This window comes from Suncus etruscus, chromosome 1 (assembly GCF_024139225.1).
Source record: "Suncus etruscus isolate mSunEtr1 chromosome 1, mSunEtr1.pri.cur, whole genome shotgun sequence".
NCBI lineage: Eukaryota > Metazoa > Chordata > Mammalia > Eulipotyphla > Soricidae > Suncus > Suncus etruscus.
The window spans coordinates 232085-304173 of NC_064848.1; the positions used below are offsets into that span (position 1 = coordinate 232085).

The window sequence follows — 72089 nt, forward strand, 5'->3', positions numbered from 1 at the left end:
CATTCTTATCATAGATACAGTTTGCCTGTTTGCTATGGGCCAAAGAGCAAATTGAAGAGCTGTTAAGACCTTCAAGATATGGTGAATTTGCCTTGCATGCATAAGGTCGGTGGATATGGTGGATATGGTCCCCCAAGCCTGCCCGGGGGGGATTTCTGAGCATAGAGCCTGGAGTAACCCCTGAGCGCTGCTGGGTGTGTCCCAAAAACCAAAAAAAAAAAAAAAAAAAAAAAAAAAAAAAGACTTTCAAGATATAATGCACAGTTTAACCAGCAGTATTTTATTTTTTTTCTTTTTAACTCCACAAAGAAAATATTAATTTCCCATAAGTGTTCAATTTTCTAAGAGCACAGTAACATGAGTCTGGAGCATCTAAGATCCTTTTCCATGTATCTTGCAAGAAGTATTTAACTGCCAGCTTGTAAGGCATTTATTGCAGTACCAAGCAGGCATTTTTAAAATGTTTGAATCCATTTTTAAGCCTCCAGCTGGACAGGAAAGAGAGGATGAAGCTCATGAAGTCTAGCTGGAATAGACTTAGACTGATAAATGTTTTAGCACATAAGCTTGGATCAGGACTGCATCTCGACAGGTCTCTATGAGGGTCTTTTTAGGGAGCCACTTGAAGACTCAGAATCTGAAGAGGTGGTAGCCAGATCAAATATATAGTCCTCATCTGATGTACTGGAAATGGTGCTGTACATAGGAGGTTGAGGTTGCTCCAGTTTTATGTCAATAGTGAATCACTGGCAAGGGTTTTAGACTGAAAGCATGTCCCCACTGAGAAGATGCCTTCCTTTGTTCAGCTATGGTATGGAACGGGCTGAGGGTATGATTTTCTAAGTGAAGCAGTTTTGTTTTTTTGGTCCTTAATCCTCTGAAAGGTATCTTTACCCAACTCTTTCCCCCCCACAATCTCATATCTAATATCCTCCTCTCTTCCCAGAGGTCCCTTCCCAATCCTGAATAATGGAGTCAACAAAATTGTGGGGGGTTCTGAGTCTCTTCTTTAAATGCCCTGTAAATATTGTCCTTAACCCTTTTCCTAATTTTGGTCTCCAAGGTGAATGTCAGAGAAGCAGGGATTAATTTCACAAACAATTTTAAGGCAGCAGTAAGCTGGTCTCAGAAATTATGATCTTCAGTTCTGTGTGAAAAATGCTGAATCAATAAAGAGCTCAGCACATTCAGTACAGCATGAGAGATATTGAGAGGGCTTGGCACAGCATTGTTTAAGTCCCATCTTGACTGGAGAGGTATAGCTAGAATTCTAATTAGCTATATCACTCACCACTTTATGTGGGGATCCTCTGAACACAGTTCTACCATGGGGAGTCTCAGTTTGGGTGCCAGATATTGACCCCTTCAGCCAGTGATGGTCAACTCCCCCCCTTTCCCCCTGCATGCTCAGGACTGAGGACATTCCTCCTAGATGATGACTGAGAAAGATTGGATCCCAGGCTGATGATTAGATAAACTTTATTCCATTTTAACAGTACTCATATTGGGCAAGAGAAACTAGGATATGTGCAGGGAGACAGCCAGGACATCCTGGACAGCCAGGATGACATGAAGAGCCAGGGAGAAGTTAAACATAAACATCGGGGATTAGGAATGTCTAGAGAGCTTCACAAATGGGTAATAATAATGGCCTTAAGGTCAATAGTAATTCCATTAACCAGAGTTCTCTGTGAGGTAAGAGGGATGGCCCGGCGTCAAGCCTGAAAGTAACCACAAATCGTGGGGAGACTTCTGTGCCCCTCTTTGTGCTAAACTTTCCCATATCTGGAGCTGTGTCTCCAAGCTTTCTTACCTCAAGGAGAATCCCTGGGACAGCTCTATGGCGCCCCATCTTCAGACAAAGAGAATTCCAACAGCTGATGATGTAACCCAAGAACTCCACCTCTGAAATAAACTTTAGTTTCCCGTATTTTGGTAAAAAAAAAATTGGCTCCCAATTGGGAATTTAGTCACCCTACCCACTCAAGGGCAAAGTGATAAGATTCTATCAGACCAAACGCCTAAGGAAACCTGTGACTCCATCAAGGTCAGAAATGCCGCACTTCACTCCAAAAGATTATACTTGTTCTTGTCTTGTTTTGACTCCTGACCACAAAGTTGACTTGCCTACTGGCATGCGCACACTATAAAACAGGTGCCTGAGCTTCTTGGCCCTGAATCTTCTGAGTTCCCACCAAGGGTCACTCATACCTATGCTTCCAGATTTCCACAGGACCTTTCATTCCTCCTGCTGAGAGTGAGGCTAGCAAGATGGTCTTGGAAATGCTGAACCCGATGCAGTACAACATCACCAGCATGGTGCCTGGCGCTGTGCCTGTGGCCGCCATGCCCATCCTGCTGCTCACCGGCTTCCTCCTCTTGGTGTGGAATTATGAGGACGCGTCTTCCATTCCAGGTGAGTCTGCAGTGAACTCAGTAGCTCAGGGGACTGGAGGTCTGGGCATATGGCCGAAGGTCACACTAGCTCCTTTAGCCAGGAAAGACTGGTGAGGGGAGGGAGGATGAAAATCTGTGTGCCAGTTATCTGCACATTTTATTTTTATTCTTTGGCCTGTGGGGCCATACTTGGCATTGCTCAGAGCTTATTCCTGGTCTGTACTCGGGAATCACTCCTCATGGGACCATATGGGGTGACAGGATCAGCATCTGACCCACTCTAGAGTCCAGCACAATTATCTGTACATATCAATTAAGAGTGTGGTTTTTTATAATGATTTTTTTGTTTATTTGGGCCACACCTGGTGACATTCAGGGGTTACTCCTGGCTCTGTGCTCAGAAATCACTCCTGGCTTGGGGAACCACATGGGATGCGGGGATCAAACTGAGGTCTGTCCTGGTTCAGTCCTGTGCAAAGCAAATGCCCTACCCCATGTGCTATCGCTCCAGCCTCAAGAGTGTGTGTGCTTTAATGGCATCCATAGAATCCCTTCCAGCCTGTACCTTGCATTTGTAAAGCATACTTGACACAAGTAGGCTTTAGGATAAAGGTGGGGTAGAGCAAGTAAAATTCCAGGTGAGATAAAAATTCATTTTACTTTGCTCTGAAGACAAAATTTCTCTAAAATGCCTTCTAGACACCTTGCCTTTTCCCTCCCACTGGTCTCATCCATGCTATACCTTTCCCCTTGCTTGAATGTCTCTCTGTGCTGCTCTTGCTCATGGCATGGAGTGTGGCAGGGCAAGCATGTAAGGATGATAGAGCCTGAGCAGTGGAAGCAGCACTTTGCGGTGGAGCATCACTTCCCAGGATGATTTGGGTGAGCAGCTGTGAAGACACACACAATGCCCATAGAGTCCTTTCTGATACACAACCAGGAAACCAATTTCTTGGGTTTTCAGTGCCAGTGTCACCAGGCACCCTCAGCCCCAGCAGGTGAAGGTTTTTGTCTGGGGTGCAGTGCTGGTAGGCAAATCACTGAGAGATGCTGGTGTGTGTGTGTGTGTGTGTGTGTGTGTGTGTGTGTGTGTGTGTGTGTGTGTGTGTGTGTGTGTGTGTGTGTGTGTGTGTGTGTGGACTGCAGCCAAGTCCCCTGTGTCTCTGGCACCTGAACATCCATCTCCCAGGAACTGCATGCCTCTTGGTCTCTCTACCTCATACTGCTCATACTGGGATCTAATGGGAGAGCTGCCACAGCCACTTCCTCTCCTCTTTCTCTCTTCCTAGGGATCCCAGGTGAAGGAGAGACAGCAGTGGAGGAGGGGGACCAAAGGTGTTGTTTCTGATAAGCCTTCCTAGATGCTTATACTGCTTCTGGTGAAACCCCCAATCCTTGGACTGAGACAGCCTGGATGGGAGACCTGGTGGTTCACACTGCCCATTGTGTGCGGCTGGGGACATGACGCTGGTACACATGGGTGGTCAGGCACACACAGGGGTCCTCAGCTGGGTCTAAGGCTGAACTCCCCTGTTGACATTTTTTTAAATCTCTTCCCACTCCCAGTCCCAGGTGATTTTTTTAAATAAATAAACTCTTTAATTGAATCACTATGAGATACACAGTTACAAAGTTGTTCAGGATTAATTTTTGGGTCTAACACCATTCACCACTGCACATTTCCCACTACCAATGTCCATAGTTTTCCTCTTTCCTTTCTTCCTTCCCTCTCCCCTGCCTGCCTCTATGGCAGACAATTTTTTCCTCTTTTGCCCTTTAGACACTTGTTTGCAATATTGTTATTCAAGAGGCATCATGCATATCACTTTATCTCCTCTCAGCAGCCAGGTCTTTTCCAGAGCGATCATTTCCATCTATCATTGTCATAGTAGTTCCTTTTCTGCCCTAAGTGTACTTCCCTACTATTCAAAATCTTGACATTTGCTTATATTTTGATGAATATAAAGAATATTATGCAGAGCAAAGTGAGTCAGAGGAAGAGGGAGAGACCTAGAAAGATCACAATCATTTGTAGGATATACAAAAATAAGCCTGATATTAATATCCATGCTTAAAGAGGCAATAAAGAAGAGGACCAAAAGAACCAGCCAGTAGGTCTCTTGCCAATTGATTTTTTTTTTTCACGGCAACCATGGTTAAAAGTTACTGACTGGTGAGGCCGGAGAGATAGCATGGAGGTAAGGCATTTGCCTTTCATACAGAAAGATGGTGGTTTGAATCCCGGCATCCCATATGGTCCCCTGGTGGGGTGATTTCTGAGCATGGAGCCAGGAGTAACCCCTGAGCACTGCCGGGTGTGACCCAAAAACCAAAAACCAAAAAAAAAAAAAAAAAAAAAAAAGTTACTGACAGGAGCCAACCACTTCCATGAGGCAGTATGGGAAACTGAGCCCCAGGTACTGATCTGCCTTTCCTATCTGAGCCCTAAGGACAAGCCAGGAAAGCCATAAAAGCCCAATTTTCACCTAGCTGGTGAGGGGTTATATAGCACAGGTGGACTTCCTGAGGTGGAAAAAAAGTAGGTGCTTGGGTGTATGTTGGTGGTGGGGGAGGGAACAACCAGGAATTGTTGAACCTCAAATCAGCTTTCATTTTTCTGGCCAGGGAGCTTCCATTCAGTCTTCCCTAAAACAGGTAGCTGGCCAGAGTGTCACAGATGCCCAGGACTCCGGATCTGACTGCATTGTCCTCTTCTGGCTAGTTCCCTGTTTGAGATCCCAGTATCATATCTTGGTATAACTCAGAGTCAGTAGATGCTGAAGAGAGTTGAGCAAGAGGGTCCAGAAGATATAAAGCCCCCTCAGCATTCCTTTGTTCTTGCTGCTTTTGCATATCATGATGTCTGTAAACTCTATTCAAATAGTGGCTTGCAGCTGGAGTTCATATGGCTTCAGTTACAGAAATATTTTTGGGCTCAATGACCAAATCTATGCTTCAGACAACTGGAGTGTCTTCTTTTTGAGCTACTGTGATGCCTGCTGTTCTGGGGAGTTGAAAGAGTATGGAATGCAGAGGCTTTCTTGATTAGGTGAGAGATGCCAGCTGTTGATCTAATGGAGGCTGTCTCTACACAAAAATTAGTGGAAATATTTACAGCTCCTCTGAATTTATGAGAAAGACTCCTGCAATCACTAGGCACCATGATAAGCATTCTCAGCTCTGAGACACCCAAATGACTTCTAGTGTCTGCAGCCAGGGCATTCCCCTCCTAGCACCGCAGCCACTGTAGTGGAAGGTGAAAGACATGCAAATGAAAGAAGCTAGGACCAGAGAGATAGCATGGAGGTAAGGCGTTTACCTTTCATGCAGAAGGTCATCGGTTCGAATCCCGGTGTCCCATATGGTCCCCCCCCCCCCCCCGCCAGGGGCAATTTCTGAGCTTTGATCCAGGAGAAACCCCTGAGCATTGCCGGGTGTGACCCAAAAACCACAAAAAAAAAAGAAAGAAAGAAAGAAAGAAGAGAAAGAAAGAAGAAAGAAAGAAAGAAAGAAAGAAAAGAAGAAAGAAAGAAAGAAAAGAAAGAAAGAAGAAAGAAAGAAAGAAAGAAAGAAAGAAAGAAAGAAAGAAAGAAAGAAAGAAAGAAGAAAGAGAAAGAAGAGAGAGAGAGAGAGAGAGAGAAGAGAAAGAAGAAGAAAGAAAGAAAGAAAGAAAGAAAGAAAGAGAAAGAAAGAAAGAAAGAAAAGAAAGAAAGAAAGAAAGAAAAAGAAAGAAAAGAAAGAAAGAAAGAAAGAAAGAAAGAAGAAAGAAAGAAAAGAAAGAAAGAAAGAAAGAAGAAAGAAAGAAAGAAAGAAGAAGAAAGAAAGAAAGAAAGAAAGAAAGAAAGAAAGAAAGAAGAAAGAAAGAAAGAAAGAAAGAAAGAAAAAGAAAGAAGCTTAGGGTGGTAATATCTGATTTATTTTGTATTGTCCTCCATCCCTATGTCTGTCTGTGTATTCCCTATCAGCCAAGTCATGCTTATCAGACCACCCCCGGTCCTGTATTCCCAGGTGAATTAGACTGACATGTGGTCATTCATGACCCAAACTCTGATTCCCTTTGAGTTCAAGCACTAGGGCTTCTCAATCCAAGAGATACACATATGTGATATAGTGATGGTATTGCTTTTTAACCAAACTGTGATCCAACCTAAAAGACTAATAATATGTCTTAAGATGTCAATCTCAGGCTGGAGTGATAGCACAGTGGATAGGGTGTTTGCCTTGCACACAGTTGACCCAGGTTTGATCCTCGGCGTCCAATATGATCCCCCGAGCCTGCCAGGAGTGATTTCTGAGCTCAGAGCAGGAGAAACAAAAGCACACTGGGTGAGGTCTCCAAACAAGACAAAACAAAAAAATATGACTGAAAGAAAGTATTCTGTGATTATGCATGTTACAACTGCCATTTTAAGGAACAGTTTTTGGTTTCTTCTTTTTTCTGGTTTTTTTGGAGGATCACACCCAGTGGCATTCAGGGGTTACTCCTGGCTCTGCTCTCAGAAATCACTCCTGGCAGGCTTGGGGGACCATATGATATGCCAGGATTCAAATCACCATCCCTCCTGGATCAGCTGTGTGCAAGGCAAATGCCCTACCGCTGTGCTATCTCTCTCCAGCCCCTTCTGTTTTGTTTTGTTCTTTTAGGTCACACCCTGTGTTGCTCAGTACTTACTCCTGGCTCTGTTCTCAGGGATTATTCTTGCTGGGGTTCAGGGGATCATAATACATATGATCTCTGTCTAGCTTTTCATTAACACCAGGAAAATAGAGCTCTAAGAATGTTTCATTCTTACAAAAAAACAGCAAATTCCCTGGAAACTCACTGGTTGCATGTTCTTTTTTTAAAATTTATTTAAAGAAAATGCATTGAATAGTTGATACAATTGATCACGATACATTTGTTTTAGGCAGAACAAAGGTAAAGTTATTTAAAATAGAAAAACTAAAGAGATGGAAGAGGAAGGAAAAGTTCAGTAGCAAGTATATTTTTGAAAATCATTGAGTCACCAATTAACTGATTAAAGGCTTGGCAGAAGGTTTAGTAAGCTTTTTCACTTCTCTTTTTTTAATGACAAGAGTTAAAGAAATATAACGGTATTAGAGTGGCAATTGTTGTTTGCATAGGTGCAGCAAAATATGGGAGATGTGGAAAGAAAAAGCCTAGGCCTAAATATGGAGACCTTACCATTGAAGTTTTCTGGCATAAGACCAACTCTGGGCTCCAGGCATACTAGGTTGAACAATCCAAGTCATTGTTTGTGGTGCCAATGAACTTTTTTCCCACACAGTCGCTGTTATTGGTGTCAAGTTTCTGTAGTTAAGGATCCTGGATTCTGTGCATATCCTACATTGAAATCAGGATGATGTGAGCATCCTCTAGTTTCACCTCACAATTAGAGGACAATTCGGAGAGCCCTGCCCTGAAAGCAGGTTGTTGTTGTTGTTGTTGTTGTTGTTGTTGTTGTTGTTGTTAAGTCTTCTGGGTGTTAAGGGAACCCTCTTTGGAGTAGGTTGATGCCAAGGCAGCGGTAGGGTCTACCCTGATAGAGGATTGCTTCCAGGTGATGTTATAGACAACTGTGTTTGTTTTGTAGAAGGCATCCCTGGTTCAGGGGTGAATGGACAATGTCCGTTCTTCTGAGGCCTGAGGCAGGTCATTATGACAATGATCAGGGTGTAAGGTCCCACTGCATTACAAGATTTGTGTGTTCCTATCTCTATTACATTGGAACTTGTTTGTATGTATAATATTTTCCCATTTTAATGTGCCTATTGATTGTATGTTCTTTACGAGGTGGCCACTATCAACCCAAGCAAGGCCACAGTGGTGACTGTTCACAAGAAACCGCAGATCTGACTCAAACTCAGCTAGACATTGATCAGACTCACTGCCTAGTTCCTCACTTCTTAGTTTTATTTTGCCAACTAGATTCAACTTAAGATTCTTTGTTTTGGGCCAGAGAGGGCTCAGTAGGTTGGAGCATGTACTTTCCATGCAAGGAGTCTGGGTTCAATCCTAGCATTGCATGGTTCCCTGAGCATTCCAGTGAGGACCTGAGGACAAAGTCAGGTGTGTGCCCCTCAAAAAAGCCCTAGAACAACAGAATTCTTTTATTTTTCTTTGTTTCGGTTCTTTTGGCTATGCCAACCTGTATTCAGGGCTTACTCCTGGCTTTGTGCTCAGGAATAACTCCTGGTCATGCTTTAGGGACCAGATGCAGCTCTGGGGATTGAACCGGGGTGGTGGGATGCACCAGGAAAATGCCTTAACCTCTGCACTATGATCTCCAGCTTAAGATTCATTTAATTAACTATGGGTTTTATTCTTGTTTCTTGTGTGTGTGTGTGTGTGTGTGTGTTTTGTTTTGTTTTGTTTTGTTTTGTTTTTGGGCCACACTCAGTGTGGCTTTGTGCTCAGAAATCACTCCTGATAGGCTTAGGGGACCAAATGGAATGCCAGGGATTGACCTCAGGTTGGTCCTAGTTTGGCCAAGTGCAAGACAAATGCCCTATCCACTGTGCTATCTCTCTGTCCCCTGGAAAAAAAGAGTGGATGTTCTTTGGTCATTGTCTTTGCAGAACATGCTTCTTTCAAATGAAAAAAGGTTCTATTGGAGCTGAGGAGATAATTCAAGTGGCAGAAGCCTTCAGTTTGATCCTTGGCACCATATGACACTCCCAGAACTTCTCACCCCCACCCCCAGCTCTAATCAGTATAACCCTGATGGCACTGTGCATTGCCACATAGAACATCACCACTGAGTATCCTCAGGCCTCCCTTTAGAAAAACAAAAAGATTACAACCAAAACTGCCGCCTAGTCCTTCCCTCCACTGGGGCATTCCAGCCAAAAGTCTTCACATAAAACTAGGTAACCGAACATATCTGCCACCATGTCTCATCCTGGTTTGCATGTTTATTACTAGGTGAACTGAATAACTTGTATTTGAAGCTTATTTTCACCACAGAGCCCGGTGAGAAAATAACACACACACACACACACACCATTCAGATATATGTATCTGAAGCTCATTTTCACCACTGGGCCTGATGAGGAAATAGTATACACATACACATAAGACAACACTCACACTCACTGCTTCATTCAAATTGGAGAGTCTTAGAGCAAGCAGACCCAGGCGGTGCATCCTCCGAACACGCTGGCATCTGCAACATTGGGTGGGGTGAGGGCAGATAAGTCTGCTTGATCATTGTTTTTAAGTGACTCACAGATACTCAGCAGAAGATGTAAGAACACATTCAGATATGTGTAGAAGGACAGAACATGCATTATTATTTCCTTACTATGCTTCTTTATGGCTAAAGGCAACAGCTAAAAAAGAACTGGTCTACAAAACTGAGCTTTCTATGAGTCTGGGAGGTTGGGAGAGAAGTTACTTGGTAGAAGAAGTGGGGTTGGAACTTTATACATGGAACCCTCTGGTAACAGTACTATGTATAAATAACAGTGACTTGAAAACATTTTTAATTAAAAAAAATGAAAAATCCAAGATTAGGAATGGCAGTCACATCTGCTCTTTTTGGCATGGATCTAATGCTAACTGTGAACCCACGACCCTTCTAGGTCCTAGCTACTGTCTGGGTATTGGACCCCTTATCTCCCATGGCCGGTTCCTATGGATGGGAATCGGCAGTGCCTGTAACTACTACAATAAGATGTACGGCGAGTTCATGAGAGTCTGGATCAGTGGTGAAGAAACACTCATCATAAGCAAGTGAGTCTGGGAGTCAGCAGAGACCTTAAAATCAAGGCTGGGTGACTATTTTCCTCTCTTTTAAAACAAACTTATCTCAATATTGTGACATCTTTAGTCCCAAGATTATGTTTTAATGGCTTGAAGTACTTTTTCTTAATGTGGGTGCTACTTCTCCTGGGGGCTAGTGGAGGGCTGCTAGAAGGAGAATTGGAGGGTGTGTCTTTTGTTTGTTTAAAGAAGGGAGATTCCTCGGGGCTGTTCTGAGTAACTATTTTTCCTGAAAAGAGGGTGGGTAGGTAGGCTAAAGCAACTGGAGACTGCTGAGTTAAATGAAGATAATTGACAGCCAGGTTAAAAATCAAATGTTGGGGCTGAAGAGATAGGCTATTAGGTATGGTTTTTATCTTGCATGCAGTTGACTAGGGTTTGATTTCAGGCATCCAGGTCCCCTTAGCCCCAAGAGTGAGTTCCTAAGTGCAGAGCCAGGAGCATTGCTGAGCATTGCTGGTTGTGCCTCCTTCAACAAAATTCTGTTAAAAAATCAAAGAATTCATACTTTCTTAAAGCCAGTTCAATGTTTTCTGCATCATAAAATTTAGCCAGAGGTGAGCAAAACACTGTATTAAAAGTGCTCTCTGAGCAGTGGATGTGGAGACAAAGCATATAGATTGTTTGGTTTTGACAAAATACACTTTAGACATGATCTTTTTGCATTCTCTAAGATTTTGATCTTACGTTACAAGCACAGGGCTTGGGGTCATAGAACAGAAGTGAAAGTGTTTGCTTTGCACACAGCTGATCTGGTTTTGGTCCCTGGCATCCCAAAGAATCCCTCAAGCCTGCCAAGAGTGATTCCTGAGTGCAGAGTCAGAAGTAAGCCTCAAGTACCACCAGGAGTAGCCCAATAATAAAACAAACAAGACCCACAAAGTAATAGACTGTCTCAGGAGTCAGCAGCACAAGGCAATTCCCATGCAGCTCACTGTCCCTGAGCTTGTGCAAGTGCCCAAGAGAAGGACCCCAAAGAGCCAGCAACAATATTGTTCACTAAAAGACACAATGTTCTTCCACATCTTCTTGCACTGGCAGATTTCATCATGTAACTTTAGCAGATTGAATTCCTCAAGGTTAATGAGACAGGCTTCAGCTATGAAGAGCTAGCTTGGAAATTTTAGTTTTCCTAGTTATTTATCACAGAAAATGATGACTTATTGATGACAGAAAAAAGGGCAGGTTTACTGAATCTTCAGCAAAGCTATAAGAAGGCACCACTTCAGTACAATATTTGATGTTTCTGATAGTTATAATTCCTACTGACACACTCTGTTTGGACATATAGCTCATTGCTTTGGAGTCAGTGAAGTGTTTCTGGAACTATACTGACCCTTTTCCAAATCAATGTTTTCTGCATCATAAAATTTAGTCATAAATGTTATGATGCTCAAAGCCTAGTTCTTAGAATCAAATATCAAATTGGGAGACCTTCCACATATTTCAAATTAGCCTGTGAGGTCATCAAGGACCAAGCAAGGACTGCCATTTTGGGGGGATATTTTTTTTTTGTGTGTGTGTGTGTGTGTGTGTGTGTGTGTGTGTGTGTGTGTGTGGCACAGTCTTCAATGCTTAGGAATTACTTCACGCTCTGCACACAGTAATCACCCCTGGCATGCTCGGTACCATATGGGAAGTCAAGGATCAAACCTAGGTTGGCTGAGTGCAAAGCAAGTGCCTGACCTTCTGGACTATCTTTCACTTCAGCCCCAGGACTACCATTTCTGTCCAGTTGTCCTCTGTTGTGTTCAGTTTGTTGTAGTGGCACCACACAGGATGAGTAGGTAGAGCCGACCACATTCCATAGTGAAGCCTGCCAGAGCTGCATGGAACTGGCCTTTGGTGAGGCTTCTGAAACAGCACCATGTTCTCAAACCAGCATCAACATGTCTGGGGACTTGTTAAAAACAAAGACACCGGGCCCAGAGAGATAGCACAGTGGCGTTTGCCTTGCAAGCAGCCGATCCAGGACCAAAGGTGGTTGCTTTGAATCCCGGTGTCCCCTATGGTCCCTCGTGCCTGCCAGGAGCTATTTCTGAGCAGCCAGCCAGGAGTAACCCCTGAGCACCGCCGGGTGTGGCCCAAAAAAACAAAAAACAGAACAAAACAAAACAAAACCACACCTGGAGTCCATCTTGACTGACTAAAAAGTCTTGGGGAGGGGGATAGGAACTTAGCAATCTAGTAAACCAGAATTGGGGGTACACTCAAGGTGGAGATAGTGTTGCTATATAGGTTAGACTATAGTGCCACTGACTTTACTTCCTGGCTTCATTGAGCAATGGCCAAGTCTAAGCAATTCCAGTTCTCTATTTTTATGGGGGCTTTGGAGGGTTACCAGGAAGTGGTCAGGGGGCCTGGTGCCATTCTTGGTGATTCTTGGCCAACAAGACCAGCGGTTCAATGTGAGGGCTGAGGATGTGGTACTGTTCAGAACCTGCAGTGTTGAGGTCCCCACTAGGGCTAGCCTGGTGATGTATGTGGACTGGGGACTCCAGCCAGGGCTGTACTCAGTGATGTTCAAGGGACAGTGCATGCTGGGTTCCAACTGTGGCCAGTCATATGCAACACAAATACTTTTAAACCCTTTACTATCTCTTGGGGCCCCAACTTTAAACTGATATACTACTCTAACAACTAGTTATAGTCTCCAGCATCTTGGAACTAAGAAGATGAGGTCTGAGGGTCTCAGGACATGTGCTCTTTTTTGTTTTTGTTTTTGGCCACACCTGGCAGTGCTCAGGGGTTATCTCTGGCTCTGCACTCAGCATCATTCCTGGTGATGCTCAGGGGGTCTATATCAGATGCTGTAGTTAAAACCGAAATTGACCATGAAAGAAAAGTGTCCTACTCACTCTATTTCTCTGACTCCTAGCTCCTGCTCTTTGACTGCCCCTTCCCAAGCAGAGCCAGGTATCCTCCGACCCTCCTGCACTCAGTGTCTACTTGCCCTGTCTCTTGTTGCCCTTGGCAGACAGAAGAAACAACTCTACAGTCTGTCCCAAAGGCTGCTCCACTGTAGTCTGGGATCTCTGCACATCTTTTCTCCTGGGCTGCTTCTGAAAGTTGCTCAGAGAGTGAACAGACCCCAAATTCTTGGGCTACATGCTAGCTTTTAGAATCTGTTAGGCAGGGACCCTCACACACACACTAGCCACAGGTGAGCCCAGTGTGCCCTGGTGGAAGGACAGATTGGGTGGCAGGACCTTTCCCAGGGCTGGGCTGCTAGAGACCGGAAGGCTTTTGGCTCAGGGGGAGAGAGGAGGCAGGCCCTGGAGGGGAGAGAGAGGCCAATGAACTGGACCAGGGGCTCCAGCAGAGACATGGACTGAGACTGCAAACTGAGAACACAAATAAATTCCCTAGAGACCCCAAGCCAGCTCCCAAGGTAGGCAACTCACTGCAGTGTGGGTGAGCATGCTACCAGTGTACCACTCTGCTCAGGGGGGACTGCTAGGGAGGGAGGGAGAGAGGGCAGGAGCAATGGAGGGAGGCAGTGGCTGAATAACAGAGGAGCCACCACAACCCCCCTCTCTAGTCTCTGGTCCTGCTCTGGCTGGCTTTTCACTGGCTGGAGTCTGTGTGTTCTCTTTAATTGCCTTCCAGCCACTCTGTTTTGTTATTAAGGGCTGAGCTCATCAGGAAGAGGACTTGTTTGTCCTTAGCTACTTCCCTGCCTGCTCTTCAGGTGCCTTCCAGAACGGTCCGTACCCCTCTCAACCACCACCCGCCCCCCCATGGACCTCAGAAAGCTTTTCCTTTTTATTTGAATTGTCTGGCAGATATTTTTTTCCTTCTTGAAATCTTAAACTTTGTATTCATTACTGCAGCAGAGAGATTATGGTCCAACTTTTCCAACCAGCTTAGTCTTCAAAGCTGCAGTGGTGGGTGTGGGGTGGGCAGGGCTGCAGAACTTTAGGGAAAGAAGTGAGGATTTTGTGAGGCCATGGGGGAAAGTTTTGGGTCTGGGGCAGGGGAGGTCCCTTATGTCCTTTGTGAGGAGGGACATGTCAAACACAGGAAGGTTTTCAGACATCAAGCATGACACTGTTAAGTGTTGTGCACTATGATCTCTGTCCTGAACACAAATGTGGGTAGGGCCCACAAAGGAAATTTGCAATCAACATGCTAATCAGACTCCTATTTATGCACCTGCTTTAATCCTATTCTTATATGTGAGTCATTTGTGCACAGTTACTGATGGTTAAATATAAATGCCGAGGACCAGGTGATCCTTTTATTAAAATCTTTGGCTTTACTCGTTCACTAAATAAACATTTTAATATTAACAAATATTTATTAGTACGGGGGGGGGGGTAAGGCACTTGTTTTGCTTACATCTGACCTCATTTCGGTCTCTGGTACCTGATTTTCCCCTCACCCCCAATAAGGAGTGATCCCTGAGTACAGAGCCAGGAGTAAGCTCTGAGCCCTGTGTGGCCCAAACAATATAGAGAATGTATTACTCTTTTCGGGTACCATAAACAAACCAACTCTGTATCTTTACCCTCCTGGAGAAATACAATGTTCTCTTGTTCATATACCACTAACAAACAAGTCAGGTGTCATTAGGAGGACTGGGAGTCACAATTGGTATAAAACTATAGGGTTTCCCACGATGTACTTTGTGCTTAAATTGGGACAGTGTCAAGCCAACTGTCCACCATATCGGGTCAATGTGTGCTACGCAGAAGGGCTAAATCAGGAAAGATTGGAGCACACAAGGCCAGCTGGAGAGGTGGAAGAGTGACCCAGGCAGACATCTTGGGGAAGAAAGCATTTCAAATAAAGGCTTCAGAGTAAGTCTAAAGACTCACTTTACTTACTTTGGTGAACACAAAGGCATCTAGATGGGAAACTTCAGGAAACAAGAAGGATGGAAGCATTGCTCAAGTAAGGACATGAAGATAAGGAGAGGGAAGTTCCAGGGACCCAGCCTCTGGGGCCATTCTGTGGCTCTGACCATTGCATGGCTTGGGATAAAAACTGTTCAAGAACTTCAGCTAAGGTTTTAGTCAGAACACAATCCTGGCTTCTCTATTGAGAACAGACCAGAAGGTCATGAGAAGTGGGTACAGAGAGAGTTGCTAAGTAAGAGATGATGGCAGTTGGTGCATATAAGAACAGAGGTGATATATAATAACAGGTTGACATTCTGGGCTTTCTTTGAAGGTGAAGTCAAGATTAGAAGAAGGTTGGAGTGATAGTAAAGTGAATAGGGCCCTTGCTTTGCATATAGCTAACTCAAATCTCATCATTGGCATCCCATGTGGTCTCGAGAGTCTCCCTAGCAGTGGTCCCTGAGCACAGACTCAGGAGTAAACTCTGAGAACTGCTGGGTGTGGCCCCAAAACAAAGCAGAACCGAAAAATTGGAAGAAGAGATGTGAGAGTTCAGGAAAATATTAATAAAGAGCTCTCCCTAAAAACCTGCACTGTGAGGGGGGGTACCACTGTTCCAGTTATTTTGAGGCAGAAGCTGAACCCAGGGTTTGCATTAAACAGGGGGAGGGAAGGTGGGACTATTCAGTAATGAAGAAACAAGTTGGGATGGGTAAGGTGACAGTCCTATTTTGGTCATTTTGACTGGTCAGTGTCCAATGGCAGCTAAAAGGGATAGTGAGAAGGAAGGTCTAGACCTCAGGCCTTCCAGTGTAGTCAGAAACTAGCCGAGGGGGTTGTGAAGGACTTCACACTCCAGAGAAGGGTCACCCAGAAAAGTGTGGTGGTCTGAGAGCCTGCACATAGCCTCTCATTCAGGCCAAAGTCTATCCTATGATGGCACAGCAATTCAGGCAGAATGTGTGTGTGTGTGTGTGTGTTTGTGTGTGTGTGTGTGTGTGTGTGTGTGTGTGTGTTGTGTACAGTGGAAGGGGAGTTTGTTTTGGGCAACCCTGACATAAATGATGTTAATGGACTGATGAGAGCCAAAGTCTGACCCAAGTTGAGAATGAGGGAGAAATCTTCTAAGCAGTTAGTGGAAAGGAGTAAACTAACAGAATGGAGTGCATGGGCCAAGTTTACAGCATGTGTTGTGAGTGGAATGAGCAGTTTAAGATGGAAATTTCTGGGGTAGGAGTCTGGAGGGGCCTGAGAGACAGATACGGCTGGCCTTCCCTGGGAATAGGGAAGGTGATTCACAGTAATACAGGAGGGAATTCACAGGAGAGAAGGTTGAAAGCAGGACACAGAGCCTAGTGCTTCCTCAGAGTTCTTTTGTCCCTGCTGCTGCTCTGAGCTCAGCACAATTGGAAATCATGTCTTCAGCGGAGACTGAGAGGGAAGGCGGGTTATCAGCACCATCTAGAGGACTGAGTGGATGGGCTCAGGAACAAATGCAGACGCCCTGCTTGTGTGTGTGAACATACATGTGAGTTCAGCAATAGATTTAACCAGTTGGGATTTCATCAACAAATGGACAAAGTAGGAGTGGGCGGAGGGAGATGGGGGATGAACAGAAAGATAAGTAGTTTTAAAGGCCAATGGCACCAACTTTCTTTTTTTTTTTTTTTGTTTTTGTTTTTGTTTTTGGGCCACACCCGTTTGACGCTCAGGGTTACTCCTGGCTATGTGCTCAGAAATCGCCCCTCGCTTGGGGGGACCATATGGGACGCCGGGGATCGAACCTCGGTCCGTTCCTTGGCTAGCGCTTGCAAGGCAGACACCTTACCTCTAGTGCCACCTTCCCGGCCCGGCACCAACTTTCTATGGAGAAAATGTTCTAGTGAGCAGGAACATTTGAGCAAGCTGTCTCCTCAGGTCCTACAGGATGGCTTGACTTAAAGAGCTTTTTCCCTGTACTGTTACTATTTTATGTTTAGCAAAGAATATCCACAGATTTCTCATCACTGCTAACTCAAATGTTCTTCTGTATACAGGGTGACCATTCCCTTATAAAAAATATTCTCTTGGTGGCCCTATGATTGTGTCATACAGGAGACAAGGAGACAGTGCCCCCCTCCAAGATACTAAGCTGGGCCACAGGAGTTAGGGAAAGATCCAGTTTTTGAACTAAGAAGGGGAAGGGATAGAGCAAACACCAGAGCACAAGCCTCAGGTCTCTAAGGTTAGTGCTTTTAAATATTTGGTCCCAATGACCCCATTAGTGTCCTCTATTTCTGGGATACATCACCACTGAGCCTGGTCCTGCCTGGGTAAGGCCTTCAACATGTAGAACTGGACAAGATAATCTGTGTCTTCCTTACCTCCTGGTACTTACTTTCGGGCAACTATTTTATTTTGAATGGGCCATCTTTGGAGAGGTTAAGACTTGGGTGGGTTTGACATGGTGAGCACTGGTAAGTGCGAGCAGTGACTCACACTTGGGTATGGTTTAGTGAACATGATTTTGACATACACATCTGGTTGTTTAGAAAGTGTGACTGCAAAAATAAGACAAATCACATGGGGATTCAAAGCTTAAGGATTCTTAGGACCAGAGTGGTAGTGCAAGTGGTCCTTGCATGTTCCTAACCTAGGATGAACCTTGGTTTGATCCCCTGGCATCCCATATGGTCCCCCAAGCCAGGAGCAAGTCCTGAGTACATAGCCAGGAGAACCCCTGAGAGTCACCAGGTGTGGCCCAAAAACCAAAAAAACAAACAAACAAACAAAAACAAAAACAAAAAAAAAATCAAAGCTTGGATTCTACTTGGTTTCCCCACAGGGATGAGTTACCCTCACTTTCCCAAACTCTGTGACATCTCTTCTAGCTAATGGTCTCGTGAGCAAGTTATTTATTATGCCTGAAGGCCAAAAGAGCTGGACTAGGTCAACAATTCTTAGCAACCCTTTTCTTCACTTTTCCAAATTACTCTAGGTAGGTAAAAACCAGGGACTTCAGATGAATGACTTCATTCTAAAGCACTTTTCTGAGGTCTATCACATGTCTCAGTGTGTTTGGTGGCTGCAGTCTCAGACTCAAAAATAACTGGGATGTTTATGCCCCCTAAAGGACACAGTGATTTTAATGTGAATGAACATTTCAATTGAGTTGAAGTTTAGGATTTCTTGTTCTTAAAAAATAAACTGATTAGTAATCTCTCTGGAAGAAATGATCAGGCAAATATAGATAATAAAAGCTTATATACAAGCTTTAGAATTAGGACAAAAAATAGTGCTGTTTGCCCTCTTATTTTTTTATTCAGGCATCTAGATTTTAGTCATGAATATGAAAAATAATAGTTTTGCAATATTTATTGGTATTTATCTGAACTTCCCTTATTCATCCAAATTCTTCATCCATATTTATACAACTATTTATTAAACATTTTCTTTTTTGCCTTCTTGGCCCTTCATAATTAAGCAACAATTTGTCTCTTCTGTTTTGTCCTCTGAGAAGCGTGTGTGTGTGTGTGTGTGTGTGTGTGTGTGTGTGTGTGTGTGTGTGTGTGTGTGTCTAAGGGGGAATGTGGAAAATAAAAGATTCTCTTCCTGGACTTTGAATTTTAAAAACTGATTGACCAGAGAAATAGAACAGCACATAGGATACTTGCCTTGTAATCAGCCAACAGGGTTCTATTCCTGGCACCCTGAAACATATCTGTTCTCCTGAGCCTGCCAGATCTCGAAGAGCCATGCACAACTCAACCTGTAGCACAATAAAAGGGAAGACATCCTCAGTTTACTCTACAAACCTGTTCTCCCTTGAACACATCTCACTTGCTTATTTCCTTGCCTTGCTATTTCTGTTCTACAGAAGTGTGTTCTCTCTTGAACATACATTTCCCCTTTTTTTTCTCACATCTTTTAAGCTTGCTTCACTAAAAAAGGATTTATTTATTTATTTATTTATTTTGGTTTTTGGGTCACACCCGGCGGTGCTCAGGGGTTACTCCTGGCTGTCTGCTCAGAAATAGCTCCTGGCAGGCACGGGGGACCATAGGGGACACCGGGATTCGAACCAACCACCCTTGGTCCTGGATCAGCAGCTTGCAAGGCAAACGCCGCTGTGCTATCTCTCTGGGCCCTAAAAAAGGATTCTTAAGTTAAGAAAAATAAAGAAATTAAGTCCACTAAAGTTTGGATAATATCATCAATCAGATCTTCTTTTGTGTTTAAGCTATAATTTCATTCTCTCTACAAAGAGACTGGATAAACAAGAACACACAAGGTTGAAGAGTTTTGAGAGTTCAGATGAGGTGTATGGGAATACACTGCTTTAGTGGTCTGAGCAGCCACCAAGGTGGGAGAGATCACAGCACCCAGGACCTCTGTGCCTTGCCTCTGAGGCAGACTCCAGGAGGAAGGACTCACAGAAAGTGACTGCCTGGTGTGTCCATGAGAGTACGAAGGTCTTTCCCTCTAATTTAGAAATGAGATTGTGTTTACTTTGTGCTTTTCTATGTGTGAAGGCAAAATAGTTTCATTTCAAGAAATTTACTTATTAGTATGGAGGAAAAGAGAGATACATGTTCAGAGGATAAGATGGACTTATCCAGAGTAGATAAATCTACTTATCTTCTTTTGGATAAGTCTACCCAAGAAAAGCTTTGCAAGAAGTGTTGCAAGTGACGTAGCTAAGTGAGCAATCTTCCTTGACGCACCTCATCCACCTAGGGATTTCTTAGCATGGATGAGGACTACAATGAGCACCTACATAACACGGACATCCGGTCCATGAGGCAGTCATCAAGCTGTACCTGAAGCCCACTTGTTCTGCACACTGTGGAAAATAGTCCCTGCAGGGAGCTGTGGATTCCACAGTAATGAGGAAGTGCTCTTTGTAGAAAGGAAAGACAGTCTTAAATCTTACCCTTGCTAGGAAGAGGAAAATCTGTCCAGAACTAGATATCACTTGATGACCAGTAACCAACATTAAGAGAATTTTGACTTTACAGTTTCTTGCTTTAAGAGGAAAATATATTTTTCTGAACTAAAATATCAACAGTATATAACTTATTTAATGAATAAAACTTGCTTTCTATTCTTGGGTTTTAATTTTACTGAAGTAAACTTCAGTGGGTTGCTTTTACAATGGAGTCTGAAATCTGGCATAACTGTGAGGATCTAACACAGTTTGGTTGAATGTTTAATCCAGAGGCCAGAGAAATAGTATGACAGATAGACATTTGCCTTGCATGGTGCCTCCCATATGGTTCCCGAAGCCTGCCAGGAATAATTCCTGAGTACAGAGCGGAATTGTCTAATCCATTCCAACAAACCAAAGTTGCCATAAATACATGAAAGCATGCCTAAATAAGAAATCACCTGATGCAAAATGAAGAATAACCCAGCAACATTCTACATATCTTGAATTTGCACATTTGAGTACCATGGAACTAATTTCTATCCTTATCTATTAAATACCATCAAGAAGGTATCAATGAGAGATTTATAAAGATATTGATTCTTTGCAATAATGGGTATTTTCTTTCTACTCCTTGCTTAAATGTTTAGTGCCTTTCTAACTTTATCATTTTTCTATTGAACTCTACACAAACCCTGGAGACATGGAATCATTTCTAATCCTCAACTAGAAAAAGCTCAAAGGGAGTTTTTTTTTTTATAGGTTTGTTGTTTTATTTTTCATGTTCCTCACAGATGGGAACAGCTTATTCTCAAGCTTTAGAGTTATACTATGCTAGATATTGTTATGACAGATTCCCAGCAGAACATACCATGGATAAATTCTACATGAATCTTAGCCCCTGCCCTGTGAACCTGGCTAAAATAAACAAAAAGCAGTTTTCCTTGCCTTTGTCTGTGACACAGATGTCCCACAGAAAACCTCTGCTTCTTTGCTGTTGCAAATCAGCCCCTGATGAGGTTGACTGAAGGAGGGATGGAGGATGAGGCCTTTCTCCTCCAGCTCGAACCACGAGTCTGTTACCCTGTTCAGCTGGCGGTTCTGAAGTGAATGCAGCGGGGAAAAAAGCCAACAGGCAGTCAGGCTTCCGAAGAAAACAGCTCTTTATTCTGTGAAGAAGCCAAAGCCAAAAGGCCTAAGAATAGGCCCCAGGAAAAAAGCCCCCCACCTTCCACAGACTCTTTCTTTTATGCCCCAGAATCAGGTATCACCCAATGGTGGGAGCAGAATCAGGTACCACCCTAGGGTGGGAGCAGAATGCCAGGTCACACCCTAGGGTAGGGCACAATCACTCTCAGGGTAGGGTCAGTAACATAATAATCCCATAAAAATGTTTACATACACAACAATCTTTTCTAACAACCTGCTCCCTCTTTGCAGTCCTCAAATCCTGCTTCATTAAAAATAATGATTTATAAAAATGGATATTGATATGAAAAAATTTACTGCAATAAAACAAAAAAAGTAAAAAGAAAAGGTGTGACATAACTTACCTGTTTACTAAGGGAAAGTTAAATTTATCTGTGTCCACATAACAAATCCTGTGACACAAAGGCATTAGAATCTGAGGATTCAGTTCCCTTGGCCCTTAGTAAAATCTGGGTAATGACCCCATAATACACTCTGCTGGCACAGGGAGGTGGAGGTTCCATGGAATAGGAGTTCAGAGGGTTGATGACAATGCTCACCATACCTCTAACACAAGGGTTTCTGCAGAAGGAACTGGTGCCACAGACGGGCTTATTCTGCATCTGAGAAGGCACGTACTGCACTGAGACCCACACACAGGAGTCTCAAGGGCAATTTGCTAGTCCCAACAATCATGGTGGGGTTCCCTCCACACACATACCAGATAAATGGCATGCATCTTTAAAATGACCACAGTGGCCTTCTTTCTTGCCAGATCCTCTGGGATGTTCCATGTTATGAAGAACAGTCACTACAGCTGTCGCTTCGGCAGCAAACTGGGGCTGCAGTGCATTGGCATGCACGAGAATGGCCTCATCTTCAATAACAACACAGCCCTATGGAAAGTTGTGCGGCCTTACTTCAACAAAGGTGAGCCAGAGCCCAACTCCTTCCACTCCCTAGGCCAGAAAGTCATTTCTTCAATATTGAGCTTCATCACTGTCAAATAATGAGCGAACACTTATTCTACACCCATCATCCAATAGGAACTGTTCTAAGCACCTGATATTTTATGCTGTTATTTTATTTATTTATTGGGGCCAGTGCTTCTCAGGGCTTATTCCTGGTTCTGTGCTTGTGGATCACCATTGTCAGGGTTGAGGGAACCATAGGCGATTCTGGAGATTGAACCAGGGTTGATTGTGTGCAAGGCAAGTGTCTTAATCCCTACACTATTTCTCTGGCCCTGTAAACACTTACCCCTGTAAGTTTAACCCTACAGCAACCCCATATGGTAAATAAATCCTTGGATCACCCTCATTGGATAGACTAGATAGAAGATCGAGGCAGCAGGGTAGTGGGAAAAACGAGTCACTGACCTGAGTTCCAAAGTTTCAACACTGGCAAATGATTTTCCAGGGAGCAACAGCTGAGGAATGGACAATTTTTTTGGTCACATCTGGCAGTGCTCAAGACTTACTCCTGGCTCTGTGTTTAGGGATCACTCCTGGTGGGTCCTAAGGAATTCTATGGATCCTGGTCCTTAATTCTGACTGAATCTTTCCTACAGTCAGAGAATGTGCAACCAGGCCAGTTCCTTTGCTTTTATTATTGTTGTTGCTGTTATTTTGGCTTTAGACCTCAGAGCCATGCTCTGTTCTGTTCTCGTGACTCTTGTGGTGCCCAAATTCAAACCCACAGACATGTGCTCCAATCCTCCTTAAGGCATCTCCCTGGCCATTATTTTTATATATAGGTAAAACTTTAAGATTTCTGCTATCACTCACTAGGTCCTCCTTTCTTATTTTCAAAGGGTTCCAAATGGTTCCCTTGCATTTCTAGGACACTGGCTTTACCAGCAAGTTTGAATAATAATAAAGGTATAGGGGTGAAGACATCTGCATTGTATTGCATCATACTAACCTAGTTCTATTCAGGTACCACCTATAGTCCCCTGAGCACTTTTTGTGACCCCCAAAAAACAAATGATAGAAGAGGAAATCAACATTATGCTCAAAGAAATCTTGAGAGAGAGAAAGCGAGCGAGCAAAGAGAGAGGGAGGATGTTATGGGTTAAATGCTATTAGCATTTAACCTCATTGGTTTTCCTATTAGAAAACCTATCATCAGGACCTAGTAGTTGCTGGTGGGGAAATGGAAAGGGCCAGATAAGAGCCAATTCCCTCTCCTATTTCCATCCATCCATCCACCCATCCATCCATTCCTCTAGCAGACAAATTTGCTGAGGGCCAGCAGCTATGATGGGTCTGAAGGACTAAGCTCTCAGTCTAGAAGGAAAGAATACTCAGTAAATAAAAATAACTTAGTGGCCAGAGATAGGACAGTGGAGAGGGCATTTATTTTGTATATGGCCAACAGGTTTGATCCCTGTCTCAGTATATGGTCCCTCTGCACTACCAGGAGTGATCCCTAAATACAGTCGGGAGTAAGTCAATAGAACCTCTGGGCATGGCTCCAAAGCGAACAAATTTATGTTGTTTAAGGAGAGCCTGCAATTTAGAGAGACTCACAAGACTGGCATTTTACACTTGAAACTTTACACCAGGAAGAGTCAAGGTTCCATTTGAGACTAGTTAGGCAGCAACACCTGTCTCACCTTAACCTGACCTAACTCAGAACCTTGGAGAGACGAAAAATAATTTGTCAGTTATAAGATTCATAAGCTTCATTGAGGTGAGATGGCATATGCAGAAAAATTAGGATAATGCAGCAAAGAATGAGCTAGAATAGGAAGGTCTGGCCAGTCCAGCTGGGATCACCAGTCAGCTTGCTCCTTCTCTCTCCCTGGTGTGTGCAACCTCAGCGCTGTCGGGACCAGGCCTGGTGCGCATGGTGACCGTCTGCTCAGACTCCCTCCGGGCACACCTCGACAGGCTGGAGGAGGTCACCAACGAGTTGGGCCACGTGGACGTGCTGTCACTCATGCGGCGCACCATGCTGGACACCTCCAACGTGCTATTCCTGGGGATCCCCATGGACGGTAACAGCATTTTCATTCTTTGGGTCTTCCTCGAACAAGGGAAGAAAATGGATTCCAGGGTTTGTCTGGACACTGCTCTGAACCTCCCACCCCTGCCAATTGCACCTTAAGGGCCACATCTGGCCACTTGGGTGGAATTCTCCGACGCTCTTTGATCTTTGGGCCTTTACACAAACAATCTGGCTCTTTCACCATTTCCCAGGTCCCTGCCCACAGCAACTATATAACTTCTCTTCAAGCATTCCTAAGTAATTTGTTTCCTGGTGTTTTGTTTTTTGTTTTTTTTTTTTTTTCACTTTTAAGATAAAATTTTCACAAAGCGGGACTTTCTTCTGTTTCTTTTCTCTTTCCTCGCTGATCCCAGGAAATAGGATTCTACTCATGGTTGAAAATGAACAAATGCAATCAGATCAATCAAAGCCAAGCTGGAATATTTACTATTTCAAACCATACTTTTGACCCTGATCTCTACAATTTATATGCAATACACACAAATACACAAACACACAAATATACTTATGTAAATATACATTATAAAGACTTTAATTCTATGCAATTAAATGATAGGTACAGCTACTGGAAACAATATTATTCATTAATTTAGTATCTAATATGTGTCAGGCAGTATATAAAGTTATTTTCACAAATAGCATTTGCATGCCACTTAGCATTTATAACAATGCTGTCAAGATCTAGCTCAAAAATCTTACTTTTGGGACTGGAGAGAGAGCACAGCGGTAGTGTGTTTGCCTTGCACGCAGTAGACCCAGGACAGATGGTGATTCAAATCCCAGCATCCCATATAATTCCCAAGCCTGCCAGGAGCGATTTCTGAGCTCAAAGCAAGGAGTAAACCCTGAGCACGACCGGTTGTGACTTCCCAAAACAAAACAAAACAAAACAAAATGTTACTCTCTTCATTGTACTGCAGAATTGAGCATTATGAAAAATCCATGCAGCTCTGCTGGCATCCAAGTGACATTTGTGACCTGGATAAACTCTTGCTACTGACAAGACATTCAGTTTCATATAATTTCTCCTGAAATCATTTATATACTGTACTAGCACTTATGGTTTTGTACTAGTTAAACAAATAGTGGTTTGTTTCATTTTCTACATGTCCACTTTTCTAGGTTCTGGGAATAGAGCAGTGAACAGACAGATAAAGTTCTTGGCTTCAAGGAGTTTGTGTTCAGGGGACTAGAGAGAGTAACAAGTTAAGTCACTCTGAGAGGACAGTGAGTGTCTTGAAGAGGAAACAAAGCAGGGCCAAGGGATGGAGACTGAGGGGAATGGGTGGAAGAGGGCTTTTAGGAGGAAAGAAGGCTTCTGCCTAGGGACAGTGAACACAAACCCCAGTGAAGTGAGACCACAAGCTACATACAAAAGGAAGATCATCCCTGATCCCCGACAAGGATAAGTCTTAACTGTGCCATTCCCCCTGCTCTCACCAGAACAAGAGGCTCTCGCTCTTCTTTCTCTAGCTCCCCATGTCTCATGACTCCTGCTCTCTACTATCTACTTTATTGACTGAGGAATTTTAGTTACACCTTCTTGCCTGATCCTCTTTCAGACAGGATCTGTGAAGTCTCTGTTCATTGCCTACTCTATGACTGGGGTTTCTCCTCAAGTACTATTTCCTCCCATTAGATTAAAAAAACTCATTTTTTTAATGCTCATTCCTAGGAAATCTTTCATCAGACCAAAATGGCACTGCTCTCCTGAATGGTGGCTGTGTTGGGGTGAGCAAGAAAGTGCTAAGGGTCAAATTGAAGGCTTCAAATATGCTAAACATGTGTTCCACATTCCAGACAAATTTTGACTTCCTGTCATTAAACAAAAATACTCTCTGGAAGTACAAAAATTGTATGTATATAGGTCCCAGGTCAAAGCAAAATGATACCAGGCCAAAAAAGCAGGGGTGACCTTATACATCAGGTTCTTAGTGAACTATTTTGTTCAGCATCTTTTTTGTTATAATACTGATAAGAAAAAAAATCCCAGCCACTGGTTGGATTCAATACATACCGCATCTGTACATAGCAGACCAGTTACTTACTTTCTAACTAGCTTTATTTTTAGGAACAATCATGTAAAGAGGAGTCTCAAACTCAATTTACCTGGGGGCCGCAGGAGGCAAAGTCGGGGTAATCCTTAGTGCAAAGTCAGTAGTAAGCCTTGAACATTGTGGGTGTGACCCAAACAACTAAAACAAAACAAAACAAAAAAAGATTCCTCTAGGGCAGGGCCACAAAATGTTGTACGGAGGGCTGTTTGCGGCCTGAGGACCGCAAGTTTGAGACCCCTGAAAGAGAATTGTTAGTGTGCTTGTTAACAGGTGGACTCAGTTCTACAATATGAGCTCACCACAAAGAGTGGTGAATGCTGTTAGGGAAATAACTACACTAACAACTAGCATGGCAATGTTAATGAGTGAGAGAAGTAGAATGCCTGTCTCGGATACAGGCAGGGGTGGGAGAGGAGGGTGAGGATCACAAGTGGTGAGAAGGTTGCACTGGTGAAGGGGGTGTTCTTTTTATGACTGAAACCCAACTACAATCATGCTTGTAATTATGGTGCTTAAATATTTTGTTTGTTTGTTTTACAAAAAATGTGGATAACTCAGAGCCATGCTTATATTTCACTTCTTTTTTACTGGGTCTTTTTAACTGGGTCTCTTAAACTTTCTACTTGTGTAGGGGACTAAAAGAAACTAAGAGGAAAGGGCATGGCCCCATGCTTAGAGAGAGCTGGGCTCCAGACTTAGTTCCCACATGCCAATCCTGACTATGACGCTGGACAAGATTCTGCACTTCTGTCACTATCACTCACCTTGCAAGACTAGAAAATCAAAGCCTCCCTTTCAAAATACCATGTGACTGGTATTTAGCAGTAGAATATAAGTGTATATAAATGGGAAAATAAATAAGCAGAGGCTCTCTTATCCCTAGTATCCTGCTTCATTAGTGCACGTTCATTAAGGGCTGACAATACAGGAGGATAAGACAGTAATACTCAGATGAATGTCACACTCTGCACATGCTAGATATAAACAAGGGCAAAAGCTGTACAGCAAATGCCAGGAAGGAACATAGGAACTAAACACACTGTGTTGTGAAGACAAAGAAAAACTCTTTATTAGGTGTGTGGTCCAAACTGGTCATCCTTGTTGAACACTGAGTGTCCAACAGAAATGAGTGGCCCTATGACTTTAACTTATAGATTCAGATGCCAAGTAGAATTTTAAAAGTGCTTGACTTGTTTATGGGTGTGTGTGGGTGCAAATTCCCCCTGTGGCCAGAAAAGTGCCCAAGCACATCTAAGAGGGGATGTTGTCTGCTCTATGTGACCTTTCTTGGACTCTCATATTTGCTTAGTTGCTCTGTTTGTTTCTCCAGAAAGTGCCTTCGTGGTTAAAATCCAGGGCTATTTCGATGCTTGGCAAGCACTCCTTATCAAACCAGACATCTTCTTTAAGATTTCTTGGCTGTACAGGAAGTATGAGAAGTCTGTGTAAGTAACACACACTTGGGAAATTTATCAGCGAGATTGAATTTGTATTTGTTTTATCGTGGCATCTCTATTCTTGGCCTCTTTCACAAAATGTTCTGCTCTCCAGACCCAGAGGAATGGTGGATAGAGCTGCTGTGGAAACATTTCTGACAGCATGGGGCTACCTGTGGCCAGAAAGCTTTTGTTGGTCCAAAATCCTAGCGAGCAGGGCATGCTTTCTGAGAATGTGTCACCAGAGCCAGGACCTAGCCTGTGTGTGAGCTGAAGGGAAGGATTAGGTCAGCTTCTCATCTATCACAATGCTCTTGGCCTCCACAAATTTGGAAACAAAATTGTTTTGCACTAGTGCTGCCTCTGAATAAATTTTAAACTTTAGGAACTTTTTGGTTCAACTTTAGGAAGCAACAACAGCTGTCTCAAAGGACTGTTTTCAAAATGAACATACTTCTGTCATAATGGACCTAATTTCTTTAACTTTATTTAACATTATTATTATAGGGACCGGAGAGATAGCATGGAGATAGGGCATTTGCCTTGCATGCAAAAGGATGGTGGTTCGAATCGTAGTATCCCATATGGTCCCCTGAGCCTGCCAGGAGTGATTTCTGAGTATAGAGCCAGGAGTAACCCCTGAGCACAGTCAGGTATGACTCAAAACCCAAACCCCCCTGTAATGTATTGCTGTTAAATCCTTTGTTGGGTATTTGTGAATCCAAGAACAGTCCCCAGAATGAGAAATTACTTCCCATCCCCTTGTCCCCTTTCGGGGGGAGACCTTGGTAATATTTATCCACAGCAAATAATAATCCACACAGACAAGAAGGATAGGGTGTAAAAGATTGGGCAAAGAGAGAGAGCGAGAGAATCCTCTTTCAGCCTGCAAACAGCTTTGGCAAAAGGATCTCTCTCCCCTGTCCATCAAGTTATTTATTGCCAACTCCACAGCGCCCCCACCTGGAAGGTCTAGGTGGGGCAATAGTCACATCCTAAGGAAAAAAAATTTTTTTTTTGATTTTTGGGCCACACCCGGTGACACTCAAGGTGTCATAATGGACCTAATTTCTTTAACTTTATTTAACATTATTATTATAGGGCCCGGAGAGATAGCATGGAGGTAGGGCATTTGCCTTGCATGCAAAAGGATGGTGGTTCGAATCATAGTATCCCATATGGTCCCCTGAGCCTGCCAGGAGTGATTTCTGAGTATAGAGCCAGGAGTAACCCCTGAGCACAGTCAGGTATGACTGTCAGGTATGCTTCTGGCTATGCACTCAGAAGTCGCTCCTGGCTTGGGGGACCATATGGGATGCTGGGGTATCGAACTGCGGTTCGTCCTAGGCTAGCGCTGGCAAGGCGCCACCCCACTGGCCCCAGGAAATATTTTTATATACAACAACTCCAAGAATAATCTTATGGAAACTTTTTCATATACTACACCCCCCCCAAACAAACAGTATTATTACATAGTAAATTAATTTACTCTTAATTAACTTTTATTTAATCTACTTTTATTATTTATTTTTGTACTAATAAAATACCTTTTAATTTAATGATTCAATAATTCAAGTATTAATATTATACAATCAATAAACATAAAAATAAAATAAAAATTATATAAATATAAAATGCAATATAAATATGATTTGTATAAATATAAATATAAAAATTTATATAAATATAAACATATAAATTAAATAAATTTAATTATTTTAATTTACTTTTATTATCAGACTAATAAAATACTTTTAGTGGGGCTGGAGCAGTGATGCAAAGTGGCAAGCCATCTTCCTTCCTGGCGCTAGCCTAGTATGGACTGCAGTTTGATCCCCCAGCGTCCCATATAGTTCCCAAAGGCAGGAGCGATTTCTGAGCGCAGAGTCAGGAGTAACCACTGAGCGTCACTGGGTATGGCCCAAAAATCAAAAATAAAATAAAATACTTTTAGTAAGGTACAATGTTCCTATATCACAATTTCCATTAAACTGCCCACTTCTCTTCCCTCCATAATCCTAGTACTTTCCATCTCCCCACTTCAACCACACACACCAGCTCAGGACCAGTTTTCAGGTCTTATTGCTTTGGGCATTTCTTATTTACTTACTATGGCCCTTTATCTCCCTCATATGAGAGACATCATTCTGGCTATCCCTCTCCTTCTAACTCTACTCAGCATGATACACTCCAATATAAAGAACCTAGTTTCAATTAAATTGTGATATATTGGTCATATATTATATTAGTTATGTATATTAGTCATATAGCAAGGTGTTATCTATTAATTCAGAGACCAAGACATTTCAGCGCCTTTTGGACCACTGGGGCCATTGCTCAGGTAGCAATGCTAAGAGCACTCATAGTTTACCAATGGAAGAGATTAGAAGCCATGAAAAAGCTTTGTAAATGGCACCCTAAATATAAGAGGTGCCTGACAGTCCCTTGCAATCAGTCAGTGCTGGGCGAATGGATGGATGAACATGATGATTTGGGTGTGTATCTGAGGCCTGTGAATGTGTGGGCATCTCAAAGGCAGAGGAGATGTCCCCTCATTTAAAGTATTAGTCTAAAGAATATCTCCCAAAGTTTAAATACACTCCTTTAGTTCTCTACAGAGACAAATGGAAAGATCTTAAGAATCTTCCCACACTATTCCAACTAAGCTAGAGTAATCACAAAATCCTGTTTCATCCCATCAAAAGGGCACTAACGTCTCTCAGTGACTATTTGGGAAGAATTGGGAGGACTACTGTGCATTAAAATGTACATAATTGGTTAAGAGAACAATGTTTTCTTGAGATTGGGTGAATACCTACTCATGTAAATGTATTCATGAAAAGGGAAAGATGGGACCAAGAGAATTTAGATCTTATGATGTGGCTCTAGCAGGCATCAAATCTGATATTTTCACTTGAAAAAGAGATACGAAGCTCAGATGTAAAGTAGGTTATGCCGAGCAAGAGACCTCTATACCAGACCTTTCTCTAGCTATGCTGTTAAAATGCATATACACGTTTACAGAGTCAGTTATGCCACACATGCTTACTCAGTGCTGACAATGTGGTAGAAACTATAGCGTGTGAGAATATAAAAATACAGATACTCGTTGCTTAACGACCTACCTGTTTAGTGACACCTGCACTTACAACCATCTCTTCACCGTTATATTATTTTATTTTATTTTATTTTTTGGTATTTTGGGCCACACCCATTTGATGCTCAGGGGTTACTCCTGGCTAAGCGCTCAGAAATTGCCCCTGGCTTGGGACACCGGGGGATCAAACTGCAGTCCTTCCTTGGCTAGCCTTGCAAGGCAGACACCTTACCTCTAGCGCCACCTCATCAGCCCCATTTTATTTTATTTTAAATATCCCTTTTCCATCTTGTACACTCTACAGTACAGTACTGTGGGTTTTGGTGCTTTAATGCACCGACTTTACTAACTTTATGTTCTGTAATACATTGCAGTACTGTATGTAAATCACAAACCTATGTAAATTAAAACAAGAGAAAGCTTGATCTTTCTTGTCATGTTACGTATTCAGAATACTGTATTGTCAAGTACTATGCATATACTGTACTACTGTTTATAGTACATGCAGCTCCTAACTCAACGACCAATTTGCTTAACGACTGAGTCTTTGAAACGAAACTTGGTCGTTAAGCGAGGAGTATCTGTAGTTGAGTTTACGGTCAAGAAGTGAGTGATCTGGATGAAACTAAGTAAGAGATGGACTTACTGTGGCAAATAGCATATGTCCCAATAAATTCCACTAAAGTTACTCATTTGTTTGATAAGTGAAAACACTGCTGCCCAATTTCCTTTGTGATGCTAGAGTTCAAACCTAGGGCTATCTCTTCAGCCTCGGTGTACTTTAACCATTAAAGAGGTCGTAGCCATGATTCTACCAGTACCTATAAATCTTAGTTAACTCCGGTCTGGATTTTTGGGGGTGGAGTGTGACTGGCTGCATACCCATTGGTGATCAGGGCATCCTCCTGACTTAAATATACTCAGGAATCACTCCTGGGGATTAAAACCTGGGTGGTCACATGCAAATAATTGTCCTATCCATTTTACTATCGTTCCAGCCCCAGCTAACTCCAGTTTCTTAACATGAAGTACAATTTATATGTAATTTAAGGATATTTATGAATAAATATCAATTCTCTTGCTTTTATTATTTTAGAAAAAACATCATTTAAAAAATTGAATTGTGCAAAAAAAATTAAATTGTATATTAATCATTTCCTAGATATTTTAAATGAACACTGATAGATTAAGTTCTTATTTTTCCAGCAAGGATTTGAAAGATGCCCTAGAAATTTTGATAGAAGAAAAAAGACAGAGGATTTCTACAGCAGAGAAATTGGAAGACAGCATAGATTTTGCCACCGAACTGATTTTTGCTGAGGTACTAACCATGAACTGGGTTCATAATTCCCCTATAACATAATATATATGACTACATTTCAGCATGTGAAAGTTCCCTCTACAAATTATGGCATATTTATACCTTTTCATCTTTTTTCTAATATTTATATAATGTCCACCCCATATGTGGTCTCATGTATCCCACACATTAGACACCCTGGTAAGACTGACCACAGACCACTCGGAAATTGTGCTGTCCACTTAACAGAAAATTGGATAAACAAGGGAATCCAAATACCCTGACTATATTGAAAAAAATGTATTGTTCAAGCTTTTAGTTAATGATTTGGCAAGAAAAACGTTAATCCTCAGTTACAAAGTTAAGGCTTTATGACTTCTTTTTTTGTTTGATAATGTTTGCTTATTAAAAAATTGACTCACTTGCTCTGGAGATATTACTATTGTAATATAGTAATATTATTATATAGTAGGGCACTTGTTTACACTCAGTCAACCTGGGTTTGATACCCAGCATCCCATATGATGCCCTGAGTACTACTGCTATGAGTAATTCCTAAGTGCAAAGTCAAGGATAACTCTTGAACATCTCAGAGTGTGGCCCATAAAACAAAACAAACAGAAAATTGACACACTTTTCCACTTCTCCCCCATGACTGACTGTTCAGAAACGTGGTGAGCTAACAAGAGAGAATGTGAACCAGTGCATCTTGGAAATGCTGATTGCAGCCCCAGACACCATGTCTGTCTCTCTGTTCTTCATGCTGTTCCTCATCACAAAGCATACAAAGGTAGAAGAGGCAATAATGAAGGAAATCAAGACCGTGGTTGGTAAGACTTAGCCAAACAAACTAGGGCTATGAAAACAATTCCTCTATCAACTGATGTCTTAGGAATCTAATACCCGATAGTCTTCACTATATATAATATACTAGACTAATAAAACAAGCCTTTCCATAACATATTCACTACTTCAAATAGGCTGAAAGTTTCTGGCTTAAAAATGCATCTTGTTTTAAAAATTCATTAGGGAAAAGCAAACCCAATGGGCCAGAACAATAGCAGGTAGAACATTTGCCTTCCACTTGGTTGATCCCAGGTTGATCCCTAGCACTACCAGATGGTCTCCCAAGACCTACCAAGAGTGATCCCTGAACACAGTCAGGAGTAAACCCGAAGCACCAAAGGGTGATCCAAAAATTAAAAATAAAACTACCAAAAAGACATGTCAAAAGTGGAAAATGACATTCTTCAATCCTCCTCATTCACCTCATTCCCATCCCTCCTGGGGAACCACTAGTACTGTTTGCTCTATTCTATAGTATGTCAGTTTCTTATCCTTTTTTTTTTTTTTTTTTTTTTTTTTTAGAAATCTAGGCTTTTCTATGAAGTCTCCCAAGTTTGGAGATGCTTGGGATGCTTGGCTTCAGATCTAAATTTTGATATAAAACAATCTTTAGACTAATCATACTTGACCAGTATGTCATTGTTTTGCACTGGAACTATAGAAGCATGCACTTTTCAACCAAGAGTAAACTCGTCTATGAAAATTATATAAGTTTTAGTACCCATTACATATTCAAACTAACATTTCCTTCTTTATTCTTTTTAATCTGCTCCCACAGGTGAAAGAGATGTAAGGATTGATGATATACAGAAACTAAAAGTGGTGGAAAGCTTTATTTATGAGAGCATGCGCTACCAGCCTGTGGTAGACTTAGTCATGCGAAAAGCATTACAAGATGATGTCATTGACGGCTACCCAGTGAAAAAGGGGACTAACATTATCTTGAATATTGGAAGAATGCATAGACTCGAGTTTTTCCCCAAGCCCAATGAATTTACTCTTGAGAACTTTGCACAGAATGTAAGAGCCTTTCCTAAAAACCAAATGTGCCACTCTTGAAAATTAAGATTCTCTGGAGTTGTGTTTGCACTATGTACATTTTTGCCTACAAACATGTTCCCTTTGACCACACATAGGTTTCCAGCCCTTGACTAGAGGCAGGGCTACCACATTTGCCTTCAAATCAAGGATTCTAATTCTCCTGCCCTGGGAAGTAGCTACCTGGTGCACAATAGGTACAGATTTTATTTAACTGAACAAAGTTAGGCTTTTTCAGTATCTAGCACCATCTAAGAAAAGATTACTGCTTCAGACAGAAATCAAATAAGACCCCAAAATTAAAAAAGTTGGCAATTCACCAATTATCCCTACCATACTAGTTTCCATTCTACACAGGATACATGATTAGAACAGCTTCCACTTTATCTTGTCCTGTAGTTTATTGATTCTATGTAAGCAAAGACTGCCATCTGACAATTGGTCAATAAAAATGTAGAGCACTGGGCTGGAGAGATAGCACAGCAGTTGGGCATTTGCCTTGCACACGACCAAACTGAGATAGATGGTGGTTGGATTCCTCCAACATCCCGTATGGTCCTCTGAGGCTGCCAGGGTGATTTCTGAGTGCAGAGCCAGAAGTAACCCCTGAGCAACGCTGGGTGTGACTCCAAAACAAAAAAATTTAGAGCACTGACTATGGCCCAAGTAAATACAAATGCATTTATTATTTATGTATTTATTAAATGCAAAAATACAAATATAGACAGGAGAGACATAGGCTAGAATAGATAGGTGGGGTTCCTGCTAACTTTGTGCATAATTAAGCATACTTAGCTGCTTAGCAAGAACTGGCTGAGACTATACATCTTTGCCCAAACTGGTCCCTTAGTATTAGATTCTATTACATGGCATAAAACCCACCACCACTTTGGTAATCTGTCAAGAAGTAGAGAGCTATAACATGCACTGTGCTGCCTGAATGTTCCACATCAAGAGTAGAATTGGGGGACGGTTGTTTGAGTGTGGCCATGGATAATAGAGGTGACACAAATGCACTGAAGTAAAGTCTTAACTAAGCAATGGCAATGGCCATTCATGCAAGAGCATGAGCTATAGCGCTGAGGTTCCAAATCAGAGTGTTCTAATGGGTTTGTGTTTTCTGGGTGACTTGGGCAAAGGCCCCATGGTGTGAGTCTTTGCTGCTCCAGTTAAATGTCTGATCATTGTTTTGTTTTTGTTTTATTTTCTCATAGGTTCCTTACCGGTATTTTCAGCCATTTGGATTTGGGCCCCGTGGCTGTGCCGGGAAGTATATTGCCATGGTGATGATGAAAGTCACTCTGGTGACTGTGTTGAAGCGATTCCGTGTGCAGACACTGCAAGGCAAGTGCGTGGAGAGCATGAAAAAAAACAATGACTTGTCCTTGCACCCTGACGAGACTGACAATTTACTGGAGATGATTTTTATCCCAAGAAACACAGACAAATGACTCACATCCTAATGGAGGCTGGTCTGCATCTCTTCTCCAGCATTTCTCATAAGTAGTTGATTAGGAAACATCCACCTTTGCCAGGTAGTATCACCTTCAATGCAGCACTCAGGGGACAGTGGGGTTCAATGGGCATGCTTCTTTAGGTTGTCAGTGCACTAAATACAAGTGGTCAACTGAACTTGATCCACTGGATCAATAGGTCAGAATGGCTAGTCTGATATCTGGGCAATAGGACTTTGGTGTTTTAGTGGTTTGGTGCTGACACACTGTTAGTCTTTGAGGAAATTCTTACAAATTCAGCACTTGACTTTTACCAGGAATTTTATTCAATTAATTCTTTATCCAAGTGTGATTTGTCAATGGAAAAATGAAATTAAAGTCTGTCCTTTTCTGGTTCCTTGATTCCCCAGCTTCAGCCACTTACTTCTACTGCAGTAGGTGTAGATTCAGATAATAAATATAGGGGAAACTTACTAAAAGCCCAATACAATATTACATGGGGTGGGAGAGTAAAATCACAAATTGCATTTCACATTGGAATAAGATCCTTTTGTTATTTTTCCTTTTTTTGCTTAGCTCCATTGACATGGCAAACAAGAGATAACTTGAAAAAATAACATCTCTTATACAATAGCTTCAGTGATCTTGGGAAGAAGGAATCCTTTAACTCATATCTAATTCTATAGCTCCATGGGATCCAATGTAAAAAGAGCATTTCTTCCATTTTACTCTCTTTCTATCTCTTCTCTTCTCTTTCCTCTCTCTCTCTCTCTCTCTCTCTCTCTCTCTCTCTCTCTCTCTCTCTCTCTCTCTCTCTCTCTCTCTCTCTCTCTCAGTATTACCTCTTCATTCTTTCTATGACCTGAAAAGCCAAGGGCTACAGATTAGTTGAGAATGTGGTCCAGATAGAACCCCCACCATCTTGTTTAATTCTACCTCAGTTCATTAAAATTCTTGAGATATAGTAGATACCTTGATGATACTATGGATAAAAGGCACAAGGTGGAATGAGATCTCTAGAAGGAACCAAATAGCTGAGTCAGTTTTCCAACTGTATGTACTGGATGTGATATAAAAGTGTAAAAATCTAAACAATGTGTAAGTGTGTGCCATTAAACCAACCACAGAAAATGAAATGAAAATTAAGCTTCCTAACTGGAGGAGCTCTTGTCTTTGGTAACCCAGCCCCAGTCCTCATTGCTTTCAGCATCCATCCTGATCCAACACTCTTGCTGACAGATACTCTCAGCTGGCTCCAGGGTCAAAGGCAAGATGAGGCAAGTATTTAAAGAATTCAAGGATGTGAATTAGTCAAGAAATAAATATATGGGAACTATTTGAATCATCTCTATGACCTGTTCAGAAGTCTTACTGAAAGATCTTTAGTCAAGAGTAGACAATCATTCAAATGATTCAGATCCAGAAAGCAAAGCCCATATTCTAGATTTACTGTAACCAAGCTTACTTGGTGGTAATTAACAATGAGTTTATTCTATCCCTGGTGGGAACTGCATAGTAGAGCAAAAGAGACTTTGGACCTGTACACTTTACTTGTCCAATTTCCTTGGAACAGCTCCTGTATTTTATAAGTGTGTATATATATACATACATATCTTAACTATATCTGCATAGACGTGTGTCCATAGTCAAAAATGAAGTCAGAAGGCTGATATAATGCAGATTAAAAATATTCTTGGGGTGTGAAAACTGGGGTGAAGAATGGGTAAGAGGGGAAAAGATGGAAACACAAATATAATTTAAAAGTTGGCTTTGAAAAAAAAGTTGGCTTTAAATGATCCAAGCAAATTTTTCTAAAGTCAAATTGTCTAGATAATTGTTCAACTTTTCACTCTTCTTTGATTGTATTGCATGATGCCATCCCTCCCTGGAGTGGTGGGGTAGTGGTAGCCATAGGTGCAATTGGGGTGGAGCTTTCTATTTGTTCACTTAAAGAAGATAGATTTCTTTTCTTCCTTGGGGTGGTGGGGGCAGGGTGGGCACAGGGTGGGCACTGAGTTATATTGCTTCTGTAAAGGGGAGAGTAGTTTGGGAACCTCTAGTATAGACAATCCCTAGAGCTAAGACAATCCCTAGCTAAGGTAGTTGGAATACATAAGAAAACAAATGATGCATTGGTCTCTACTTTTCACCTCCTGATAGTTTCAAACTTCCTGGCAATATTATGAGTGATGGGAATATCTGTTGTTCTAATGAGGAGTCTCTGGACTAATCTCTGGAAAGACAGATTCAGATGAGAAGCTTGGATTGTCCAGTTTACCTCCATCCTGTGCTCCTGAGGGGGAAAGGGGCTGAAGATGGACAGAGGATCAGTCTCACTCTGGGTTCCAGTCCCCAAAGAAAGCCCACAGCATGGAGCTCAAAGAGCAGCAGAGTCTTCTTGTTGGTGACAAGTCCCACTCGGAGGTGCCACATTCCAACTCTCTGGACTAAAATTTCCCCAGTTCCTGGGCCCTCACAGAACTCATCCCTCTTCATCTGCCTGCTCCCCTGTATCTCCTCTGGTATCCTTGAATAAACCACTGAACCTAAGCAAATATTTCCCTGTATACACTGAGCTGAAAAAGGGCTCTAATATGCAGCCAAATGAGACACAACTGAGGATGGTGCGTGTTTCCAATTTGTGAACTGAAGTAGGTACAGAAGTAGTGTTGTCGGCTGCACCCCACTCATAAAATCTGTGCCTGTGCTGGCTTCATGTAGCTGGAGGTTCAGATAATTACATTGGGGTCTGGGGACAATGCTGGAAAGTGGTGGCCCACCTCTGTGCCTTTCGTGTCCAGGCCAGTCAAATGAAACTATCCTAAGTGACCAGTCAGACAGGGAATCAGCCTTGGTGCCCTATCCTAGATGTCTGGAAAAAGGTAAGACAGTAATCGAACACAATGGGACATGCCTCTGCCATTAAAGAGATGAAGTTGCCTTCTAATCCTAATCCTAACCAAAACCCCAAAACCCTAAATTATAAATTTAAAGCTTATCCTATCCCTTACTGTAGCTGAAACTTAACTCCATCCAACCTAATCAGCTTAAAACTAACTGTAACCCTAACACTAACCTGAACCAGCACCATAATTCCCCAAATGCCATCCTACCCCTAACCCAAATGAAACAATGAGAGAGAATAGTGCCCTTTGGGATGAAATGAAGAGAGCTTGAGGAAATTATGTTCAACACACTACATAAGGAAATAGAACTCAATTGTCAAATGGTTTCACTTATATGTAGAATTTGAACAACCAAAAAAAAATTAGGGAAAACAAGTTCAACTAAGTTTTAAGCCCAGCAAAAATGAGTGGTTGTGGGGGAGATGGGTTAGTGGGAGGAGTAAGCAGAGGAATTCACTGAGGGTAGGATGATCGTGCAATTAAAGAATAGGGACAGTGACTAGTTTATCCTATACACTAGAGGATGTTACATACCTAAAATTTTATAATGTAAACTAATCAGTAAGGAGGAGAGGAAAAGTCTTTTGTCTGATGGTCACACCCAGCAAAGCTCAAGAGTTACTCCAGGCTCTGTACCCAGGAATTATTCTGGAAGTGGCTGGGAGACCATATGGGATGCTGGAGATTGAACCTGGTTGGCTGTGTGCAATGTCAACATCCTATCCACTGTATTATCACTCGTCCCAAAAGAACCTTGTGTGTGTGTGTGTGTGTGTGTGTGTGTGTGTGTGTGTGGTTTTTGGGTCACACCCGGCAGTGCTCAGGGGTTATTCCTGGCTCCAGGCTCAGAAATTGCTCCTGGCAGGCACGGGGGACCATATGGGATGCCGGGGTTCAAACCGATGACCTCCTGCATGAAAGGCAAATGCCTTACCTCCATGCTATCTCTCCAGCCCCAAAAGAACCTTTTTTTTAAGGGAAAAAAAACCCATTCAATAATGATGACTCATGGATCACCGAAACAAGTCTGTACTCTCCTTCCAAGCTCAGTCTATCTCTCCAACAAAGAAAGCCAATAAAATATTAAAAATTAACTGTCATGCATAAAAGTAAAGGAGATGTATAGGGGATAGCACAAGGTAGAGCATACGCTTTCCTGTGGGGTGAGGCCTGAGAGATCTTCAGCATCTCATAGCACGTCCCACCCACATTGCCAAATGGCCCTGTGGAATTCCTTAGTGCCTACATCACCGACCAACTAGCAACCCCAGGAGAAACCTTGCCACACCCACAACTAGGATGGTCCCTGTATAAATAAACAAAATATTATTAACTTCTCATTAAGTAATAGATAGGTAACTCAAAACTCTGTTTTCTCTTCAGAACTCTGTATCATTGGCATATATTTTGTTCTGCTAATTCTGTGTTCATCAGTTCTCAAAGCACTGTGATGGGAAAATCCATTTTGGGGGGTGGGAGCCTCCCAAGTGGTGTTTAGAAGATCCAGAGACCCATTGGTGAGTCTTAGCCAATTGAGTTGGTGGCCCGATGGAAGTGCTAGAAGGAACTGTGCAGTTTAGGCCTTGTGATGCCAGGAATTGTTTCCATCAACTCAGTGTTGCTCTAAGGACCATATAATGATAGGAGCCAAATCCAGATTGGGTTTATGACAGACATGCATCCTAACTGCTGTGCTATCTCCCAGCCCTGGGATGGTTGACTTCTTAGTGAAATGCATGTTTGGCAATATACTTTTATTGTTGGGTTATGCAGGCAATTATACCTTCCCTTCCTTGGGGGATTTGACATCCCACTTAACCTGGCTCCAGGTAGGAAATGATCCCATCCAGAAAGCCCCAAAGATTGAGGAAAGCCAGTTGGCAGTTTGTACTTTCCATTAAAACTAGTATTCTGGACAAGGGTTTGGTGGTGTGGAAAGAACAGCTGGATCTATTCCACCTCCCAATGTGCCTGGCAGTGACTCATCATCCCTACTTTCAGAAAGACTTTCTGAATCATACTTAGCCAATGTAATGAACTGAGTGGAACTTGTGGTACTGGTCATTAGACGGAGTTCTAAAATGTAAGGTTGGATTCAAATGACTGGCTCAACCTCTGAACCATGGTTGGGGATACTAAAGCATTGGTCTACTTCTAGGGACCAATGGCCGAATCTAGTTGCCACCAGGTCAAGAGGCATGACAATGAAAGCTTTTCGATAAAATGGCCTGGTCATTGAGCCTGATGTGTACTTTCCCTTTGCTCTTACATAAAGAAAATAGCTTAAAGTATATAAGAGAAATGGGATTCAGACTGGGCAACAACTTGCATGAGAGCAACTTGGGTTCCTTCTTGATACCATGTAGTACACCAAGCACTGTAAGAGTATCCCTAAACTTCACCAGGTGTGGACCCTAAATCAAAAACAAATGAGGCTCATTCTGAGAACCTAGCTATGAGAATGTTTCTAAGAAAAACCTGGAATCCACTCTAACTTTAACCAAATGGCCAAGTTTCACAAATCACAGAATCTTGATATAGTAAACTACATTTCTGCAATGCAGGTCTGACCTAATAAAAATGGATATGAAAACCATGTCCCAGGTACTTTCCAAGTGCCCATGAACTCTTACAATTCCAAACTAGGAAGGCAGTGAAGTCATGTGTGTGTTGTGGGGGGGGGGTTGTCTTTGACCTGGATGCTTTGGGCATGCTTGTTTACCCTCCATCCCTCCTGCAGAAATCATGATTGCTTTGTAGTTAGTAAACCTATAAACTACCCATACAAAGCAACCTTGTCAACTGACCTTGGGCATGTTGCTTCCCACAGATCAGTAACTAAGGTATTATCAACCTCTAGTCCCTAAAACCCTCTTACTCAGCAGAAGGAGAGTATGCCACATGCTTCTACATCCAAAGTTTCATGCTGAGCTGCAAGAAACCAGCCCATTCCCACCCTATGTAGTGATGAGAAGACTGGAGGACTGTGAGTTGGAAGAACTTCCCTCAAGTGCTCAGTTGAATTATAGTCTACGCCACATTCCAAAGCCCTTGTGTCCTCCAGCAAGCTATGCTATCTGCTTGCAACTGTGCTCTCTACTAGAAGGCTGAGTAAGCTAGATCAATTCCTAGAATGATACGTAGCCTAAACATTGAAGGGTTGCTCATCCTTATCGCATAACCCAATAAATTTGAGTCAAAAACAATGTCTCCTTGTCTTTTCTGAAAGTCCGGACAATTCTTGGGGCTCAAGCAATAGCACAGTGGGTAGGGCATTTGCCTTGCATGCAGTCAACCCCGGGTTCAATCCCTGACATCCCATGTGGTCCTCCAAGGTTGTCAGAAGTGATTTCTGAGTATAGAGCAAAGAGTAACACCTGAGCACTGTTGGTTGTGGCAAAACAAAACAAAAAGGTCTTAAAAGTCAGGACAATTTTGGGCTGGAGAGATAGCACAGCGGTAGGGAGTTTGCCTTGCATGAGGCCAACCCAGGACAGACCTAGTTTCAATTTCTGGTCCCTTGAGCCTGCCAGGAGTGATATCTGAGTGCAGAGCTAGGAATAACCCCTGAGCGTTGCTTAGTGTGGCCCAAAAACAAACAAAAAGTTTGGACAATTCTACCACCCCATTGTGTACAAACTATCTTTCTCAAACGAATGTATGTGAAAATCCACTAGTAATAAGTGCTAGTATCAATATGTGGATTTCAACAGTTGCCTGACAATATTGGCTCTCAAAAGCTAAACTTTCCCATGGACCTAGTGAGATAATACAGTGCGTAAGATACTTGTCTTACAAGTAGCCGACCTGGGTTTGTTCATTGGCATTCCATATAGTCCCCTAAGTACTGTCAGGATTTCTGAGTGCAAAGCCAAGAGTGAACCATGGGCATTGCCCCAAAACAAAACAAAAGACTAACTTCCCTACATAGACATAAGTAACCCCCTTCACTAACCCCAAAAGTCTAATCTTTCCTTTAGGCCATACTAATTACAAATGGAATTTGGTTCTTTGTATAAGTCAAATATAGTAATTGAGATCAGAAAGATGATAGTATAGAGGGAAGGGCACTTACCTTACCTGTGGTTGACCCAGGCTCAATCCATGGCACCCATAACATCCTCCATGCACTATCAGGAGTGATCCCTAAGCACAGAGCCAAAAGTAAGCCCTGATAAGAAAAAAACTATAATAAAATAAAAAATACCTGCAAGTTTCTCCTTTGGTACAGATATTAAAATGGAGGACCTGGTGGTATATAAAATCAGGCATCTTCATAAGTTTATACTTATATCTTAGCTCTAATTAGTTATGACACCGTGAAAACGAATATGAAACTCAATGGAACCAGACATAGCCAAACCACAGTGTGTACTCCAGCCTTTGACACTAAGAACCATAGCCTGTGAGAGAAAGAAAAAGAAAGAAAGAAAGAAAGAAAGAAAGAAAGAAAGAAAGAAAGAAAGAAAGAAAGAAAGAAAAGAAAGAAAGAAAGAAAGAAAGAAAGAAAGAAAGAAAAGAAAGAAAGAAAGAAAGAAAGAAAGGAAAGAAAGAAAGAAAGAAAGAAAGAAAGAAAGAAAGAAAGGAAAGAAAGAAAGAAAGAAAGAAAGAAAGGAAAGAAAGAAGAAAGAAGAAAGAAAGAAAGAAAGAAAGAAAGAAAGAAAGAAAGAAAGAAAGAAAGAAAGAAAGAAAGAAAGAAAGAAAGAAAGAAAGAAAGAAAGAAAGGAAGAAAGGAAGAAAGGAAGAAGGAAGGAAGGAAGGAAAAAAAGAAGGAAGGAAAAGAAAGAAGGAAAGAAAGAAGGAAAGGAAGGAAGGAAGAAGGAAGGAGGGAAAGAAAACAAAAGTTTCCATTCTGAGTCTCCTATTTCAAGTTCTACGTGAAGTCACCACTGCTTAGCAGAGCCTTCGTTTCTTCACCAAATGTAAACAAGATCATCTTGAAGTTCAACACTGTCTAAGCTCATGAATTCTGCCACCTATTGGGGTATTTTCCATTTTCTGTACAATTCTCCATGTTTCCAAAGTGTCCACATCTGCTCTGGCCTTCTCTGCAGCCTTTACAAGCCTGTGCCCCATGAGACCCCTTGGGTTCCAAGTATCTAACAATGGCAGCCAGAGAAAACAGGAATTGGATCACTTGCTGTTTCCTGTCTGAGAGAGAGGAGACTCTGCTTGGGCAGTTCTGCTTGGAAAAGTCCCCAGAAGTTCCTCCATGCCATCACCCCTACACCAAGTGACCACACAAAAATCAGTGCCAGAACAGCAACCACTATAAGCGTGTAGTCCTAAGACGTTGCATTTTGTCAGATCACAAATCTCATAAACTACAAATGTTAGGTCACAAGCCAATCTGCACAACTGGCACAAGAATCAGTCTCTTCCTTACTATGCTTAGAGAAGCTCTGCACCGCTCACCTCTGCCAGCAGGGGGCAGACCTAGAAAGCTTTGTGAGCAGCTTCCAGCAGAGGGGAGAGAGGACCAGTGAGGGGAGGAAAAAACCAAAAGGAAGATTTTATTGCCTGGTAAGCTGGAGAATCTCATAAACACCCTTTCATTTACGTTTTGCTCATTCATTTCCAATTCCTTCGTGTAATGTATGCTCCAAACTGATTTCATCACTGTCATGGTAGAAGACAAGGCTGCCTGGGGACTCTCCTCATCTCTCCTTGCTGTTTCCATACTTAACAAGGAGGGAGACTAGTATTGGTGTGGATGTGGGAAAGAAGAACCCCTCACCCGCTGTTGGTGGGAATGTCCACTGTTCAACTTCCTTGGATAAGTATATGGACACTTCTTAAAAAACTAAGAATTGTGCTTCCATCTGATCCATCAATTCTACCTACCTACCTACCTCAGGGCCCTCAAAACTCTGTTCAGAACAGGGATCTATGCCCCTATGTACATCACAGCACTACTCACAACAGCCCCAAACTGGAAACAACCCAAGTGTCCAGAACAGATGAGTGCATATATACAATGGAATTCTACACGGCTATAAGAAAAAAATGAAATCATGCAATTTGCTTCTATGTGAATAGACCCTGAGAATATCATGCGGACTGACATGAGTCAGAGGGAGAGAGAAGACACAGAACGATCTCACTCATATAAAGAAACACAATAGGAAAGTAACAAGTGGCAAAGACAACAGAACCTGAGAACTGGGCTTACCCTGGTAGTGAGATGTAGATAGATGGGACAGTATGAAGAGGAGTAGACACTGGTGGGACTATGGGGCTGAATGCTGTATGCATAAATCCTATGCATTGTAAATGAAGGGACCTCAAAACATTTCTTTATTAATAAAAGGAGGGGAAATCTCTTCTACGGACCATTGATTGTGTTAAGGGGTACAGACAAGAAATGATTAGTCAAAGAGGAGGTGCTTCCTGTGGATCAGACAGAAGACAATAGATTCTACTTTCAAACATGGACTGGGCAGCTACTAAATTGAACCCCCCAGTCAGGGCCTCAGGAGATGTGGTCTGACAATGCCACTGTCTCAAAGGTATCACAGAACCAGGATCCCCCATCACCTGTAATCAATAACAATGACGATCAACTTTGGGTCCCTTTTAGCACCCTCTGTTTTGAGGTGGCTGACACCATGTCAGCAGACTAGGCCAATAGATAATTCTGGATTATCAGCAGATTTGCATTCTGTTTTTGTTGATGTCTTACTCATTTATGTTCACATTTTACCAACTCACTGAGCAGGCCTGAGAGCTGCCTTCCTGACTGGTAAGAAAGATAAACTCATGAATGAGGCACTTTCACAGGTAGCAAAAGGACCAGAGGGGCTGGGGGAGGGATGGAGATGGTAAAAGCAACAGGTGGGGCTGTAAGGGAGTTAGAGAGAGGTGATCAGAAAGACTACCTAGGACCACCTTCCACCACACCTCACTCCTTCACCCTCCAGGTAGGGCAGAGAAGAGAAGAGGAAAGGGCAAGAGAGGCTGAGAAGGGAGTGGTAAGGAGGGAAGGGGAGGCAGGCTCTAGGATGAAGAGAGAGGGAGAGAGGAGAAAGGAAGGAGGAGAAAAGCAAAGGGGAGGAGAGAGTAGGGAAAAAGAGAGAAGAGTTAAGAGGGAAGGAGCCAGAAGAGGAAGGAGGGGAGGAGAAAGAAAAGAAGGGAAGAGGGGAGAAGGGAGCTGGATAAAGGGGAGGTGAGAGGGAGAAAGAGGAAAGGGCAGAGGAGTTAAAGAAAGAAGGGGAGATGGAGGAGAAAGAGAAGGAAGGGGGTGTAGGCAGAGAGAAGGGGTAAGGGAGTGTGTGTGGAAAGACCTGGAAACTAGGTCCACTGCGGTTGCTGTGTGCTTGTCTTGAGAAGCTCCAGGCAACCCCTCTGCAGCAGGTCCTCTTCTGATGAGGAGTGAAGGGCAGAACCCTGCATGGCTGAGGGAACAGTCTATTCCTCAGTCTGCCCTTGCTCTGCTCTGGAGAACCAGGGTACATGTTACAGACCTTCAGCCTTGGTGACCACCCTCTGGACCTTGAAGATAAAGAAACACGATGAAAGTGAAAAGAAAATCACTGGCTGTGGCAGAAGCAGCCTTATCCTAGCATTGTGTCTTGGCCAATTGAGTTTCTTTGACAAAAGACAGGAGACTGGGGAATGGCCCAGTGGCTGGTGGGCAAGGGCGAGGCCATGAGTTGGACCCCCAGGACTGCCCACATGTGCTGAACAGGTGCAATCAGCCCTGCTCCCTGGGCCTATGGATGTGTGGGTCATACAACTCAAGTTGCACCAGACCCCATATCAGAGCTTCACAGAGCCCGCACATCCCTTTTCCTACCTGCCAAACAGGAGGTGATGGACAGAGGAAACTGGGTCTGGAACCAAGTAGCAGACCAGGGTTTGGGTACTACAAGAACATGCACTGGACACTTTAATCTGCATCCTTTCTGAAGAATGATACCCAGGACAGAGGAAATTTGGGGAGGATGTGATCAAAAGTCTCATCAACGGGATCTCAAAGTTCTGCCTACTTCCACAACCCTCCCTCCCCCCCAACTTTGAAGCAGGAGAGGAGAAACTCTTCAGCGCAGAAAGATGAGACTTGGACTGAGCCCTGAATGCTACTGAGGAGCCTTCCAGTGATGTGTTACAGCCCTCAGCCAAGCTCGATTCACAGACCTTCCCTTTCTTTTCTTCCTTTCATGGCTCTACACACCACGAAATGGGAGCCGCATCAATGCAAGTAATTCTTGTCTTCACTAAGGATACTCTTCAGCCACGCCAATAATAAAGCAGGTTTCAAGTCCATGTACAATGGTGCTATAGCTTTCCTTTACTCCTATGAAAGAAACTTTGGGTCATTTGCTTTCAACTGTCACAGGGCCCCTCACTTGACCGATGAATTAAATGAAACCTGACTTGGAATTTTTATGCTCGCATGAGCGTCATGGTTTGTTTCCTCCCTGACTCATGGGAAGAGTCTGGTTTGGGGTCTGTGACCTGAGTTTCCTCTGCTGTAGGGAGAGAAGCCCAGGGGCACTCTGTGTGGGGATCGGGTGGAAAGGGGGCTGGCCTAAGGCCAAGGCACCAGATTTGGCCTAGGATCTGCTTCCAGGTCAGGGTTGATGACAAAGGAAGCTGAGGAATGGAGGTGGGAGATTTCTGGAAGATTCTCTGGTCAGCATGAAAGCAAAAAGAAGCAGTGGGGAAGCATTCTGGAAAATTCAGGATAGTAGGCACCCTCAGGCAGCTTTGGGCTTAGGAAAAAGCAAATGGGTCAGCAGGAAGGGTAAGTACTAGATCCTGGAAAACTAAAGTAAATCCTTTCTCTGCCTATTCCCTAGGTCTGTGCCCATAGCAAGTGGGTGGAGTTCACATCTCCTTTCTTCCTGTTTGAAATGTGAATGATGTCAGAGAGCCCACCTCTCTATAGAAGGGAGCACCTGGAAGCTCAGGCTTCTCATGCTGGGGGCACCTTGCTGAATTGGAGCTAGAGCATATGTCTGTGGCTGAGAGTCCCAGCACCACTTCCTGTGGGAGAGTGGGCATGTCTTAGGGGACTGCCATGAGGAAATGCCGGCCACTCTCGGGCTTCTGGTCCAAAGAGCACTCTATCACTGCTAGTATGAAAGTATGGATGCATCTCTAATACACACTGAATAAAACTGATCCCCATTAAAAACCAAGTCTAGGGGCCAGATTTGACACAGACACAGACACACGCACACACACACACACACACACACACACACACACACACCCCTCTGCATCCCATATGGGGATCATCAGCATTCCTGAGCCCACAGGAGTAATCCCTGAGCGCCACTAGGTATGGTCTTAAAAAATATACAAAAACTACCAAGTCCACTTCTGGTTGATTCATCATCACACAGTAAAGACATCATAAAGACTCTGAAGCCCACACATGAGGAAAGACTTTAAAAGAGGGATGGAGTGAGATTAGCCAGGGATGGAGAGGGACTCAGTCTCTTGATCTTTTCCACAGAATGTGTTGTGCACTACACTGCAGCTGGAGTGTGTGAGTGTCCTCACCATTGCAGCAGCAGCAGCAGCTGAGGAAAAGAAAGGGGAGACATGAATAGGTAAACTAGGCAGTCGACAAACTACAATGAAATAAGGTCTTGGATGCTGGATGCATAGAATCCTATCAGTAACAGTATTTATAAATCAATTATAACACTTAAGAATCGAAAAGATTATAAATAGGTAAAAAGAAAAGGAAGCCTGGTGCACAGTGGAGATGTAAACTGTGGAAAGCAGCATGGAGGCTCCCCCAATAGGTGCCCAGCAGGGGCAGACATGTAGAGGGAGAAAAGAGAATGGGCTACTTGGACAGAAAGAAGAGACTTGTCATTTATGCAAACAGACCAGATTGGGGGAGGGTGTCAACTCTGGCGAGTTGGAAGGAGAAAGACATTTGGGGAAGATTTCACCCCTCGAGAAGGTGAATGAAGCAAAAGAACCTAGGAAAGGCCACTGCTTAGATTCAGGCAGAATGGAGGGGAGCAAAGAGGAGGGTGTGGGCAGCAGAGGGGTGTCTAGTGGGGACAGATGGTGCTGGACATGGACTGGGGGTGAGAAGTGAAGCTGCTCAGCTGTCATCTCCACAGTGCAGGAAGTCTGGGGGAGACCTGAGTGGCTGCCACCACACATAAGCAGACTGATGGGTAGTGAGGAAAGGAGGTATGGTAGGGAGACAGGCCACAGCCTAAAGAAAAGCTCCTTCCCTGTGGCTCTGTCACCCACCCTGAGATGAGCTCAGATGCTAGTGATGCCCACATACATGGCCCAGCCCTGCCAGTGCAACACACCCACCACCACCACCACCACCACCACCAGCCCCAAGTTGCAAGTGTCTATCTGAGGCTATGCTAGACCTTTCCAGGAAAGCAGAAACTCCAGGAGTGATAGGAATGACCCTCCTCCGTACTACCAGGGGGCAGCGATCTACAAACCCAGGGAAGTCTTAACCTAAATGCCAAGAACTCCACCCTTTTCAGGGAATTGCTCTGAGAACTGTGCGTGAAGTTGTTCTCCAGTGCTCCCCAAGTCACAGCTGGTTCAACTTGGTCGAACTCAGGTGGAAACAGAACCTTAGGTTCTCCTGCCCTCTTTGTCCCTCCAACTTCACTTTCCCTCTTTGCTCCTAGAGTTTTGTCCTCCTAGATCAATGGCCTTTGCTCAAATCAATGTCTCTGCTTCGGGGGAAGGGAATTCATCTGGGATCCTGGGACTGTAGAAGGAAGTGGACAGAGAGGCAGCTGTTCCGAAGTGGCTGTCCAGCAGAGAACCTCTTGCATGAAGCAAAACTCTGCCCTAACACAGAAATAAGACTCCCACGTACAGGGCTCACAGCCCATCTAGGGTCCCACCTGATTTGACCTACTCACCCTCTTAGAAAAAACTTACTAAGTACACACTGAAAATCTACTTTTCTTTCTCTTTTCCTCTTCTTCCTCCTCCCCTTCCTCCTCCTCCTCTTTTCCTCCCTCCCTCTCTCCTCCACTTCTTCTTCCTTCTCCCCCTCCATCTCTTCCTCATTTGTTTATGTTTGTCTTTCTTAGCTTTAAGTGCTCAGGAATCACTCCTTGAGGCCTCAGGGGACCATATAGGGTGCCAGGCGTCAAATCTAGCTTGGCCACATGTGCTACTATAACTTCAGTCCCAGTGGAAATCTACTTTTTTGTGTGAACAAAGTCCCAATTACACCCAAGGTTACTATAGCCCCGAAATTGCTCTACTGCCCCCCCCAAGGGCCTATTGCCCAGTTTAGGGATTGGTTGGGTGAGGGCCAGACTGTGCTAGTGGGATTCTAGCCCCAGCAGCACCCCTGGATTTATAGATAGGTTGCTGCTCTGCCCCAGGCCCTTGCAGCTGAAGAAACCTCTCAGCAGAGATGAGCATCAAAACTGGAGCCTCTTTTGTTCTTATCCTTTCCATATGTTTATTTTCAAGATTGCATTTGTGGAAAGCATTTAAACAGCACCATTTAGAAGAAAACAAAAGATGGAAAAATATAATTAAAAAAACATGCACACACACAAAAATTCACCCAGCAACACAGGCAGGGCACTGAGAGTTATTGTCCTGCTGTTATGGATAATGCAGCTGTGCTGGAAAAACTGTCTGCTTCTGACAGCCTAGAATTTTCAAGATAGAACTGAACACAGGTCAACAGTATTCTTGCTGCAAATCTCTTTTAGTCTGACAAACCTTTCCTCTTCCCTCCAGTAAAGACTGAAGAAGAGTTATTAAAATCATCATATTGACTGAATATATAGTAAAATAAGTTTTCCCTTTCCTGCAGGTAGATAGCTGGGAGTTGGAGTGGTATATGTGGATTCGGAGAGACTTAGAATAGACATCGTAATTCCAAAAAAAAACAAGCCTGTCCCTTTCCTGCAAAGACTATTTACTCACTCTACTCTTAATTCCATGACCTGTAGAGAAATTGGGTGGCAGGGATTAATTCCCATGATATTTACATCAAGTGGAACTTGATTCAGCTCAACAATTTTCCATGGAGCTAGTGAGATGTAAGAACTGTGTTCAGATAAGATACGACCAGGCCTAGCCCATGCCATGCACAACCTGGATGGGTGAAGTAGAAATCAGTAGACACTCCTCTCAGCTGCAACCACTCATCTCCACACAAGTCACCTGTGACCTTATTATCTCCAATTTGACCCTTCTTTTGGACAGGCTTTTTCCTTAAAAACATCCACAATACCCTTAGCCAAATGTGGACTGATTTACAAACAAGACAGGTGGTGCTATTTCCAAGGACAACACAGAGACACTTTTCTTGTCCCTTTGAAAAAAATTAATAAAATCCAAATGCTTTCCCCTCAGTCTACATGATTTTGCATGAGAGGCTGAAAAATTCCAGCAACACACTAAGAGTACCAGAAGACTAACATACATTCACAAATAGGCCCTACTCATTGCTTCTTCCTGGTCTCCCAATAGTCCAGAGAAAGCAAGAAAAAAATGGTGACAATGGGAGGGTGACCAGTCAGAACCTGTGTTCTGGATCCTAAGAAGAATATTGTTTTGTGTTTTATTTGTGACAATACCTGCCAGTGTTCAGGGGTAACTCCTAGTGGGGTTGGGGTGGGTGAAGTGAGGTGCTAAGGCTGGAACCTGGACCTCCTCCATGCCAAGCATGTGACTCTGCCCACTTAGAAGTCATTGAAACATTAGCTTTCCAGGACTTCTCTTGGCTAGACTCTTGTCAACTCTTAGTAAGGTGACATATGAATGGGGCATTTATTCCCTTAACACCCAGAAAAAAAACTAAGTCACAGATGATCACAGTGAGATATTAAATTTAATATTCTGGTGGTTTGGGAGCAGGAGTGAAATACTAGCCCTATGGTCAGGTAGTCCCTGCCTTGCCTCATGTCAAATGTCTGACATCATCCATTTAATTCACCTTCCTCACCCTCTACTTTTCCATCTGTGTTGATTAGTTCCTACCTCAGATAGTTACCTAGAGGATTAGAGCATAAAATACTAGTGTCCAATGCCTCCTACGCTCTCTATAAATGCCCATGCCTAAGGAGAAAGAGATTTTCATTCACTGCTGGTGGGAATGTTGACTAATGTAACCTTTTTCGGGAAAATATGGACCTCAAAAAACTAAAAATTGAGCTTCCATTAGACACAGCAATACCATTCCTGGCAGTATACCCGACAGGTTCATAAACAAAATGCAGAAAAGTCATTCTGTATGCCTATATTCATTGCAGTACTATTCAAATAACTGGAATCTGGAAACAACCCAAGTACCTGAGAACAGATAAGTGAATAAAGAAACCATAGTATATATACACAATAGAATACTGTATAGCTATTAGGAAAAATGAAGTCATGAGATTTTTTTATACATGGATAGATATGGAGTATCATGCTAAATGAAATTAATTAAAGGGAGAAAGACAGATACAGAATAATCACACTCATCTGTAGGTTATATAAAAAATAATATGAGAATACCACCCCAAAACAATATAAATTATATGGGAAGTCCAGTTAGGAATAAAAGGACCACTATATCAATAATAGTTGGAAATGATCACTCTGGACAAGAACTGGATGCTAAAAGGAGGTAAAGTGGATAATGCACGATAGCCCTTTAGTAACAGTATTGCAAACCAAAGTGACTTAAAAGAAAAGTGGGGGAGGGAGGGAAAGAGAAGAGATAGAGAAGGGGGATCTGCTATAGAGACAGTTTGGGGAGGTGGGGAGGAACAAGGGGAAACGAGGTAAATTGGTGGCAGAAATGAACACTGGTGAGTGGATGGGTATTGGAACACGAAATGACTAACAATCAACTATCAATAACTTCTTAATGCTGTATCTCATGATTATTTAATTAAAAAAATTATTTAATTTAAAACATTTTTAAAAAATGGCCATCTATTTAGTACTACTTGTGGCTGGAGTTTGTGATGGGAAGCATCAGGCAGGTTATAAACAGCTGTTTTCAACTTAGTCATTCTCTGGGGCTGTTAAATGGAAGTCAGCACTTCGATGGCTAGGAGAGAACCTGACTGAATTTTATTCTAAGAATCCATCACATTGGTCTGAGGGGAAAAAAAGAATCTATCACATTAAGGGAAGAATGGTGGTGAGAGCAGCAGCTGAATTTTCAGGATAGCTGAGAGCCTCTGGGAAATTACCACGTCCTGCACATTTTAACACATGAACACACACACACACACACACACACACACACACACACGGGAGTGAGGAGGAGGCAAGCTCCAGTGCGGGAACCAGGTCTCATCGGCTCAAACTCACAGGCAGGAGCTTAAAGCCAAGACTCTCTTAGGAGCCAATGCCTCAGCAGAGCAGCGGTGACAGATCTGTCAGCTTCATGCCAAGCCAGGTGGTGCTGTGGGTGTGTGATGACTGAGACATCAAGCACCACAGCCCAACATGCTACCTCTCGTCACTGCAACCTTAGCAACATGAGAGGAGGGAAACGGATGCAGATGGATGGATGAACAATTGGATAACACTCTACTGGTGGTGGAGAATTTTTTTGGACTGGGGGAACCCACTGGTGACGGTCACACCTGGAGAACTTTTTCATCACATGGTGACATAAGAGTGAGACTGTGAGATGGTGAGAGTGGGGTCTACATATGGAAAAGCTTATCTCCAAGGACATTCTGAGGAGCATCCATCAGAAACAAAGGGCACCCAGAAACTGAATTCCCAGAGAAAATTTCGAGATGGGACAGAGGCCTACAGAAATCACCAACCTTAATTAAGTATATAAATCTTCATTATTTATGGGAGGATATTAGGTCACACCTAACAGTGCTCAGGGACTACTCCTGTTTCTGTGCTCAGGAGGAACCCCTTAGCATTGTCCTCAAAGGAAAATTTACAGTACTGGGGGATTCAAATCTGAGGATTAGCTTTACTGTGTGCACTAGCACTCTGGCTCTCAATTTGCATTTATTGGGTCTTGAAATAAAACATCATTTCTTTTCTATCCCAACACCTCTCTTCATAGCCCATGCATATAGTAGATAGCAAGTTTCTCAACATGTCAGGTCATGTGTGATGTCTCCCAGGTCCCTGAGTGGCATCAGAGTCTGCACTCAACCAAGGGAAAACCCTCAGGAGCAAGAGTAGCACAAGTGTACATCTATCAGCTCCTGGGAGAAAAGACTCTTATTAAAGCCTCCATAAACTTGATTCCACTCCAGCCAAGCAGCCATGTCCATTGAGCACTACTTGTGATGGCCTTTATTATTGCTAACCTCCTACTGGAATGGCCTGCTTTACACAAGACCATCCTGCTGTGGGGAGAACTTGCTCCAGAGCCAAGAGATGACCTTCAAGCCCCAGTTTATACTGATCCAGCTCTGGGTCTCCTCCCATACTTGGGGAATGAGGAGAAGGTACCAACTTTTTGAGATGACATGAAGATCAAGTGAAGTCATTTCTAGCTCCTATGGTCTACAATTTCATAGTCAAGTCACAGAAGATTCTAGAAGGCAGCATCCTTGTCAAGTTGTCATCCAACAATAGTCAGTGGGTGAAATAAGTGAGTTGAAGATGTACAACTTACGTACATTAAGACACACACACAGCATAGGCATAGAGGGAAGTTGGAAGAAACCTAGAATTTCAAAGCTCTAGGCAGGAGTTGGGGAAATAGATAAACGGGCTGGTGTGCAAGCCACACATATGTAAGGCCCTGCGTTTGATTTCTGACACTACAAAGCCTCTTAAACACAGCTGGATTGATTATCAATGGTGAGATTCATAGTTCAGTAGGATGGTCCTGGTTTTCTTCAGCATTATCTGAACATTTAGCAATTAGGTCAGTGCTGCTTGACTGAATATCATGTTTTCCTGCGAGTGGCGTGTAGTTGAGAAGCTCCCTGCCTCCAAAGCAAACTGTCAGAGCTGGGGAGTATAAGGGGATACTTTCCTGTACTCCGACTCCCCTTCTTCCCAGTACTCGACAGACTAGGCATTGTAGCAGGTTGGCAATGTACCCAGATGGAACACCATCATACCCACCTGTCCTGTGGACAAAGATGGCTGCCCAAACTCGATTCTTTTTTTGTTTGTTTGGTTTGGGGCTACACTCAATGGTGGTCAGGGTTTACTTCTAGCTCTGTGCTTAGGGATTACTCCTGGAGGGGGCTCAGGGAACCACAGGAGATGCCACTGATTGAACTCAGGTTGGCTGCTACATGCAAAGCAAACTCCTTAATCACTAGAACTATCATTGTGGTCCTTGAATAACTAAATTCTGGCCAGTAATAAGCAACAATTAGTGAATGAGGCAGAAGGAAGTGAATGAGTCAGAAGCAGCTGACTCAGTTGGGAAGTCCTTCGGTATTTCTGCCTTCCTTCTTGCCCACAGGAACTAAGAGCTGAGAGCTTTGTGTTGAACCAAGGATGTGCATGCAGAGAGAGGAAAGGTGTCCTGGATGACATCCAGCCCCAGATATGAGCCATGCAGGAGAAAAACAAAGCCCAATCAACTTGTTACCTCAGACTTTCATTACTAAGATATATTGGTGGACACTCCCCACTTGGTCCTCATCTGGAATTTCTGCTCTGCCATCCGTTCCACACTGAATACTAAGGAGGTCAACCTGGGTGTGTGACTCCTAATTCGGGCCATAAAAGACAAGATGGACTCTGCCTTGCTTCCTGTTGGCTCACTTGCTATGGATATTAAATCATTCCATCAACCACCATATTCTATGAGCAAACAAATGCCCTTATAGGGGGAAGATGGAAAGTGTGGGAAGAACAGAGGCCTCTCATGGCTGACAACATTGTCAACAGCTGACAACATTAGTCATGAGCCATGTGAATGAACATCACACCTTCATGTCAATGAGAGCTTGGTCACAGGATTGGCCAAACCTATCTTCTAGCTCCTCAAGTCTTTGGATGGCTAATTAATCCCATTTAATCATGACTGAAATCTCAATGAAGACCTAGTTAGAATTTCCCAGGTTAGGGAATCCTGAATTTCTTTTTTTTTTTTTTTTGGTTTTTGGGCCACACCCGGTGACCTCAGGGGTTACTCCTGGCTATGCGCTCAGAAGTCACTCCTGGCTTGGGGGACCATATGGGATGCTGGGGGATCGAACCGCAGTCCATCCTAGGCTAGCGCAGGCAAGGCAGGCACCTTACCTCTAGCGCCACCGCCCGGCCCCGAATCCTGAATTTCTGATCCCCACAAACTGAGGTGATATGGGACGGGAAGGTGGCGCTAGAGGTAAGGTGTCTGCCTTACAAGTGCTAGCCAAGGAACGGACCACGGTTAGATCCCCCGGTGTCCCATATGGTCCCCCCAAGCCAGGAGCGATTTCTGAGCACATAGCCAGGAGTAACCCCTGAGCGTCAAATGGGTGTGGCCCAAAAAACCAAAAAAATAAATAAATAAATAAATAAATAAATAAATAAAAAAACTGAGGTGATAAATGTTTGTTCCTGTTTTAAGACATTATGTTACACAGTAATACATGATGGACGGATATAAATCCCATTCTTCGCAGGTGCAGAAGCTAAGGTGAATTTTGTGTGGTCACATCCAATACTTGGACACTATATATACTCTTCAATTAGCAGAATTCCCCTCAAGGCAAGCTTTCCTTGTCTTCCTGCCTCAGGCTCCTCAAACAGACACGAAGCAGTGGCCCCCTTGGATCAGACACAAGTGACATGTGTAATCAAAATAACAAGTCTGGGGGCCGGAGAGATAGCATGGAGGTAGAGCGTTTGCCTCTCATGCAGAAGGTCGGTGGTTCAAATCCCAGCATCCTATATGGTCCCCTGAGCCTGCCAGGAGTGATTTCTGAGCATGGAGCCAGGAGTAACCCCTGAGCACTGCCGGGTGTGACCAAAAAACTAAAAAACAAACAAACAACAACAAAAAAAAAACAAGTCTGATGTGAAAAGATGCTCAATTCAGGAAATGCTAATCAAAACCATAATCACCTCAGATCCATGAGGATTATCTAGGTAATAAACATTGAAAACAAATGTTAGCAAGATTGTGGCAAAAACGAAACCCCAAGGGTACATTATAGATAGAAATATAAATTGACAAATCTCTGTGGAAATTACTATGAAGATTTTCTAAAGAAAATAACAAACATTGAATCAACCAATATGCCTATTGCCAGATGATTGGATAAAAGGAGCTACCGTATATAACTTGTACTGAACAAAATAGATCCTGAAATGATAATGCTAAAATGATATAAGGAAGGAAGGAAGAACTGAATGGTTTCACTCACATTATTTCAGTCACAAAGCAAATGAACAAACAAACAAACAATGAAGCTCTTAAACTCAGTGTAAATGATACTAATTATTACCATAAGGAAAAGAGACAGGGTCTGAGAAATGGGGAAAAAGGTTTTTTGCTTGCTTGTTTGTTTTTAGGGGGCACACTCAGTGGTGCCTAGTCCTTGCTTCTGACTCTACACTTAGGAATTACTCCTGGCAATGCTCTGGGGACCATATTGAATGCCAGGGATTAAACCTGGGTCAGCTGTATGCAAGGAAAGTGCTCCAGCTCCTCAATGGGATCTTTTTGCTAGGAAGTGAAGAGAATCGTATACACACACTTAGAGAGGTAATTTATGTCATTTTATAAACAGATGGAAATCAATTTAAAAGTGGAGAAATAGGGGTCGAAGCGATGGCGCAGCGATAGGGCCTTTGCCTTGCGCATGGCTGACCCAAGACGGACCGTGGTTCGATTCCCAGTGTCTCATATGGTCCCCCAAGCCAGGAGTGAATTCTGAGCACACAGCCAGGAGTAACCCCTGAGCGTCACCGGGTGTGGTCCAAAAACCAAAACAAAACAAAACAAAAGTGGAGAAATACTCAAGCAATGAAAATACCGATAACTCTATTAATTTTTAAAGCAAGTCCCCCAAATTTGAACTTTGCCATTTCTACCAACCTGACCAGGAGGAGGCAGAACTCTCCCACCTACAGCATCTCACCCCACAGTATCTCCTTAGTACAAGGTTCTGGGCAGGGAAAGTGGGTGAACTATCTGGGAACTGAGGCATGTTTGGGGGAAGAGTCCTTTAGTCACTTCCCTCTGGTAGGCTGATCACTAGCTTCCCTGTCCACCCTGAGGTTTGCCCACCAAAACAGCAGAGACTCACTGTGCAAGGCCCTGACACTACACAAGAGATTAAAACACCAAAACTGGACTTCCTTGAGACTCTTGAAGCAGAGAAATCATAAGGCTGAAAGGCTCCAGTGTCCCCCGCCAAGGCCAGCTGGCAGGGTCCAGAGCTGCAGAGATGGCAGCAACTGCACACCCTTCCACCTTATCATGTTCCATGATGAGAAGCAGAAGCTTCCCTACTTCTCTGTTGGGCCTGTTTCTTCTGATGGAACTCACGTCCTCATGGCCCTTCAGATAAAAGGCGCAGGGAGTCAGGCGGCAGAAATAAGCACAGGTCATGGTGGTGGAAACATCCACGAAATTCTTTGTTTAGAGCCACTACCCAGCAGTACTCAAGACTTACTGCTGGTTCTGTGCATAGGGATCATTCCTGGTGGTCGTTCAATTGACCATACATGCTACTGGGGATTGAATGCAAGTTGACTACACGCAATCAAGTGCCCTACCTGCTACACTATTTCTCTTGCCCTCCACTAACTTTTTTTTTTTTAAATAATCAGTAGCTTAAGAGATTTCCAGAGAAACAGAATCATAGGTTGAGATTCATAATGTGGAACTGACTCTGAAAAAAGGAAGGCTGTAACTTCCTATTATCTCCCATCTGCAAGACTCAGAGACCCAGGACATCCAACTGAGCCCAAAGGCCCACAATCAGCAGTATGCATACTGTGGCCAGGGCCAGAGGTAGAGCCTGAGTTCTGAGGATCAGTAAGTGCAGAGAATCCAACTTCCTCTACCTTTGTGTTCTTTTTGGGCCCTTAATAGGTTGGGTGTGGGGCCGGAGTTGACCAGGGAGGGCATGTGCCTTACATGTGGCCAATCTGGGTCCAATCCCCTACACTACATATGCTATCCCAAGTCCTCCAAGAGTAATTTCTGAGTGCAGAACAAGGGGCAAGGCAAGCCCTGAGCACTTCTGAGTGTAGCCCAAAAATGCAAACAACAACAAAAGCAACAAAAAACCCAAGTTGGATGATGCCCAGTGATGCAGAAAGGTAATATGGTGGACCCAGGCTTCCCATACACCATTAACTCTCTACCAGAAAAACCCTCCAGGGGCAGATCCAGAAATAATGTTGAACCAGACACATCCATCAAATGGACAATTAACCAAGCACAGGAAAGCAAACACACACAATTCACCCTCCCATGAATAAAATTTTTTTTCAGAGGGCAATCATGCCAGGCCTCACACGCAGTGTGTCAAACACAGGAATCTCTAAACAGGAGACTTGCTATTCTCTTCCTTCTTTCATGCTCCTATGCTTGGAGAGGTCTTTGGGGGGAGGGGAGCCTTCATTTCTGGCTAAATCTTTCTCACACTTTAAGTCTTCTTTCAAGCTTCAGCTCAGGGCCTGTTTAGGAGCCACCGGGAATACCTCATTGCTCTGACCCAGTGAATGTTATTCCAACTACTTTTGTGTACCAACCATTTATCTTACAACCTTCACTCTTTGTGTAACTCTATACATCACTTGGAAAGCTGCTTGAGACAACTGCTTTGTCCACTATCTTCCAAGTCCCTTGGGATAAGGTTCTAGAGAGGAGCCAAACAGATGTTGAATAATTGTGTTGGATGATGGAATAAATAAATAGATGAAGGGTGAGTGCTTAGCGGAGTCCAAAAGAATCCACTTTTAGACAAATTTCCTTCATTTATTCATATTTTTGGTATTTGGGGCCACATCCAGTGGTACTCGGGGATTATTTCTGGCAGTGCTCTGGGAACCATATATGCTGCTGGGGATTGAACCCAGGATGGCCCTACGCAAGACAAGTGCCTTAACCTCTGTACTATCTTTTAGGCCTCCATCATTTCATTTTCTTAAACTGTAAAGATTGTCCTTGAGTGATCTTTAGGGGCTGTTCTCTGGCCCAGCTATCTCCTGTTCAGAAAGCTGATCCCAAACACTTCATTTCCTTTTAACCCAGTTCTAGGCTTGATGACTCTCCAAAAGGGTGAGTTACATAAGTAAGGTAAGATCAAAAAGTGGTTCAAAGGACAATACAAGAATATGATATAGAGAATTAGTGAGGAAAAGGAACAGAGGGTAAGATGTTAATTTAGCTATAAAACTGACAAATCACCGTTTCTACACAGCAAATAAAATCTTTCCTCTGGGGGTTATCTTCTCTGTCAAATAGTAACACTTGTCTGTAAGCTGTTAAGGGGCTCATCAGCAAAGCACTTGACTAGTGTTACACAGCATGGTTCTTAGTGACCAGAAGGAGAAAACACAACTAAGTTCCCTTCCTGTAGAGAAAGAAATAGGCTCTATTATGGAAATTTGACCAAAATAAAGATGAGGAAGTGAAAAGGAGATAGTAAAGCCTGGGGATTTATACATTGACAGCACATGTAAAAATGAGATTAACTTATGGCAGGGCAATGGGATCTGGGAACATTCTCTACATTCTCTTTGAATGTAGCAGAGATTTAGAGCCAAAGTATCAATGTAAAAGGGAGAAAGGAGAGGGAAGGAGGGAGGAGAAAAAGGAGGATGAGGAGAACTAGGAGGAGGAACAACTGAGACAACTCAGCCTCAGAGCTCCTGACTCCCACCATATCACACTGGCCAAGTCAGGGTGCCCTGAGATAGAACTGCTTGAAGGAAGCCTGTATGCATTTTCCACACAGAAATGGCGATACAAATGCTCTGAAAATAAAAAATGAACTAAATAAACCACATTCAGGAGCGAGTCACCAATCGTGTGCACCGGTACCAATGTGTTCCACTGATTCTTCCTTCTTCCCCACTCTGGACCAGGGTGCCACTGGGTCTGGTCTCATGCTGAAGCACCTGGCCACATTCTCCCTGAGTCTCACATGACAGAGAGAAATAACGCTGTCATTTCCTCTTCTAAGGTACTACAGGGATGCCACCTCCACAATGCATATATGCCAAAATCAGGCAGGTAGTTCAGAAATGTATACTCACATGGTGTCCATTTTCGATCTCTTTCCCAAAGGGAGGAAGGGAGGACAGAGAGCAAGAATCAGGAGAGGTTAACCCTGTAGCACATATTTTCTTGAATCTCTCCACTAACACTTCAGAGGCATGATGAGAATGATACTCATTATACCCCACTCTTGGCCTTTTCTAGACTTTTCTGTTCTTTTGTTGTTTTTGTGTTTTGTGTGTTGGGCCACACCCAGTGACACTCAGTGGCTACTTCTGGCTCTGTGCTCAGAGATCACTCCTGGCAGGCTTGAGGAACCATATGGGATACTGGGAATTGAATCCAGATTTGTCCTGGGTCTGCTGCGTGCAAGGCAAATGCCCTATCATTGTGCTATCTCTTCAGCCCTTCTCTAGACTTTTCAAAGGCAGTTAAAAATTCCCTTTCTAAGGTCAAAGATCTCAGGGGTATGAATACATACGTTGCATGTGAAAGGCCCAGGATCGATTCCTGGCATCTGCACATTCCTACCCCAGCAATGCCAGGAGTGAACACTAGCTACAATAACCCCTTACCACTCAACACACAAACTTCTCCACAGAAAGACATTGAAACATCAGTCCTTCCTCAGAGTCTCCACACACCCAGATGCACATAGACATTCCCTTTCCTGACTGGATCTGGTCCCTTGGGCTGTTCCCTTTAGTACTGAAAGAAAGTGAATATGCAAGTCGCTTTTAAGGCCAAGGAACACGTGCAGAGGTGCCAGCAGGTTCTAATGGAATCAGCATCAGTCATCTCACACACATTTGTTTTAATTTCCGATCTGCTACCAACTGTGAGGCTTGAGGCAAGACACTTCAGCTCTGTGAGACCCACATTTCTCCATCTGTAAAATGCAGATAATAATTTAGAGGGATGTAGTGGGCATATGAAATGCTTGCACAAAGGAAAGTATTATGAAAACACCCAGTACGATAATGAGTCTGGCAATATGTTGATGTTAGCCTTGAATAGTCTATTATTTTCTAAAAAATATAAAAAAACAAGCCACTAAGAGAATTTTTATGAGAAACCTTATTTTTCCACTTGTGCAATTTTCATAAAAACTCTGGAAGTGTTAGCATGTAAGCAATGCCTGATACTTATTTTCTTTATAAGTTCTGTAATTAAAATCTCTTTCCAAAACAGAACAAATCCAAGTAAATTATGGGCACGTGATTAATTACAGAATTTTCATGTCATCAACAAAAGCTTATGTAAATTTGAATTAGGAATATAAAGAGCATTTTTGAATTTCTGGGACATCTCTTCAAATTCAAAAATCTTAAATTTCACATAATGACTTTTTGTTTGGTTTTGGTTTGTACCCGCCTCTGCTTCTGCCCTTTAATGGGAGAGATTTCCGGCCAGCAGCTTTCTCTCAACCAGGACAGAAGGTAGAAGGCGAATACAAATAATTCGCAAGTGTTAAGCTCTTTTGTGAACACCTAGAAAATTAAGCCGCAGAAGTTAATAAAGCGCTCAAGCTGAGTTCCTGTCAAGAGGCTTTAATGATGGAGAGCTGGGTTTTTATGCCCTGCTCCTGTGGGAGGGGTGGTAACATAGGATTGAAATATAAACCAATCAGATTTGTACAAGTACAACAATTTTAACCAATGGGACCATACACACATTTTGATGGCGGGAAGGATAAGGAGGAACCTGGCAGGATGGGGGGAGGGGAAGCAAATCCTTAATAGATCTTTCTTTTGTGCAAGCAATAGGGATTACAGTTTAAGCCTTACAAAAACCTATCTATAATTACGTTTTTGAGAGCAGTTACAAAAACAGGTTCCATGGAAAGGTTAAGGAATCTGGTTTAAGCCAGATTCTGTGTGCTGGGCTAAATTTATTTGCAGAGTTTCTTTTTGGCTCGGGGCTAAGCGAACTTATGGCTTGAATCAGGCTCCGTCTCCCACATTGGTTTTGGTTTTGGTTTTTAGGCCACACTCGGTAAAGCTCAGGGGTTATTCCTGGCTCTGTGCTCAGAAATCGCTTCTGGTTTGGGGGATCATATGGTACCCGAGGGGATCGAACCCAGGTCTGTCTTAGGCAGCTGTGTGCAAGGCAAATGCCCTACCACTGTGCTATTGCTCCGGCACCAAGATCAAGTAATGACTTGATTCCTGAGCTAAATCCAACAAAGAAAAGAGGGAAGAGCCAAAACCCAACTCTTGGGAATTTAAGGCATGAAGCAACTGAAACTCTCAGGCCATGATAGAGGGAGGGAGCATGAAACTCTGAAAAGGTGTGCTTCTTATAGAACAGAACATTATGAACTACATAAGATTTTTTTGTTTCATTTTGTTTGGGGTCACATCTGGCAGTACTCAGGGCTTACTCCTGGCTCGGCAATCAGAAATTGCTCCTGGCTTGGGGGACTTATGCTGGGGATCGAACCCATGCCCATTCTGGGCCACATGCAAGGCCCTACCATTGTGCTACCTTTCTGGCCCCTACATAAGAATTTTTTTTTTTTAGTCAAGAGAAATGAAAATGAAGGGGCTGGGTGGTGGCGCTAGAGGTGCCTGCCTTGCCTGCGCTAGCCTAGGACGGACGGAGGTTTGATCCCCCGGCGTCCCATATGGTCCCCCAAGCCATGAGCGACTTCTGAGTGCATAGCCAAGAGTAACCCCTGAGTGTCACCGGGTGTGGCCCAAAAACCAAGAGAAATGAAAATGCTTATCTATTTCCCCCTAGGAAAAGATCTTCACAAAAATAGTTGTGTCAAGTAAAAAAAATGAACACAACCCAAAATATCATGCATACACGACACGTTCTTACCCAAAATAAAAATGTAAATCAATGACTTGTGGCATATTTATAAGATGGAATAGCAATAAATAGAAAAACTATTGATAACATTTTAAATGAGTTTTAGACACATTGAGCAAAAGAAGCCAACTGTAAAGGAGGACTAAGTCATGAATTGTCATGAATTACTAAAGAAGAAAAAAAATCTGTCATGGAAAAACCAGAAAAGTGAGAGAGTGATAAGAGGATTGTCTAAGAATGGACACAGGGAAGTTTCTGGGGTGACAAAATGTTCTATACCTGGGCCAGAGTGATAACACAGTGGGTAGGGCTGACCTGGGTTCAATCCCATATTGATGTCTGAGCTTGCCAGGAGTAATTTCTGAGCACAGAGCCAGGGATTACCCGAGCACCAGTAAGTATGCCCACCAAAGAAATTCTATGCCTTCACAGGTTGTTAGTAGCATATGTATGCAAGCATGAACACTTCCCCCATACATAAAACACTTTGTTCTAAGATTTGTGGATTTCAACTAAGTCTTACTTAAAAATAAATAAAGAAAAAGGCTAAACTCTTGCTTTCTCAGTGGCACTTATTAGTAATTCTGAATCCATGCTCTGCTTATCCTTAGCCTGAACAAATGAGTAAATATATAAAGATGGATGGGAACCAGATTATTTGAAGTCCAGGGGCAAAATCTCTGCAAATATGAAAAGGAGAATTGAAATGTTCCCTGTAGTTATGAGTTGAAGATATCAACATGAACTCATGCTATCTGAGGGAATAAGTACATATCCTAGCTTTGTCTGTCAGAAGTACTTATAGATAATGACTATCTTGTAACAGTTAAGATGGACATTCAGGGCTTAGATCTTGGATTTTAGATACCATTTTCTAGGGATCCTTGGGAAAAAATTCTGATTTAGAACATCTTATTGCACCAGAAACTCAACAAGTATTTAGAAATAAATAGTGATCACTTGGAAGGAATTTTACTGACCAAATACAGGACAATCTGAGCATCATTGATAACAAGGTATAATAATTTATTGAGTAAAATAAACATTCATTACTATAACCCATACTTAGAAACACAAATATACATAGTGGTGGAAAAAATACAAGGCTATTTTGGTTGGAAATAAAGCTAATGAAAAGCATGATGGAATTGGAACATCTATGCTTTCTAAAGCCAGTTTAATGAAGAATAAAATATTTACATTGTCTCCAAGACTTTCCTTACATATTACATATTACTTACAAGGTAGGAAATAGAAATTTGATGGTGTAGAAACTTGGCAATATGTCCTGTTCTAGTTACTATGGTTATATAACAAACTGCCCCAAAACCAGCACCATAAACAACTGAATTTAAGTCCCCCATAATGGACACAGGGGCTAAAAAGAAATCAAATGATTTTTTTTTCAAAATCAATTTGTAATAGATACATTTTTAGAGGAAGGCATTTTATCTAATTTGTCACTTTTACAATGGATTCTTTTCTACCCTATCTTCTGATTTCTAGTTACAAAAAGTTAAGTGTTTATAAATAGTTCAAAGGTTTAATTCTGTTGATTCTATTATCTATTATGTGTGTTTCCAATACTCTGTTTTAATTGCCATTACTGTATAATGTAGTTTGAAGTCAGGAAACATGATACCTGTTTGGTTATTTTTTTCTCAAAACTGCTGATTATTTAAGCTTTGTGATTCCATACAAATTGGAGAGAGTCTATTTTTTTGTTTGTTGCTGGCCATGCCCAACAGTGCTCAGAGGTTACTCTTGGCTCTGTGCTCAGAAATCACTCTTGGTGGCCATGGGGGACCAAATAGGTTGCCAAGTATTGAACCTGGGTCAGCATGTGCAAGGCAAACACCTTCCTCACTGTGCTATGGCTATTTTTTAAAACAATTTTTATTGTGACCAAAGTGAATTAAATATCTTTCACAGTAATATTTAAGGTACACAGTGACAATGAATCAGGGGCATTCCTACCACCAGTTTGTCCTCCCTCCACCCCTTTCCCAACATGCATCTCTCCTTTGTCCTCTGGACTGCTAGTGTAACTGTCCCCTCTTGTATAGCTTGTTGTAGATTGGGTATCGATTCTGTTGTCGTTGACTTTGGGTTTGGTGTTTAAGTCTATCATTTTTTATTTCCACTCAATATCAAACAACTGTTTGATCCTGGTACCATCTATTTTTCCCCCTTAATTTATGAGGCAGAACAAAATGATTCAAGTTACGTGATTCTGATGGGAAAAAAAGAAAAACGAAAAGACAAAGGAAAAAAACTGGGAGGAGTCTGCCTAGATGTTATAAATATCAATTTAAAAGAAAAAAGAGAAAAAAAAAGAGAAACATAACAAAAAAAGCCCAACAAATTAACAACAACAACAACAAAAACAAACAAAAACCAAAACCAGCAATCTCAAAAAAGCACAACAGCAGCAACAACAACAAAATAACAACAACAACAACAACAACCAAATAATAGCCACAAAAAAAAAACAAAGAAAAAAAAAGAAGGAAGGCTGGTGTGGAAAGGTTTTGTGCTTCCTTTTTTTTTTTTTTTTTTTGCAAAGGCACAGTATGTATTGGGAAAATTAAAAAGGGAATTTCCTTGGCCTAATAAATACGTGGTTTCTCTGCTCTTGAAGCATACTGTCACGGAAGCAACTACAGGCTTCGTACATGCTCATTTTCACACCCCAAGGTCTTTTTATGGTGCCAGGAAACTTTCCGCTCAGTTGTGGATGATAAAATCAGGTCTCTGTATATGGATTTTTTTTTAACAAATGCTATTAAAAGAGATTGCATTGAATCTGCATATTGTTTTGAATTAAAAATGGTCATTTAGCAGTATTGATTCTTCTGTTTGATGAAAATAGAATGTGATTACATTTAATATTTTCATTTTTATATCCAGGTCTTCATTGCATATAATGTCTTCAATATCTTTCAATAGTGTTATAGCTTTCAATATGTAGGTAATTCTCTCCATTGGTTAAATTTATTTCTAGAAAATGTCTGCCACAGAGGCAAGCAGTGGGGAAGATAGGCAGGATGGCAAGAAAGAAACTGGGGACATTGGTGGCAAGAAATATGCACTGTTGAAGGACACTGTTGGACATTGTATGATTACAACTTAATCATGACCAACTCCGTATCTCACAGCGATTCAATTCAACAATTTATTTGAAATATTTCTAGGTAGTTTATTCTTTTATATGAGATCTAGAATGTTTTCTAGATGTTTTCTTCATTTTTCTGCTAGCTCACTACTTTAATATATAAAGATATCACATTTTGTATATTAATTTTTCAGTCAATAATTTTATTGTGTTCACTTATTATTTCTAATATTTAATGGAGACTTTCTGGTTTCCTATGCATATCACATCATTTGCATACAGTGACAATTTTACCTCCTTTTTTAAAATCTGGATTCTTTTCCTTGCCTAAATATTCTGGTCATGACTTCCAAAATCTTACTGACAATGAGGTCTGAGAACTGGCATCACTATCTAGTTCTTAATCACACAGATATGAATAACTAATTTATGATAAAGAATCCAGGAGAAAACAATGAAGAAATAAATTATGTCAATAGCAGATGGTAAAACTGGATAACTATAAGCAAAAACATGAAACCATACCACAATCTTACCTTTACAAAATTAATTCCAAAAAAAATTAATTCCAAATGAATTAAGGACTTAAATATAAGATCCAAAAACATAAAATAGAACAAAACATAGGTAGGTAAGCCTCTGATTGCAACCTTTGTCATGACAATGAAAAGGCAACCTGCTGAATTAAAGAAGATACTTACAAACCATCTACAAAACAAGGGGTCAATATTATAAATATAAATAAAACCAACAATAATGACTACAAAGCATTCATGATAATGTCAACCCAGTAGGGTCACTGCAAATCTGACAGGAAAGTTACATAGAAAACCACCAAGCTCAGGGAATCTAAACAGTAACACAAAAGGTTCAATTGGCACCAACCACTGCCCAGTAAATCCTTAGACAATGAATTTAGCACTCTCTTGCAAGATATAACAATTACTTAAAATTGACCCTTATTGATATATAATTTTGAAAATTACATTTTCCTTTGTGTTGTAACAAACAATATTAAGTAAATATTTTGTGCCTGCAAGAAGAGGTCAGGCTAGGGTGGTGGGTAAGAAACTGGAGATACTACTAGTGGAGGGAAGGTCACACTGGTGGCGAGATTTGTGATTGAACATTTAATGCCTGAAATGACTATATTATGAACAACTTGGTAAACCACAGTGTTATAATAAAAAAATTAAAGATGTGGGGCCGGAGAGATAGCATGGAGGTAAGGCGTTTGCCTTTCATGCAGGAGGTCATCGGTTCAAATCCCGGCACCCCATATGGTCCCCCGTGCCTGCCAGGAGCAATTTCTGAGCCTGGAGCCAGGAATAACCCCTGAGCAACTGCCAGGTGTGACACACACACACACACACACACACACACACACACAAAATTAAAGATGTATTAGGACCTAGAGACATGGCTTAAAGGACTAAAGCTCATATTTTGCTCATAGGAGCCTAGGGTTGACTCTCAGCATCTCATGGTCCCCCAAGCAACTATCAGGAGCAAATTCCACATCATTGAAAACATTTCAATTTAAAAATATTTGTTAATCTGCAACATTGGTAGAGCGATTTGCAATTTTCAGAGTGCTTTTCCTTCTTCTTATCCAATCTTAAAGTAATTATTCCCTATGGGAGATATGACAATCTTGGCTCCTAGGGTAGAAAAACTGAGATTAGAGAGGATCCAAGGCTTGCTCAAGTTCTACAAAATAAGTGCTTTTATCCATGCAAATTAGAAAGCTGTCTCTGGATTTTCAAAACGTGATCAAGTCACCAAGGCTCTGCCCTTGTTCTGCTTGGGAATCTGTAAATGGTGCAGTTTCTTTCAAACCTCAGGAAAAGAAAGAAAAATTCCACAAACTCGAATTCTAAAGAGGACTGCTAGAATCCCTTTAGTCATGGAGGGCTGGGGTTTATTGGTTTGTTTATTTGTTTGTTTTTGTGCCACACCAGTCAATGCTCTTTGTGGGGCTCTTGATACCATATACAATGCTGGGGATTGAACCCAGGTCTGCCACATGCCAGGCAAGCCTATTGACTCTATTCCAGCCCAAGTTCTGAGTCCCTGAAGGAAAAGTCAGACAGCAGTTTCAGGGTTAGAGTAAGATCATTAGATTTTTCTGTGTATTTATTCTGAATGGGTTTTCTATTTACTTAGATAATCTACTCTTTTACAGGTCCATTGTTCTATAAAACTAAGTTTACAGGTCCATTGTTCTATAAAACTAAGTTCTGCATCTTTTTTTTTTTTTTTTTTACATCTTGTTTTTTTAGAAGAGCAATCTGCGGAAGTGGAATACTGGGAGAGGTTAATTTGCATCATCAAACTGCAGGCACTCTGCTTTGCAGGAAGGCAGGTGAATCTCTGTCGCCACCCAGTGGACATTTGTAAATGAACCGAGCTGAGAGACTGGGATCTTCGAGCCTCCAAATCACCCCAATGACAGAAATGTGACAGTTACTGAGAGAAGCCAGCTAAGTCTTGGCGAGCTAACCCACAATTAAGTGTCATTTCTGAGAGAAGCACGTAGTATATGAAAAGTCGGGGGGGGGGGAGGAACGGGAGATAGTATTGAAGTGAATACACTGAACCAAGCTCCCATCCATCTGTTCAATGACCTTTTCTGCTCTTCAATCTTGCCTTTGCCTCAACATTATGTTTCTTTTCAGCTCCTACATCCTGAATACAAACCCATTGTTTCTGCTTTCAGAAATTTTTATTTTTTAACTAGATAGCTTAAATGGCTGGTGTGCATGCTTTACATATAGGAGTTCTGGGTTGTTTTGTTTTGTGTGGGGAGAGTAAATTGGGGCCATACCCAGTTGTGCTCAGGAACCTTGTCTCTGTATTCAGAAATTACTCTGGTGGGGCTCAATGGTTGCATATGGGGTGCCATGAATCAAACCCAGGTTGGCGATGTGCAAGGCAAGACATAGTTGTCCCTGTACTATCTCTCTAGCTTCAGGAGTCCCAGGCTTGATTCTTGATACACTGAGCACAACCCCTTAACACACCAGGTATGACCTCCAAACCAAAAAACCAAACACTTTCATCCTGCTGCTACCTCCTAATCTTAACCTTTGTCCATCTGGTACTTGTGGTTTTTTTCTTTTTTTTTTTTCTTTTTGGCGAGGAGGGGCTATACCTGGCGGGAGCTCAAGGGTTAATCCTGGCTCTACACTCAGAAATTGCTCCTGGCAGGCTCAGAGGACCATATGTAATGCCAGGGATTGAACCTGGTCATCTGCTTTACCCTCTGTACTATTGCTCCAACCCAAAAATTCTGCTTCTTGCAAAATACAAACATCAATTAAAAAAATATATACACACCTTTGTATATGACCAACTATGGATGAATGAATCACAAAGTTGTGGTATAGACACAAAGAATACCACGTATACTCTAGTATAAGCCGACCCTCCTTAATTTTACCCAAAAAACCTTGGAAAACTTACTCACTTGACTATAAGCTGAGGTAGAAAATGCAGCAACCACTGGTAAATTTAAAAAATAAAATATATACTCAAAACAATTACAATAATTGAGGAATCAGTAGGTTAAATGTTTTTCAATATTTATTGTTTAAGGAAAACTGTAAACTAGCAACAATAACTTTAAAACTTTAAATAAAGTGCTGAAAACCATAGCTTAACAGGTAATCAAGCTAAATCACAAAGATTAAAATCCTTCAAAACTGGATTCCTCCTCCTCCTCATCTGTACGTCCAAACAAAGCTTCAGCTGTATGTGATGTGAGGGTATCAGCATAGACATTGTCATCATCACTGAGTTCGCAGATATCATCATCACTGCTGTTTGGTCTCATACAAAGCATAGAATATTGTAGGTTAAATAGTTCAGTGGCATCCAGTTCAGTTGAGCCACGACTTGTAGACTGAGCTGAAGCACCGCCCCCTCCAGAAGACGGCAGAAGACGACTGGAGACTACCAGCATTTGATTCGGTGCACGCACACCACCAAATCAAATAACCTGTATGACTCGAAGATCAGCTGAGTTTGTTTTTTTGTTTGTTTGTTTGTTTTTTGGCACAAATTTTGTGCCGGGGGGGCGGGGAACTCGGCTTATACTGGAATATATATAGTACTACTCTTCTATAAGAAAGGAAAAAAATCGAGATAGCATGGAGGTAGGGCATTTGCCTTTCATGCAGAAGGATGGTAGTTCAAATCCCGGCATCCCATATGGCCCCCTGAGCCTGCCAAGAGCGATTTATGAACGCAGAGCCAGGAGTAACCCCTGAGCACTGCCAGGTGTGACCCAAAAACAAACAAAAAAAAGGACAAAATCATGCAATTTGCCAAATGCTGAGTTAAAGTCAGTAAGGAGGGGAATAGCTACAGAATGATTTCTTTCATGTGTGGGGTTTAAAGATACAAAGAAAGAGTAACCAAGGGCTGAAGGCAGCAGAACTGGAGAGTTGTTACACAGAACTGAGTGTTGAGTTTAGGGGTGGGTGGCAGGGGTTTTGGAGGGTTTGGGTGGAGGGAAGCCTGCATGTTGGTGATGCTGTGGTGTTGAAATGATGTATATTGAGACTAGCATTAATAGTATTATAAATCACAACACCTATAAAGACATTTAAAATCATTTTAATGGTTTTAAAAAATAAATAAAACAATACATGCTTTTCCATGAGTAATTAGTGACATAAGAGCTGGAGTAGAAGATGTTAACTTCACTTGAAGTTTTTAAATGCACTTCATTAATTAAACTAATTTGAACATCCTTTCATACCTTTGTTAGCCACTAATATATATTCTTTGAAGAAATGTTTATTCAAGTTATTTGACTGTTTGAGGGGTTTTGTTGTAGTTTTAAGTTGGAGGAGTTTCAGATAGATTATAGATAGGTAGGTAAATAGATCACTTTGGGAACATATCCAGCTTACATATTTTAGGTATTAATCACATAATATACACATATACAATATATAATTAATAGATTTGTATACATTAGTATATAATTGATATATTAGTGTGTGACTAATATATACATATATTATCACATATAAAAGATATAATCATGTATTAGTATATGGTATGCAAACATTTCCTCCCATTCTGTAAGCTACTTTTTCCTTCTGTTGTTTCCTTTGATGTGCAGAAGTTTTTAAGAATGATGTAAGGGGGGCCCGGAGAGTTAGCACAGAGGTGTTTGCCTTGCAAGCAGCTGATCCAGGACCAAAGGTGGTTGGTTCGAATCCCGGTGTTCCATATGGTCCCCCGTGCCTGCCAGGAGCTATTTCTGAGCAGACAGCCAGGAGTCACCCCTGAGCATGATGTAAGGGGGCTGAAGAGATAACACAGTAGTAGGGCGTTTGCCTTGCATACAGCCAACCCAGGACTGACCTGGGTTTGATTCCCAGCATCTCATATGGTCCCTTGAGTCTGCCAGATTGTGATTTCTGAGCACAGAGCCAGGAGTAACCCTGAGTGCCGCTGGGCGTGGCCTACAAACAAACAGAAAAAAAATGATGTAGGCCTACTTGTCTACTTCTGCTTTTATTTTTTAATCTTTACTTTTAGTATCAATTCTCTTCAAGCAATCACTGTTCATTACAGTATTTATATATGTTTCCCTGCTCATCAAGAAACCAAAATCTAGTCATACAACCTCAGAGAGAAAAGGAGGGGGAGAGGATGAGAGATGAAGACAGAGAAGAGAAAAGAGAGAAAAAGAGCATTCAGTGGGGCAAGTAATCTTTACTTGGGGGTTTTGGCTGCATCTTTAGGCCCTAAACTTTTTTTTTTTTTGCTTTGCCTGAGTATGGATAGAGCTTACACTATAGCTTTTACACAA

General features: G+C 42.3%; 1 protein-coding gene across 1 annotated transcript; it reads left to right on the forward strand.

Moving 5' to 3' along the window:
- The first annotated feature begins 2271 nt into the window (after window positions 1-2271).
- Window positions 2272-35337, forward strand: LOC126015455 (aromatase). The gene is made up of 9 exons (XM_049777984.1): window positions 2272-2416; window positions 9982-10132; window positions 21876-22030; window positions 23925-24101; window positions 27500-27614; window positions 31909-32023; window positions 32670-32832; window positions 33627-33868; window positions 35101-35337. Exons 1-9 carry the CDS (start codon window positions 2272-2274, stop codon window positions 35335-35337), a joined length of 1500 nt encoding a protein of 499 aa, XP_049633941.1.
- Window positions 35338-72089: the final 36752 nt, after the last annotated feature.

What these genes read in the sequence shown, in the direction of transcription:
- LOC126015455 (XM_049777984.1), top strand. Translation starts at nt 2,272, where the DNA reads ATGGTCTTGGAAATGCTGAACCCGATGCAGTACAACATCACCAGCATG. An exon ending in CCGAACTGATTTTTGCTGAG is followed by an intron (nt 32,024 to 32,669) that starts GTACTAACCATG and finishes CTGACTGTTCAG; the next exon opens with AAACGTGGTGAGCTAACAAG. An exon ending in TTGAGAACTTTGCACAGAAT is followed by an intron (nt 33,869 to 35,100) that starts GTAAGAGCCTTT and finishes ATTTTCTCATAG; the next exon opens with GTTCCTTACCGGTATTTTCA.